This window comes from Dasypus novemcinctus, chromosome 19 (assembly GCF_030445035.2).
Source record: "Dasypus novemcinctus isolate mDasNov1 chromosome 19, mDasNov1.1.hap2, whole genome shotgun sequence".
NCBI lineage: Eukaryota > Metazoa > Chordata > Mammalia > Cingulata > Dasypodidae > Dasypus > Dasypus novemcinctus.
Genome location: NC_080691.1, coordinates 9,918,548 through 9,989,275, shown reverse-complemented (window position 1 = coordinate 9,989,275; position 70,728 = coordinate 9,918,548). Strand labels below are relative to the sequence as shown.

Below are 70,728 nucleotides of genomic sequence, written 5' to 3'. Positions count from 1 at the left end.
AATGCAAGCTTGGTTTCACACTCAAAAATCATGTAGTGCAAATTACCACGTTATCAGAAGAACCTGGAAAAACCGTATGAACATCTCTGGAAAACAGGAATAGAATAAAACTTCCTCAACTTGATGAAGACCTTCTACAGAATCCTACAACCAACATCATAATTAGTGATGAAAGAATGAACCCTTTTCCCCAAAGTTAGGGAATAAAAGAAGAATGTCTACTCCTGCCTATTCAGAATTGCTCTGGTGGTCCTACCTAGTCCATGCAGTAAGGCAGTGAACAAATGAGTCAATCAGTAAAGTCACACAGACGTGAAAGAGGGGAAAAAACTAACCATGGGTGATTTAATAGTATGGCTAGAAAATCACAAGGTATCTAAAATACTTATTAATAAAGGAGTTTGGCAAAATCAGGATACTACCTATATCTTTAATACAGTGAACAATTAGAATTTGAAATTAAGAATAGCATAACATTTGCAGTAACATACAAAAGCATGAAATACTTAATGATAAATGTGAAAATACCTTCAAGTCTTGGGCACTAAAAATTACAAAACACTGCTGAAAGAAATTAAAGAAAGAAAGAGATATTCCGTATTCAAAGATCTGATGACTTAATATCGTTATGGTATGAAATCTCACAAAATTGTTCAGTGAAATCCCAATCAACATCTCAGATGACTTTCTTTAAAAATTGTAAAACTGATTTAAAAATTTATATGGAAATGCAATGAACAAAACAATTTTGAAAATTTAGATGGAAATGAAAATTAACACAAGAATTTTGAAAAATGAGAAATGAATTTGGAAGATCCTCCCTGATCAGAAAACTTAGAATAAGCTACAGTAATCAACAAAGTTTAGGATTTGCATAAAAATACAAATATTGTCAATGGCATATCAATAGAGAATATACACATACACTCACACAAATGTCATTTTGGTAAGCCTGCTGATGTAGTTCAATAGCGAAAGAAAGCCTTTTCAAAAGTTTGTGTTATAAAAATTGGATATTCATAACCAACTTTAAAAAAAGGAAAGGAAAACAAACCACTACCTCACATAAGACACAAAGATGAACTCAAAATGAGTTTCAAACCTAATGGTAAAAAAGAAGAAAATGTACAGAAAATCTTTACGACCTTGGGGCAAACAAGAATTTTCAAAAATATGACACAAAAAGCATGAAACATAAAAGAAAAATTGATAAATCTGATTTTTCCAAATGTATCCTACTTTGAAAGAAAGCATTAAGGTAACTAAAGGCAAGTCACAATCTGGGAGAAAATACTCACAATGCACGTATCTGACAAAGGACTTGCATTCAGAATATTCAAAGAAATATTCCAAGTTAGTAATAAGACAACAACCTATTGGAAACATGCAAATTAGTTTAAAAGACTATTCACAAAAGATACGCAATGCCCAACAAGTACAACACTCAGATCATCAGCCATTAGGGAAATGAACATTACAGCTGTGATGAGATATCACTACCTACAGGAGAATGGAAGACTGGTGAGAGATACCATTGGTGAGAATTTGGGGCAATTTGAACTCATGCATTGCTGGTGGGAAGATAGAGTGATACAATCGTGTTGGAAAACTCAGTTTTTTCCTTCTAAAAAGTGAAAGAGAAAGGGGATTGATGGAGAAGGGGCACAATGGAACTTGGGGGGATGGGTAAGTGATGGAAGTTGTTACATTTGGTGCATTTGTCAGAGTTCAATGCACCTGTGCAGGAAAGCATCTGCCTCTGGGGTCCTGCTCTACCCAGAAAGGCCAGCTGGCAGGGTGGGCCCTTGGCTGGCCCCTGGGGACCTGGACCGCAGAGGCCTCTACCACGCCCAGCTGGCCCAGGGGCTCGTGGTGCCGGAACTGGAGTGCAACACAATGGTTTGTGTGGCAGCTGCTTTCCTTCTGAGGGGCCGGGCCTGGTCCGAGCTGGGCAGAGGGGCCATTGAGCAGCCCGCAGTACATCCTCAGGGCACCGGCTCCAGCGTGGTTCCTGTGGACACCTCGGCCTGACCTCGCTGAAGGAATGCAGTGGCCCCGTGTGGTCCCCACACGGCTTCCTCCAGAGCCCCCGTTCTTGCTCCTTCCCTCTGCTGCGGGTGCATCTGAGCCTCCCGTGTTGTCAGCTGCAGCGTGAGTCCTGCTGCTGGGCTGGGGGTGGCCTTGGGGACCCCAGAACTCGATACATCCAATGGGCGCCTTTCACCAGTAGTAGTTTCACCTCGATGAAGTGGATTTTAAAATACAGGAAGCGGATTTGGCTCAATGGCTAGAGCATCCGCCTACCACATAGGAGGTCCAGGGTTCCAACCCCGGGCCTGCTTGACCCGTGTGGAGCTGGCCCATGCGCAGTGCTGATGCGCACAAGGAGTGCCCTGCCACGCAGGGGTGTCCCTGCATAGGGGAGCCCCACACGCAAGCAGTGCGCCCCGTAAGGAGAGCCGCCCAGCGCAAAAGAAAGTGCAGCCTGCCCAGGAATGGTGCCGCACACACGGAGAGCTGACACAACAAGATGACGCAACAAAAAGAAACACAGATTCCCAGTGGTGCTGACAAGAATACAAGCAGACACAGAACACACAGCGAATGGACAGAGAGGACAGACAACTGGCGGTGGGGGCAGGGGGAGGGATAAATTTAAAATAAATAAATAAATAAAGTTGTTACAATTAAAATAAGATAAAGTAAAAATACGGATGGGGCAGTGGAGAAAGCAATCCCTGGCCAGGTGGAGTTCTAACCCCTTCTGCCCTCACTCCCCTCGCCCCTCGCTGGCAGGGTGGGAAGCCCCTGGCTCCCATCCTTCACTGTCACCTGTCCGTCCAGCCCCCACGCACGGGGTGGGCTCCTGCCAGGGGCACGGTGAGCGGAAGCCCTCGGGAAGCTTCCACCTGGCTGGAGGTGGGAAGAAGGCACAAGGCGCGGGAAGCGGGGAGGAGGGCCCAGGGTTTGTGGGGCCGCTGGGGCTGGAGGACCCTCTCAGGAGAGGAGACCCGGGGCTGCGGCCTCGTTCAGGAGGAGGAGCCGGTCTCAAGATGCCAGACAGACCTTCCTTTCCAGACAGAGGGACGGCCGGTGCCCAGAGACAGGTGCGCCTGTGGCTGCCCTGGAAGAGGCCGAGGAGGGGGCGGGACCTGCTGGGAAGCCTTCGAGAGGCTGAGGTTAGGGACGTGTGAGCGGGGTCGCTTTTGAATGTCACTGTGGCTGTGGGGGGAACCTGCCCCTCGACCCCGCCCCAGCCTCACCTGCGTACCTGTGAGGTGAGCGTGTTAGAGGAACAGGCCCTGAGCCCCCCCCACTCCACCCTCCAGGGCCGCTGCGGCCACGCCGGCCCTCGCCCCCATTCCTCTCTGCTGTCAGCATCCCCGTGCCCTCTGCCTCCCCTCAGGTTCTCGTCTAGCGGCGGCAGGTACAGGTGAGCCCAGCCCCTGGCCCAGTGCAGTCCCTCTGCCTCGCCCTGTCATCGCTCATTACAAGCGTAGTTAGGAAATGCCTTGATGTGCCCCACGAAAAAGTAGTCATGCCTTAATAAAGATGCTAAAATGAAATGAAATTAAATGACACTTAAAAAGAGGAGAAATTAAATTAAATGTAAACAATGAATTTTTCAAAAGAGAAGAAACACATAGGGCAATCTCCTGCTATTCCCGTGAAACCAGAAGTTGCAGGGAAGGGGATGCCAAGCTTCTTACGGTCAGGTTATTCGGTGTAGACCCCCAGAAGGAGCAGCTTCCCCACGCCAATTTAAAGGCAGAACGCCCCCAGTGCTGGTGAGCGTCTCTGAAAAACGGCTGCACACCACGTCACAATGGCCCTGCATCTCCACAGGAAAGCTGCTCCATGGTTGTTTCCCAGCCTCTCCTCTATCTGCATCCACTTCCTGGGTGATCTCAGGTGGTCCAATGACTTTAAATTTAATTTATACACTGACAACCCCGAAATATATAGATTCAAAGTCCTTTATCCAGTTGCATGCTTGACATGCCTTAAATCAAAATAGGCATCTCAAAGTTAAATTGTCCAAAACTTACTGCTTGACCTTCTTCTTTAAACCTCTCCTCTTGCTATTTTCCAGATCTGAGTAAATAGCAATATCATTCACCCAACGCACAGGCCATACATTTAGGCCTGTGATTCTCAGATTTCAGCAGGCAGCAGAATCACCTAGAAGACTTACTAAAATGCAGATTGCTGGGCCCTGGCACCAGCTTTCTGATTCGGTTGTTTGACTGGAGTGGGCTCAGAGAATTTGCATTTCTTTGTATTACGGGTTGAATCGTGTCCCCCCAAAAGAGACCTTGAAGTTCTCATCCCCGGTGTCTGTGAAGGGACTTTCTTTGGATGGGGTCATTGCCGGTGTGATGAGTTAAGATGTGGTCATCATAAATTGGGGTGGGCCCTCATTAGAGGAGAAGAGACCCCACACCCAGCGGAGAAGGCCCCGTGACGGTGGACGCCAACCAGAGCCGTGCGTCACCACGCCAGGGAGCGCCAAGGATGGCTGGCTCCCGTGGAGGCTGGGGGTGGGTAGGGGACCCTGCTCCCAGAGCTCCCAAAGGAGCCCACTGACACCTTCACCTCCTACTTCTGTGCTCCTGCTGCTTGTGGTCCTCTAGGAATCGAAGCCACCAAGGGAAGCTCCTGGTCCACAGCCACACTTGAAGACTGCCTTAGCGTTAGACTCCCTTTAGATCAACCCATGGGCCAAAGGCAAATCTGTTGTCGCTGCATTCAACAACTTCTCAGAGCCAGCCGTCGCTGCCATGACGCCAGCATGCCAGCATCGCTCCCTGGCAGTTGACGTCTTCTCCTGACTGGCCGGCTGCCTTCTGCCTTGGCCCTCTTTCAGCGTCTTCCCACACGGTAGCCAGACCGAGCCCTCAGAGTGTAAGTCAGATCAGATCATCCCTCCCATCCAAACTCTCCAATAATTTCCCGTCACACTTGGCCTAGAATCCAAAGTCCTCCCCGGAGTCAGGGAAGTGGGGCCCAGCGGCTAACAGCCGGGCAGTGGGGGTGTAGGGGTTGAGGCGGGGTCAGCTGGCTCCAAAGTCTTTGTCCTGAGCCACCAGGATTTTCCTGATCATGAGACAGGAGCAAAGAACAGGCCCCTGGGGCCGGCTCATGGGTGGCACAGCCCAGTGCAGGGCCAGCCTCTGGGTCACATGAGGTACCACTACACATGATGTGTAGAGTCTCGGCTAAGTCTGCGAGCTCAAAGTACACTAGCTAGCCTCGGAGTGCCTCTGCAGAGTGTCCCAAGCAATATTCATTTAAGACCATTCACCAGATTGGCCTGAAATGGAGCAGAAGAATTGAAGACTTTTTTATCATTTTATATAATTTTTCATTTACTATTGATTTGGGCAGCAGCTTATTAAAAACATTAAAACCATGAATGAAGCAAGTTACCCTGAACGTGTTTTAACCAGTTCTTCATCCTCAGAGGACTTTGTAAACATCCCAGATGTACTTATTCAAAACCATTCTCATGAAAAATAAAATAGATTGGAAGAAGGGAGTTTCTCTCTGAATATAGAATCACTTTGAAAAGGACACTAAATGCATTTTTTTCTTCTTCTTTATTTTCTTTTAAATATTACATTCAAAAAATATGAGGTTCCCATATACCCCCCACCCCACCCATGCCACCCCTCCCACATCAACAAACTCTTCCCTCATTGTGGCACATCCACTGCACCCGACAAATACATTCTGGAGAACCACCGCAGCACATGGACAGTGGTCCACATTGTAGTCCAAACTCTCCCCCAGTCCACCCAGTGGGCCACGACAGGACACACAATGTCCAGCATCCGTCCCTGCAGCACCACCCAGGACAACTCCAAATCCTGAAAATGCCCCCACACCATATCTCTTCTTCCCTCTCCCCACCATCAGCAGCCACTGTGGCCACCCTCTCCACATCACTGCTACAATTTCTTCCCTTACTAATCATAATATTTCCCCAGCAGAACACCGGTAAGTCCACTCTAATCCATACTCTATTCCTCCATCTTGTGGACCTGGGATGGCTATGTCCAGTCCCCCTCTACATCAAGAGGGAGCTTAGATTCCACATGGATGATGGATGCAATTCTCCTGCTTGCAGCTGTAGGCACTCTTAGTTCCCTGGTGTAGTGGTTGACCTTCTTCACGTCCCTGTCAGTTGGTCAGGGTAAGTCCAAGAAACCAGAAGGTAGAGCCACAAGTCTGCTGAACTAAATGCATTTTTGAGAATAATTTTGTGCCTTTTGGGCAAGTTCTGAAACATCAGGCATTGTTATTCCTGTTTTGAAAATAGGAAATGCTTTCCCCATGGCTGGCATCCCTTTAATGTTTCTTTATTATAATTAGTCCATGTTTTGATATTCCCACCAAAGGGGCTAGAGGAGATGGGAATATCAGTGGGAGTAATTTTGTACAATGTAACTTGGAAAAAAATGATAGTCCCTTTCTATATTATAAACAAATAGCAGTAAAATTAATCAAAATTAATAGATTAATTAATATATGTATATACTGGCATGAACACGGGCAGTCCACACCCACATCTGCATGGGCGTGTGGGACTGGAAACAAGGGTCATTCAAGCTGAAGCCCTGCAAAGTAATCGTCATGATCACTGGGAAAAATTACGATTGTTCTGTGACTTAAAATTTTTTGCAAACATTTAAAAACTCTTACTCTCAGCCTAGGAAAATGAAAAAAGTGATATTTAGTGCATGATAATTTAACAGATAAGAAACCTGGACAATTGAAACATTGCATTTCTTCATAAAAACTTTTCAAGAGCAGCTTGAACAGTCCTTGCCTTCTCATCTCAAGCTTCCGTGCGAGCATCTTGTGTATGTGTTAGCAATTGTCACCTTCCTTTCTGAGTTTGGATCAGCTTCCAGCATGTTGCCCTCTTTGCTTTCTATGCTGTGAAGTTTTTGCCAGCATTGCTTGCTCCAGGTCGCCATCCTTTTTTTTTTTTTTTTTAATTTTTTTATTTTTTATTGACTTTGTAATAATATTACATTAAAAATATATATGTGAGGTCCCATTCAACCCCACCCCCCCACCCCCCCTCTCCCCCCCCCCAACAACACTCGTTCCCATCATCATGACACATCCATTGGATTTGGTAAGTACATCTTTGGGCACCTCTGCACCTCATATACATTGGTTCACATCATGGCCCATACTCTCCTCTATTCCATCATGTAGGCCCTGTGAGGATTTACAATGTCCGGTGATTACCTCTGAAGCACCATCCAGGGCAGCTCCATGTCCCGAAGACGCCTCCACCTCTCATCTCTTCCTGCCTTTCCCCATACCCTTTGTCCATTATGTCCACTTTTCCCAATCCAATGCCACCTCTTCTATGTGGACACTGGATTGGTTGTGTCCATTGCACCTTTATGTCAAGAGGAGGCTCAGATTCCACCTGGATGCTGGATGCAATCCTCCCATTTTCAGTTGTAATCACTCTAGGCTCCATGGTGTGGTGGTTGTCCTTCTTCACCTCCATCTTAGCTGAGTGTGGTAAGTCCAATAAATCAGATTGTAGGTGCTGGAGTCTGTTGAGGCTCAGGATCTGGCTATCACATTGTCAGTCCAGAGATTCATATCCCCTAAATATATCTTAAACCCCAACATTAACTGCACCTCCAGCACATTAGCATGAAAGTCTTATGAAGGGAGATCCCATCTGAGTCCAGATTCATCACACATAAACACCATTTCCAAAGAGGGGCCATCTGCCCTGGTAGTTAACCCCATCGGCCATGACCATAACTCCCATCGCCATCCTTTTTGTTCGGTCACTTTCCCCCGTGTGTGGATTATTCCTCCTTCTCCACCCACAGACTTTGGGACAGCGCTGGTGTTGCCATTTCCATGGTCAGCTGCCTCTTCCAGAGCCACTTTGAGGCTTGAATCGGATTGCACTCCCAGAGTCATCACTTTCTTTTTCTTTGCCGCCTTTCATCTTTGGTGGCCACTTCCTTCCTTTGGTTACTCATTTTTGTAAAACATCCCATGAGCTCATCACCGGGAGGCTCCGAGGTGACACCAACGCATGCTTTGCTGTCTGTGTATGACTGAGCCTCCCGGCAGCACAGCCCATCACAGTCAGACTTTGAAAGAAGCGATGTCATTGGCACTGACCTGGCATCTGTTGTTTACGTGGTGATTTGTGGGCCAAGAGCTGGCGGCGAAGCCCGCACCTACTCAGAGCTAACATGCCATGGCAACTGGCACGGTATTGGGGGGCTGGTGTTGCTTAACTGCGCTCTGGTAATTAAAATCCATGCATAGCAGAACCACGCCTGTGCAGAATTCACCTACATAAGTAAATGGAAAAAATACACTTTTGAGAAATCGAGTATATGTCAGTCACTCAGCTCAAAGAAACCAAGAAATGTAGATAAAATTTACTTTGGGAAAATGTGAGATTGACTAACAGTGCTGCCTTTACTCAGGCATATATATATAATGTAAAGTATTTAGTACAGCCTCTGGCATATAGTAAGTAACTGTAATTTTATTACTAACATTAACTTGAATTAAGTCATTTACTCTATAATTCCTTAAGTAATGTTGGTCTTCTTGCTAGAATATAAGCTCCACCAAATTGGGATCAAATCCGTCTTCCTGATTGCCCCATTCCGCACGCCTGGGAAAGAACCTTCTGTATAGAAGCCGCTCAATGAATCTTAGTTCCATCAACTATACAACTGTGTGCCAAAGATAGGGTATAGAAAGGTTCAGTGCATCAGCATATTCAATTAAACTAATTTAAATTGGTCTGATGGACCTTTCCATGGAAAAGTATAGTTTATGAACACTTTGTCCCTAATTTAGCTTTTATTTTATTTGGATTGTCTTCACCAATCCAAATCAGTGCTCGTCAAATGTAAGCTCTCATTTTCCCAGGCAGAAACATATTGGTAGCTTGAGATTTCTCCACGTAAAGAAACTGAGGTTAAAGAGAAGCACAGTTTGCCCGTTTTTCCAGGGAGCAGAGTCTAATTGAATCCTGTTTTGAAACCTGTTAATTTGAAAATATGTTCCTTTAACAAGAGCCAGGCTTCTATGGTATTTCATCTATGAATAATGAAATGCAACTGTATTTGGAGTCAGGAGCTTCGATTGCCAAAGGGAGAATCTTTCTTTGAAATTTCAATCACTGAAAATGTACACTTGAAAATAATGGAGATTCTTATAGAGATGACTTTTTATATTTTTACACGTTAATATATTTCTCTCACAATATTAATTTTGTTCAGCTACAGATAAAATTTGCAGAAACAGCTTGATAAATATTCAAATTTTCTAAACATTTTAGGATTCTGCTCTTAAGGAAATTGTTCTCCAGAGAGATCAGTCTGTAAAATTTCAGTTATTCTTCCATTTTGTCACTGAGTCAGTCACTGAACAAATATGAACGAGGAGGCATTGGTAGTCTTAGGAGAACTTGCAAAAGCACCTGTGGATACCAAGCTGGCCAGTGGCTGAACCGATCCTGTTCCTTGTTGGTAGGATATTGCTTATTCACTCAATTGTCAATTCCTCCGAGGTACACAGGTATTTCATAGACCTTTTGCAGACCCGCATCCTTCCTCTTGTTTCTCAAAATTATAAAGATTGGCATCAGGTAATGTGACATTCTAAATTGCTGCCTTGATGAACTGCAACAAAACACACAGTGCAGTGGCTGACAAGTCGAGCTTGGCATTTGAAAGGTGATGTTTAAGCATCAGGCTTTTAATGTGATGATTTTAATATTTTAAAAAATAGAATCCAGAGCGGAGGTAGCACAAGAAGTTAAGCACCTGCTTCTCACATGGGAGGTCCTAGGATGGGTCCCTGGTGCCTCCTAAAAACAAAGAAAACAGACAACAAGCAAACAAACAAAAAACAATTCAAGGGAGCTGATGTGGCTTGGTGGTTGAGCACTGACTTCCCACACACAAAGTCCCAGACTCAATTCCTGGCCCTGGTACCTCAAAAAAAAAAAAAAAAGTATAATCTAATGAGCAAAGAAGAGAAGAAGGAGATGCATAGGATTAATTGGTGAATCAGCTGATGCCCAAAAAGTCCTGCTTCCTCAAAGGAAAGGATAGGACAAGATGGTTTAAAATGGATTTTGAGTAGATTTAAAAAACAAAACAAAACAAGGGGCTTATGGTGGGTAACTAACTTGTGTGCCAATATGCAAAGTGGACAAGTTTTCAGTGGGTTTTTCCAGAGGTGAAGTCACCTGGAAACTACTGTCCACGTGCCTTGTCATTTTGCTCTGGATTTCTGCTGCTATTTTCCTAGGACCTGTGAATTTCCAGCTCTTATATGACTTCCTATGCATTTAAGAGAAATGCATATTCATAAACCCAACATGTAGAGATGTTTGTAAAAGGACATTGGGGCTTACTCTGCCATATTGCCAAATCAGAACTTTTGCTTTCCTTAAATTCCTTTAAACTCCCTCGTTTGTATCATCTGCCTGGTCTTCTAGGCCCTTGACTGGGCTACTTTTCCTCCAAATTCTGCTGGCCCCCTCTGGCCTCTCTGGCCTTGTGACTAATGAATTCTTGCTCTCCAGTTCCAGGACCTCCCTTCCTGACCTTTCCCATCAGGCCTTATTTATTTTTGCTTGTTTTAATTTTCCTTTGCTTTTTTTCCTTTTCTCTAACAATCTTTGCATCCCCAAGATTGTTGCTGAGCAGATATTGAGACAATAAAGTACCTATCCCTTTGGCAATAATTGGAGTCTCTAAGTTATAGAGACTCTTTTGGTTTCCTGGATGCTAAAGCTAATATCATGCAATGGGTTGGCTTATACAAGGATTTATTGGCTTGTGGTTTTGATGGAAAATCAAGACGTCATCAAGGCAGTGCTTTCCCAGCAGACCATGGCACTCTGGGCCGGCTGCTGGCGATCCTGGGTCCTGGGCTCCTCTGTCACATGGCCATGCTCGTGGCGGCCTCTCCTGGCCTCTCCCTTCTCTGGTGGGTTCCACTGACTTCCAGCTCCAGGCCGCTCCCTCCAGCTTTCTCTCTCTGGGGCCTTCCCTACAAGGCGTCAGCAGTAGGACCAGGCCCCCCCCCGGTTCAGTTGGCCACACCCTAACTGAAGTCCCTCGTCCCAAGGTCCTGTTGACAAGAGTCCCCCTCACAGGGACGGGTGAAGCGTAGAGCGTGCTCCTCTGGGGTGCACAGCGCCAAGCCTCCACAGAGGCTCCAGAGTGAATACAAGGCTCTGTCTACTTTCTTCCCCAAGGAGCCACTGTTTCATAAGACAAACTAAATACATAAATCGACGTTATATTTTTCTTAATTAAACTCCAACAGCCTGCAGATATAGTATGTGCGTGCGCGTGTGTTCTTTGCAGATTTGAAAATTCGGTTGCCCATCTTTCCTCGTCTTTGCTGAGGTGAATTCAGATGCTCATAAATATTATAGCAAGAAGCAGTGAAAGCCTCCTCTGGGGCTGCTCGGCAGCCACTTCCCACAGGGACCCCTGACCAGAGGCAGGTGGGGGGAGGGGGACCGCGTGGGCCCTGCCTTCAGGCTGCCTGGATTAAGCCCTGCTCCTTAATCTCTCTTAATTTAAGTGAGTTCCTTAACCTCTCTTAACTGCGATTTCTCAGCTGTGAAATGGAGTTGGTAGTCGTGCTTTCCTAATGAGGCTGTCAGGGGGAAGTCACTGGTCTGGATTTCTAATGCACTTCCACGTCAGGGTGTGATAAACGATTGCGATGATCATGTCTGTAATTCCCCACCCCTAGCCATGTAAGCAGTGGGGCTCCACTGGCCGCCCAGGGAGTCCCCAGGCTAGGACGGAGCTGCTCAAGTTAATCTGTCATCCAGCAGGAAGCAAAAGGCTCCCCCTCCTCCTCTAGGCCAAGACTCCACTTACACGTGTCTGGGTGGTGCCCACTGAGAGAAGAAAATTAGAATCTCAGTGAGGTAGGAGACCATGCGTTATGTAGACAGCCGAGAGTGATATGACTTGAGGTCTGCTATGCTGGGCTAGTTTTAATTTTAAAACCCTAAAATGCCCTTCTTTAACATATAAAGTCAGAAAGATATCTATGTGTCCTTGTTAGCATTAGTTGTGCAAGCTTTAACTGATGTCCCTTCTTCTGGAATACCTATGGAATGCACACTTGTTGTCTCCTGTACATGTCATATATAAGTAATGAGTAAGGACTTAATTTTACACGGATGGCACCAGTTTCTACACACTGGTTCTTAAGCTGCATGGCCTCATCGTAAAGCATGGGGGCAGCACCCCTCCCTCCTGGGGACATCACGAAAGCCAAAGGAGAGCATTTCTCTGTCTGTTATATAAAAGCGCCTCATGATGGGACTCCCTTCCCCTCAGACACTGGGTCATGTTGTCAGGAGGCATGGTGCTAAAAGTAACGGGAATTTTCACTTGTTTGGGGTAAATTGACACCACCATGGCGCAACAGCAGTCACTACAATTGCAATCTACTCAGCTAGCTAGCTATAAAAAATTCTTAGAGGTTTTTTTTTTTTTGTTGCTGTTATAAATTTCAAAGAGATTTATAGCATCTAATTTTTTTTAAAGATTTATTTTATTTATTTCTCTGCCCTCCCCCACCCTGCCCCAGTTGTCTGTTCTCTGTGTCCATTTGCTGCGTGTTCTTCTTTATGTCTGTTTCTGTTGTTGTCAGCGGCATGGGAATCTATGTCTCTTTTTGTTGCTTCATCTTCTTCTGTCAGCTCTCTGTGTGGGTGGCACCATTCCTGGGCAGGCTGCACTTTCTTTCACGCTGGGCGGCTCTCCTTATGGGGCGCACTCCTTGCGCATGGGGCTCCCCTAGGCAGGGACACCCCTGTGTGGCACAGCACTCCTTGCATGCATCAGCACTGTGCATAGGCCAGCTCCACATGGGTCAAGGAGGCCTGGGGTTTGAACCATGGACCTCCCATGTGGTAGATGGACGCCCTAACCACTGGGCCAAGTCTGCTTCCCTGCCTCTAATTTTTCAAATAAAGCAAGTTTCAGACCCACCCTCAAGCTTAGCAAACGTCTGGGAGCACTCCCTAAACTGAGCAGCAGGTCCAGTCCACAGCAAAAGTGTACGATAGCCAGGTGATACCTAGGAGAAACAAGGAAAAGGCGTGCAGCAGGCCGAGCCCAGAGAGGCCAGGCTCGAGTTCCCAGCCCCCTCCCACTCCAGCCGCTGAGGCAGGGCGCTTGCTCTCCGGCAGGGGCCTCCACGGACTTGGTGAAACGTTTTGGCGGAGGGAAGCCCGCCTGAGCCTGCGCTTCAGGGCCGGTCCCGCAGGTCCAGTCTGTTCTGCAGCCAGTCACAGTGACAGAAGCTCAGGCCCCTGGTTCATCATCCATCTCGATATTTGCCAGAATAATCCAGTAAGTTCCGAGAAGCTTGTAGAACATGCCCCACTGCCGCAGGCAGACACAGCCACATTATCCATCACTGACAAAGAGAACATTCCGAGGGCTTCTGGTCTCCCCTGGAGATATGCAAATATTGAGCAGCCAGAGCCGCTGTGTAGTGAACTTTACGCAGAACCAGGGAAGGGCCTCTGTTTAGGGGCACAGGAGAGAGCGGCTGGACACAGGGACCTCGGAACTGAAGACCCAGGCCCCGTAGGCAGGGTGTGCGCTGTGCCACCCTGGGAGTAGCATTCCCGTGCACGGTCATCATGGAATTCTGCATTTTTCATGACGATTTTCTGACTGATTGCAGTGAAGAGTCTTAAGGAATGGCTTTTTCTAACACTTAAGGGTGACATTTGGAGCAATGAGGGGATGGAAATGAGGGGTCAAATTGTGTATATTTGGTAAGAAATAACATCAAGAAATCCATATATTTTAAATAAATAAATGAGGTTGTGTTTGACAGAATAAGAGAGATTAGAAGAACACCATATATCTGATAGGAGACTTGTATCTTGCATTTATAAAGAATTCCTATATCTTGAAAATAAAAAGACAAATAGCCTATTTAAAAAATGGGAAAAAGATTTGAACAGACACTTCTCCAAAGAAAATATACAAATGGTTAAAAATCACATGAAAAAATGCTCAAAATCACTAACTCTTTAGAGAAATGCAAATCAAAACTACAATGAGATACCATTTTACTCCCATAAGACTGGCAGCTATCAAAAAATCAGAAGACCACAAGTGCTGGAGGGGATGTGGAGGAATGGGAACACTCGTCCACTGCTGGTGGGAATGCAGAAGGATCCAGCCATTCTGGAGGACAGTTAGGCAGTTTCTCTCAAAAAATTAGCTATAGATTTGCTGTATGACCCAGCAATTCCACTGCTGAAGAACTGAAAACAAGGACACAAACCAATATATGCACACCAATGTTCATAGCAGCACTATTCACTATTGCCAAAAGTTGGAATCAACCCAAATGCCCATCAACAGATGAACGGATCAATAAAATGTGGTATATACATACAATGGACTACTACTCAGCTATAAGAAGGAATACACTACACACCCATGTGATAAAATGGATGAATTTTGAGAACCTTATGTTGAGTGAAGCAAGCAAGACATTGAAGGACAAATACTACATGACCTCTCTGACATGAAATAAGTAAACCAAGCTGCCTCAGAGATCTAGAGACTGGATGATAAACTTAAAGGAAGTTGGGGGGTAGAGGAAGGTTGCAAGCTGACACCTACATGGGTGAAATCTATGATAAGCTGGAGGAGATGGAATCAGAATGACTCTCCAGGATGCTCTGATTTTCTTATGCAGATTTTTCCTCAAAAGTGAGTGAATCGTGGGAAGTGGGTGTGGCTCAGGTGATAGGGCCTCTGCCTACCGACCATATGAAGAGGACTCGGATTTTACCCCTGTAGCCTCCTGGTGAAAAAGAAGAAGAGAAAGCATGCCCATGTGGCGAGCTGAGAGTCTGCATGGTGAGCCGAATGCCAATGCATGTGTCTGTGTGATGAGCCTTGTGCTCACATGGCGGCCCAAGTGCCTGTGTGGCAAGCACCCACATGGTGAGCCAGTGCCCGCACAGCAAGCCAGTGCCTGTGTGGTGGCCCGAGTACCCGCACAGTGTTCTGAGTGCCCACATAGTATGACGAGTGCTTGTGCAGTGAACCAGTGCCCATGCAAGTGAGTTTTGCAGGATGTTGATGATGCAACAATAAAAAGTGAGTGAATTCCAAAAAAAAAGAACACGTAAGAAATTAAGTGATCCTCCAAGAATGGAATTTGGAGGAGGCAATCACTGGGTCATTTTTACTTTATTCAGAGTTGTATAAAATGCATATTACCTTTGTGATAAAAACTTAAATTGCTCACCAACTTTAAAAGCATTTGTTTGGGGAAGCGGACTTGGCTCAATGGATAGGGCGTCCGTCTACCACATGGGAGGTCCGCAGTTCAAACCCGGGGCCTCCTTGACCCATGTGCAGCTGGCCCATGTGCAGTGCTGATGTGCACAAGGAGTGCCCTGCCACGTAGGGGTGTCCCCCGCGTAGGGGAGGCCCATGCACAAAGAGTGTGCCCCATAAGGAGAGCCACCCAGGGTGAAAGAAAGTGCAGCCTGCCCAAGAATGGTGTTACACACATGGAGAGCTGACACAGCAAGATGACGCAACAAAAAGAGACACAGATTCCAGGTGCCGCTGATAAGGATAGAAGGGGTCACAGAAGAACACACAGTGAATGGACACAGAGAGCAGACAACTGGGGGGAAGAGGAGAGAAATAAATAATAATAAAAAAAGAAACAATACTATTAAAAAAATAAAAGCATTTGTTTGATTGGGTTTTATGATTGAAATGCACCCTAAACACTGCAGCAGTTCAAAGATGTGAAGGCGTAGTTTGGGCCTGTCATCCCATTAGTGAATTCAGAGAATCAGGGCATTTTCTTCAGGTGCTGCTGCTTTTGGACCTTTCAGAACATCGCTGCCCCTTCACCCCATTCCCATGTTCAAGTTATGATTGATGCAAGGTTGACTCTGGTTACTTTGCAATTTTATTTAGGGATAAATGGCAGAGTAAATGGAAAGGCGTCTGATTTCAAAGCCACATCTTCCCAGGAACTGGTTTTATTAGCTGCGAAAAGGAAGCTCACAGTAGATCAAATCTGTGCTCAGATTTCCCATTAGTTTCTAACAAGTGAAATTCAGCGTAACGATCTGACACCAGGGTTCTTGCGGGAAAAGTTTATGCTGAATATTGCAGTTGATTCCCGAGGCCCTTATAGAACCCACCTCGAGGGAAAGATAATGGAAACACAATTGTTTTATGTCCAACTTCAGAAATGTAATTAGGGAAGGACTTGGGCAGCTGTGGCTTTTTATCTGGGGTTCTGAGGCACATTCAAACAGTTTGGAATTGCTTGCCAAATTTGCAACTCTTTTTTTTCTGAAGAGCTGTTTGTTCAAACTCTTTGCCTTTTAAATCAGGCTCAAAGTTAACTGGGGAAGAAGGGAGGGTGAGTGGAGCTTTCACTGTGTTTGGGTACATCTAATTCAAGCACCTGCTCCTTGTGCTTATCGATCAGCAGAAGCCGCAGTGGAACTCTCTGTTCCATTAGGAAGACTGAGGATTTAGGAAAGCACCTGCAAGGAGGAGGACAAAGCTATTGGCTACATTTTTCTTTTTATCCAAGGGAAACGTGGGAAAAAATGTCCTCACCATGTGTCCTGAATATTTTTTTGAAGGTAGCTGTTGAACTTCTTCCCGTTTCACCCCAGCCAGCCGTGGCTCCAAGGTCAGCCTCAGCAAACCTGCGCGGCCCTGCACATTGAATTGCCTTCCAGGAGATGGCGGGCCCTGAATTATTCAGGTAATAAACCCAGAGCAAATTAATTCCCGCAGTCTGGGCTGTCCAGCGGGTTCTAAGGCAGCCCTGGGCCAGGGACAGGAGAGGCGTGGGGCGCTGCTCCTTGCACTTGGCACTCGAAACGTGGCTCACGGTCCGCGGGAGTGTTGCCTAATGGCAGCCTTGGACGGCAGAGAGAGTGGAGGCAGGCACGTCTTCGAAGGAAAACGTGTCCATTCATCTGTCCCTTCAACAGGAATTGCTTGAGAGCCGGGGCTAGGGCTAAATTCTCTGGTACATAAACTCTTGGCGAATAAAAACCGTGGGAGAGATGGTTACAGTATTACACGTTAAGTGTTCTAGAAGGACTTGAACCAGCTCAAACCCATCGGGGCTCGTGGGAATGTTTCATGGTGGACCTTCAGCGTCATCCCAAAGGAGTCCCCAGCCTCATTTAATGTTGCTCTTTATAGTGAAATGGGTGTTATACATTTGCCCAAGCCACTACACCTTCCTATAAAATGCCCACATAGCAGGACTAAGAGGCACAACATGCGATGTGAAATCAACTCACAGCCCTGTGATTCAGCTCTGTCCTGAAGAAACCGTGGAGGGAACAGCCCTCCATGAACTGAAGAATGTAGTAACTGGATTTCACAGCTGGCAACAGCCACCGCTTCTGCCCAGGAAAGAAAAAGAAGCGCAAGCCCTTCTCCCTCCAACCCCCACCCACCCCCGGCCCAGAAGCTCCCTGCGGAGGCTTGGGTGAGTGCCCCCAGGCACGAGCGGGCACTGCCAGCTCTGGAACCCAGGGCCAGCCTGAAAACGGACTCTTCCCACCTCCAGGCAGAGGGCGAGAGTCTGGGCCCCGCATTCGAGGAGGAATAAATCAGAGGGCAAAACCGGTAGGTGGGGTTCGGTCTCAGGATGTCCTGAATTTTGCGTCTCATTTGAATTAAAGCTGTCAGTTCCCCAGCCCAGAGCAGGGAGGCCCTCTTAGCCATGGCAGGTCACAAATCAGTCTTTGAAGGAGCCTCAGTGAATAATTTCTGGAGGAGGAGACCCCAAAGGTGACTCTGGAAAGACACAGCAGAGAGTGGGTACACGGCCAGCTCCCTGGCCAGCTAGAGGAGGTCTCCTGAGGGCCTGCAGGCAGGTGAGCCAGGTGGGAGGACCAGGTTGACTCCTCCCACCCCGGCGGCACAGGTGAGGGATGCCTGGCCGTCCTGAGGCTCCCTGGCCGCCCGGGCAGTTTGGGCTCTTCCCTGGAGCTTGGAGGAGCGACGAAAGGCTGTCAAGGTTGGAGTGGCGCTGTCAAACCCGTGCCTTAGAATGTCATTAGGGACACTGTGGACGCTAGCTTGTGGGCGAATGGCAGAGGCTAAAGGCCTCCCGCACTGCCCAGGGCAGGGGTGACGGGCCTGGAGAGGGTGGTGCCTGCCGGTGGAAAGGGAGAGAGTGGGTCATTTGAGTGGCCTTAGGACAGGAGCCCTTGCATTCGTTTTGGCTTCCAGAACGGCATAAAATAAAACTTAAACAGAAAACTACACCAGTGTCTCCCTCTGCTCAGGAACAGGTATATTCAGCTATTTATACAGATAAATGCTCCTCCTCCTTCCCCCCAACTGAAGTGCTCTGGGGGGGTTCAACCCCTCCTGGGGCTCCAAGGGGCAGGAAAGCATCAAGCACCGGGCCCATCAGAAGGACGCCAAACCAGGGAAGCGGCTGTGGCTCCGTGCTTGGGTGCCTGCTTCCCATGTGCGAGGTCCCAGGTTCAATCCCCGGTGCCTCCTGAAAAAGAAGAACCAAAACCCAATGACACCAAAATCAGGTGGAAACACCACCCGCTCCCAGGCCGGCCTGTTGAAGCCATTTGTGGACAGTGTTGAGCTATTTTACACTGACGAGGCCCGCGGCAGCATGAGATAGAGAAGGGCTCGGTTCGCAGGGTGTTCCCAGCATTCCCGTTCCAGGAAATCTCGCTTCCGATAGCCTGACCCACCCCCATGGATGATGTCACTTACCCACAGCACACAGCTCTCCTGACCTTTGCCCAACGGGTCACCCCCTGCGAATTGGCTGTCACTTCATTTCCACGTGCGCTTTCTTATTATAAACTCATTCCTGAGTCCAGAGCCCAGTTTTGAGCAAGGAGCAGGACCTATCCTAACAATCCATGTCCAGGTCGAGGCAAGAATCAAAGAGCAGTGGTAACACACAGCCTCCCACCACTACAACCCTACCCAAGAAAAAAAGGGACCACCTGAGTACATCGCAATCTCATCAGATGCCCAGACATCAGCAACAAATTATGGACCCTCCTAAGAAAATGGAAGGCATGGCCCAAGAAAAGGAACAGACCAAAGCCCCAGAAGAGACACAGGATTCGAGAGGCCTCATCGGCAAGATGCGCACAGATTTCCAAAATCGCAATAATGAGCTGAGGGACAATGTGGCTAAGGAGATAAATGACAACAAGAAGACATCGAGAGAGTGTGAGGACACGTTTGAAATCTTGACCAGCGAAGTGACAGAGCTCATGCGAATGAAAGACAAAGAGGTGTGATCCATAGCCCATCGGAGGCACACAACAGCAGACTTGAAATGACAGATGAAAGAGTAAGTGACACCAAAGACAGAACAAGTGAAATGGAAGGGAGCAAAGAACAGAGAGTGAAAAGAATGGGAAAGGACTTTGCAGGGGCTTAGAGAGTTGAATGACAGCACAGGACACAGCCACGTACACGTCATGGTCATTCCAGAAGGAGAAGAGAAGGAAAAGGGGCAGAAAGAGTCTTTGAGGAAAGAAGAGTGGAAAAATGTCCCCACTCTCGTGGAAGAAATGAAGTCACGAGGCCAAAAAGTGCACCATACCCAAATCAGAATCAATCCAAAAGACCTCCTCTAGGACACATACTCCTCAGAAGGTCAAATGTCAAAGACAAAGAGAAAATTCTCAGAGCCGCAAGGGAGAAACAGACCATCATCTACAAGGATGCCCAGTAAGACTCCATGTGAGTTTCTCTTTGGAAACCATGAAGGCGAGAAGACAGAGGCATGATACAATTAGGATAGTGAAGGAGCAAATTCGCCAGCCTAGAATTCTTTATCCCACAAAATTGTCCTTCCGATACGAGGGCGAATATAAACTGCTCACAAAGAAACAGAAACTAAGAGACTTTGCCAAGAAGAGAAACGACCTTTGCAGGAAATAGTAAAGGAAGCCTTAGAAGCTGAGGTCAAAAGATAGGAGAGAGAGAGAGAGGCCTGGAGAAGAGCAGAGAAGAAAGACTAGCAGAATGACTCCCAAAAGAGTAAGAAGACAGGCAAAAATAGCATACGACCTAAGAAAAACCAAGAGTAAAACGGTGGACATAAATAAGGCATTTAAAGCAATATCATTGAAGGTGAGTGGATTAAACTCCCCAATCAAAAGGTACAGGCTGACGGAATGGATAAAAAAAACATGAGTCATCCATCTGCTGCTTTGTAGACCCAGGGCTGCAAAACAGCTGAAAGCGAAAGGTTGGAAAAAGATACTCCATGCAAACAATCACCAAAAAGAGCAGGGGGAGCTAGACTGCTCTCAGGCAAAACAGACTTTAATGCAAAAAGTTATGAGAGATAGAGAATGTATGAATAAAAGGGACCATCCACCAGGAAGCAATCAGTTGTAAGTATCTATGTAGTTAACCAGTGTAGCCCAAAATACACGGGACAAACTCTGGCCAAACTCAAGGGAGAAATAGACATCTCTACAAGGATCGCTGGAGACTTCAACGCCCCACTCATATCATGAGATAGAACAATTAGACTGAAGAGCAACAAGAAACGGGAGAAATTGAACGGCATGATCAACAATTGAGACCTAACAGACATTGACAGAAGGCTGCATCCCAACTCAGTGGGTTCTGCATTCTTCTCAAGTGCCCATGGATCTTTTTCCAGGGGAGACCACGTTAGGGCACAATGCAGCTTTCAATCAATAGAGAAAGATTGAAATGAATCAAAGCACCTTCTGAGATCAAAATGGAATGAAAGTGGAAACCAGTCACAAACAGGACCAAAGTAAATTTGCCAAGGTGTGGAGGCTGAAGAACACATCCTTACGTAATCAGTGGGTCCAAGAAGAAATCGCCAGTGAAGTCAGTCGATCTTTTGAGACAAAGAAATACGAGAACACAACTTATCAAAACATAGGGGATACAGCAAAAGCAATCTTGGGAGGGAAAAGTAGAGCCTTCAATGCCGACATGAAAAACAAAGAAAGAGGTAAGTGCAAAGATTGAACTGAAAATGACTAGAGAAACTAGAAGGAGAAGAGCAAGCCAATCCTGAAACAAGCAGGAGGAAAGAAATAAATAAAGATGAGAGCAGAAATAAATGAAATTGAGAACAACCACCACAAACAATAGAGCAAATCAACAAAACCTAAAGCTGGTTCTTTGAGACAAACCCCTAGCCAGACTAACCAAAAGCAAAAGAGAGAAGGTGCAAATCATTGGAATCAGAAATGAATGAAAGAGGGGACGTTGTGATTGACCCCACAGAAATGAAAAGGATCACAAGAGGATATTACGCGAAGCTGCATGCCAACAAAGTAGACAACCTGGATGAAATGGACAAATTCCTAGCAATGCACCGACAACCTACACTGACGCTCTGAGAAACCGAATATCTTAACCGACCATCACAGTGAAAGAGATTGAATCCATCATCCCAAGTCTCCCAGCCAAGAATAGTCCGGGGCCAGATGGCTTCACAGGTGAATTGTACCAAGCATTTAGAAAAGAATGAACACCAATCCTGTTTAGACTCTTCCCAACAATTGAAGAGGAGGGAAAATGACCCAAGACAGTTGATGAAGCCAATGTAAGCCTAATACCAAAGCCAGGTAAAGATACCACAAGGAAAGAAAATTAGAGACCTATCCCTCGAATGAACATCAACGCAAAAACTCTCGACAAAATACTTGCCAATAGAATCCAAGAGCATATCAAAAGACTTATACATCACGGCCAAGTGGGATTTATTCCTGTAAAAAAAAGTCTGGTTCAACATAAGGAAATCAATCCAAGAGGAAAAATACATCATCATCTCAATCAATGTAGAAAAGGCATTTGACAAAATCCAGCATCCTTTTTCAGATACAAACTTCAAACAATAGGAAGAGAAGAAAAATTCCTGAATACGATAATGGGCTTAGGTGGAAAACCCACAGCCATGATGTGCTCATGGACTGGAAGACTAAATATCACAAAGATGTCAATCTTTCCCAAACAGATTTATAGATTCAATGCAGTACCAACCAAAATTCCAACAGCTGTTTTACAGAATCAGAAAAGGCCATTACCAAATTCATTTGGAAGGGAAAGTGCATCCACATAGCCAAAAGCATTCTGAAAAAGAAGAGTGACTTGTGAGCAATTTCACTGCCTGGCCTTCAAAGAATTACAAAGCTACAGTGGTCAAAACAGGAAGGTAGCGGCATAAAGATAGGCACATCTATCGGTGGAACAGAATTGAGAATCCAGAAAAACACCCTCACCTCTACTGTCAACTGGTTTTTGACAAACCTACCAAGGCTGTGTTAACAGGTTCTTCGATGAATGGTGCTGGGGGAACTGGATATCTATGACCAAAAGAATGAAAGAGGACCCTATCTCACTCCCTACACAAGAATCAACTGAAAATGGATCAAAGACCTAGATATAAAAGCAGATACGAAAGACCTAGAAGAAAACAGAGGGAAGCATCTTCAAGACCTTGTAGTAGTTGGTGGTTTCTGTGACCTTACGCCCAAAGCGCAGGCCACAAGAGAAAAAAAAAAAAAAAGAAAGAAGGGACCTCTGCAAAATTTAACACTTTTGCACCTCACAGGACTTTGTCAAAAGGGTGAAAAGGCAGGTGACTCAATAGGGGAAGATATTTGGAAATCACATGTCTGATAAGGGTCTCATATCCAGGATCTATAATGAGACATTTACATCTCAACAATGAAAGGAGAAACAATCCAATTTAAAAATGAGCAACAGACTTGTGTAGACATTTATCCAAAGAAGAAATACAAATGGAAAATAAACACATGGAAAAAATGCTCAAGATCTCTTCTGATTAGGGCAATGCAAATCAAAACCCACAAGGACTTATCATTTCACACCTATCAGAATGGCCACTATTCCAAAAGACAGAGAACTCCAGGTGCTGGAGAGGCTGTGGAGAGAGAGGAACACTTCTTCCTGGTTGGTTGGTGGCAATGCAGAATGGCCCAGCCACTGTGGAGGACTGTTTGGCAGTCCCTCAAGAAGTTGAAAATAGACTCGCCATGTGACCCTGCAGTACCACCACTGGGTCTATAGCCAGAAGAACCGAGAGCAGTGACACGAACAGACATTTGCACGTTGACTTTCGCAGTGGCATTCTTCACGATTGCCAGAAGTTGGAAACAACCCAGGTGTCCATCTATGGATGAGTGGACAAACAAGCTGGTGAATTCACTCGAGGAAAAGTTAGGCAGCAATAAGAGGAAATGAATTGTAAAGAAGACAACATGAATAACCCTGGAGGAGATTCTTTTAAGTGAAGCCGGCCAGACACACAAGGGCCAATGCCACAGGATTGTGTTATCATGAACCAAATAGACTGTGTAACATACTGTACGATAAAAAACAATTTCTACGTAGCCAGTCCATTTAATTGAGAGTTGTACAGTTTTATTCAATTGTGCTTGCTTTTTCTTTTTAAATGATTGCTTCTATCTCCAATTCTTAAGTGGACAAGATAGAGTTAGAAATAATCAAGGCAACGGGAAGCCTCTGGGCAGGATTGGTGGCACAGCCGCCATGTCTGACTTTGGTCTCATTTGCACCTCGTCACGGGCCAGATGGAGACAGCAACCAGGAGTGCAAGTGGGTCTCCTCAGACCACACGGCCCTCCCCCAGCCCTGTGTGGAGTGGACTCAGGGTTCCATCCGTCCCCGTCCTGCTTCTCCCGTGTCTGAGTGTGTGCATTCACTCCGTGTGAAACCAGACTCCAGGGCTCACAGTGTCCACCCCCTCCCATGGACGTGACGCTGTCCCGGGAAGCCGATGCAAGAATGGATCCCACTGTGTGGCGAGGAGACTGGGGGTGGGCCCCAGTGACTATCCTGGGCTCCCCAAAATGGAAAGGACGGAGCAGCGGGCTCTGAACCCAGCTGTGTCTCCCCTGAGCTGGGGCCCGAGCCACCCGCAGCCTTCCCAGGGAGCTGTGGGGGGTACGTGTTGGCAGAACGGCGTCCAGGGAACAAGGCGATCCAGGAGAGGGGATGGACAGACAGCCATGCAGAAGGACTTTGGCGGGGTTCTGACAGTTGAAGGGCCCAGGGGAAATGACCTAAGGAGGTGACCTCACTTCCTCGGTGACAGAACTTGGAACCCTGGTAACCAGGCACCCAGATTCCACAGGCAGCCCCTTCCCAGCTCACTTGGCAGGAGACGCTTGAGAGAGCAACATCTTCTCCTGCTGCGTTGCGCGACCCCGAGGCTCCAGCCTCAACCAAACTGGGAATGAATCGCCTTGCCAACGCTTCCGATATTGGCTCAGGCCTCAGCCATGGAGCCGCTGGCCATCGGCACCCAGGAGGCACCCAGAGGTGACACGGGGTGGCCCAGGGGAGCCAGTTGAGCACAGGCCACCGCTGTGCTCCTCCTGGGCAGCCCCACGTCCATCCTCTTCCCAGGGTGTGGGGGGGTGGACAGGGGGACCACTGCAGGCAGGAGCGGCTGTCAGGGTTGGGGACCTGGAGGGCCTTCCCTGTCCCCTGCCAGGTCATGGGTGGGGGTGGGAAGAGGCAACTTGGGGACATCCACGTGGACCGTGTCTTTCCTGAGCCTCCAGCTCCCCTGTTCTCTCCACCGGGCTCGGGGGAAGGCAGAGCCCACCTGGGCCTGCCCTGGGTCCCCGCCCGATGGAGGGCCAGCTTCCCCTGCAGGGGGGACAGGCCGCTCGCTGACACCCCTTGGCCCGGCCGCCGGCACTGTGTTCACAGAGCTCCACGCAGGTGGTAGGCGAGGAGCTGGAGGAGGGGCTCGTCTACACCATCTCTCTAAGGAAGGTGATGGTCCATTGGGGCCCTGGCCAGGGCTGGCGCTGGTTCCAGGTGAGAGCAGGCACTGAGGGGGGGTGGCCTGAGGTAGCTGGGGAGCACCCCAGGGCTGTGTTCCACCCTCACCCCCGCCCGCACGCTCTTTAGGGCTTTCCCGCCCGAGTGGCCCCATATCCTGCTTCCCGAGGAACCTGGGGCCCCACCAGTCGCCCAGCACACGGCCACGCCACAGACGAGGGACGGTCACCACACTCGTGGAGAGGGGCGGGAGAGGGTCTTTAGCGCAGGATTCCCGTCAGGGCCGGCTGGAGGGTGGGCGCGCCGCAGACACGTGCGCATGGTCCTGCTGTGTTTGCGAGTCCCCTCCTTGGCCCCACGTCCCCAGCAGCATCTCCGTGACTGTCCTTGCCCATCTGGTCCGAGCCGTCCAGCTCTCCTGCTGAGGAGGGTTCTTGCCGTCTCCCATAAGTACCCCCTTGACCTTCCCGGGTAGGAGCTGGGCCTGCCTCGGCTGCCCAGGATCCCAGGAGGGCGGCGGCTCAGAGCAGCCTTTCAGCCTTCGGGGCTGCTGGAGCTGAAGGTCTGTCCCGGGGCCCTGCCGGGTCTGCTGCCCTGGACACTGCCCCCAGGCCCCCAGGCAGTGGTCCTCCTGGCCCCGGCAGAGTCTCCAGGAAAGGGTCGGCCGGGCAGAGGACACGCAGACCTCCCTTTCTCCAGCAAGGGCCAGTTGACCCCGTGGAGGGCCAGCGGCGGGGGACCACTGGCTGTCTTTGTGGGGAGCGTCCCTGCAGCCCCTGGCCCTGGCCCTGGCATTTCCCTTCCTTGTCCTGATGTGGGGTCGGGGTGGCCAATGGCATCCCCTTGTTCCTCTGGCCCAAGGACAGTGCAGTCCAGAAGGTCGTCCCCTGACCAGGAGGCTCTGCAGTTCCCCAGGGTCTGCTCAGCCCCTCAGCCCTGCAGGGGTCTTTCTCCCCCAAGGACCCTCCAGGCACCCACCTTGTCAGGTCAGGGGCCTCGCCTTTCAGGTGTTGGCTCCCCTGCGGTTCTGTATGAAGGCCGAGGACCTTTCTCCACTAGGGGCCTGCACGGCCCCTCGGCCGGACGTCGCTCGGGGCTCGGGGCAGCAGGTGGGCCCTGGCCCCGCCCAGCTGGGTCCAGGTGCTGAGTCTGACCACACTGCCCCCTCTGTCCCACCCCAGAGGAAGAACGAGGGGGCCCTTGTGAGGGGGGAGAGCTGCACCGTGTGCACAGTCCAGGCAGGCCGCTGGGAGGCCCTGGCGGAGTACCTGGTGACCACCTTGCAGGAGGGCGACCTTGGCTACGTCCGCACCTTCCTGGGGACCTACCGCGTGTTCGCCTCCACTGAGCAGGTCCTGGACCGGCTGTTCCACCAGTGAGCGCCCGCCCCCACCCGCCCCCTGGGCTGCTGCGCCCCCCACGCGCTGGGCGTCTCAGAAACGCCACTGCACCCGCTGGCCTCAGTTTCCTCCTTGGGAAGGGGGCGCCCTGAGGACCAGCCCCAAGGGTTGATTGTAGGAGAGCCTGGGAGGGTCCGTGGGAAGGGCTCTCCCGAGCCTGGCTCCCAGATGGGGCGGCTGGAGGTGCAGGGCTGCTCCTGGGCAGGACTTCCCTCTGCCCAGGGAAGAGGCTCTCGGCCTTGCCCCCTTTAGACCCAGTTTTCCCATTTCTCAGGGAGGTCTGCGAGCCCTTTTGGGCCTCCGACCTCGGCGTGGTCAGAGCAGGGATCCCTGTGGGCTGCCAGGGGTCTCCAGGCCCATCCCAGGTCTGAGGAGGTGCCGCTGAGGGCTCCCCATTCCCCAGGTAGACGGCACGTGTCTATTCGGTGCACGCGCTACCTTCGGCACCTGGCTTCATGCAGTGGACACGGCAGGTCAAAGATCCTGCCTTCTGGGAGCCTTTGGAGGGGGGGCGGCCGGCAATAGGTCGAGCCACCTTCAGCAAGAGGGACACTCAGCAAGCAGCTGTGACAGCCTCACTGTCTCCCCTAGGTATGGAGGTGACCTCGGTGGGAGGGGCGAGCCTCCTGGACGCCTTGATGTGAAAATGTAGGTGCACCTTGGGTGAGGGCGAGGGGCTCTCGTGCCCAGACCCCATCATGGGGAGTCGGGTGGTGGGTGGCTGGGTAGGACTGGGCGGGGTCTGGGGCCACCCATCCTCCGTCCCCTGGAAGGCTGAGTCCAGAGGGCTTCCCCCTCCCCTTGCCAAGGAATAAGGAAGCTTAGGTGGGGTCCTGGGGCACTGTCTGCACAGGAGGCCCGGGGGCTCATTCCTGAGAGAAGCCCACCCGTCCTCCGCCCCCTCCCAGCCCCCAGGCCCCCAAACACCACCTCACACAGACCCCCGACAGGAGGTGGTGAGCAGCCTGCTGCCAATCTGCCGGGGGCCTCAGTCCTGTCTGCCTCCTGCAGGGGTGGTGGGGACGGCTGCGTCCCCATCAGGGCGGGGAGGGGGGCAGTGTCCGTGGGAAGGGAGACACACACGACACCAGGCAGAAGATGAGGCAGATCCTCGGGCAGAAGCTCCTGGGTGGGGGCCGCGAGGGCCTGGGGCGGGAGGTCAGGCCCTGCCCCCTCCGCACTCACCCGGTGCTGAAGCTCCTACTGTGTGTCAGCACCAGGCTGTGGCCAGGCCAGTCAGAGCCCTTGCTGTCCTCGTGGACTTTCTGTGCAGTGGGAGGGTCCCTGGGGGCAGCGTGGAAGGCAAGGCTGGCATCTGACGGTGTTGCCCCCCTGCCCTCAGCACCCTCTGCGCCCTGCTGGGCACCTGGATGGACCAGTACTGGGAGGACTTCCTGCAGCCTCCAGACTCTCCCTGCCTCCAGCTGCTGGCGGCCCACGCCCAGGAGCACCTGCTGGGCTCTGGCCCACAGTGCCGTGTCACGCTTCTGCTTGCCCAGATGAGACACCCGGAGCCCACGGAGGCAGAGCCGGAGGGTGAGGGGGCCTCGGGGTGGGGCACATGAGCTTGTGGGCCAGGAGCCAGGATTGCACCGCAGAGGCAGGAGCCAGCAGAGGTTGCCCTTGGGCTGCGAGCAAGGCGGAGCCCCAGACACGTCCCCTGGGAGCCTGCAGGCGGGGAGCACTTTCCTGGGCAGGATCTTCCCCTAGAGGTAGCAGGATCTTCTCTGTTTTGGAATGACTCTTGCAGCCATTCATGCTGTCTCTTGTCCAGCTCCTTTGTCAGCTCCAGAGCCACCAATGCCTCCAGGGCGCCCGCGAGCGCCACTTCCAGTCCCTGTGGCTAACACAGGTCCAGTGCCAGAGTTGGCTCCATCACCACCCGGACTGCCAGCTAGCGAGGTGGCGCCAGCACCTGCCATGCAAATAGAGCCTGACGCATTCCTCGCCGTGGCGCCAGCTCCTGAGCTGCAGGTGGTTCCAGCACCATCACAGCTGCCCCCCACAGAGATGGGGCCCGTGCCCTCCCTGGAGCTAGACCATCCGACCTGGTCAGCCGGAGCACCTGCTCAGGAGCCGCGGGCAGCTGCAGCACCATCAGGAGCAGGAGCTGCAGAGCCGGGGGCAAGTCTAGCTCCACCTGCCTCGCCGCCGCTCCACGCATCGGCACTGCCCGCTCTCGAGGGAGAGCCTGCTCCTCCAGCAGCAGAAGCGCCGGCTTTCGAGCTGGAAGATGCCTCGGGGCCACCTGCACTGCCACCTGTGGAGGGAGCGCCAGTGCCCCCTATGGAGGCAGAGCCGGCCCCGTCTGCAGGGGCAGCCCCATCTGCACCAGCAGTTGGCGAGGGGGAGGTGGTCCCACCGCCACCTCTAGTGCCGCCTGCACTGGTCGCTCCAGTGCCCACTCTGGAGCTCCAGCCGGTTCAGGCACCTTCAGGAGCAACGGCTCTCAAGGGGGAGGCAAGGCTGACAGCAGCCCCTGAGCCACGGCCAGAGCTCAGCTCAGCAGCAGGGCGGGCTGCCCCCGCACAGCCTTCCTGCCCCTGGCCCGGGACCTGCAGGGACGGTCTGCGTGAGCAGAAGCCTGGGCTCCTGGCTTTCTCTCCCAAGCTGGTGGCAGAGCAGCTGTCGCTCATGGATGCGGTGAGCAGCTGGGCTCAGCAGGGGGGCACTGGGGGGACCTTCCTCCCAGGACCTGCCGCCCCAGCCTTCCCCACCCTGATCCCAAATCCTGGGATCTGGGTCCAAGCCCTGGTCCCCTGCCAGCCTTGTTCCCTGGGCGAGTTTCTTGAGCCCAAGCCCGCACTTGCGCCTCTGGAGAGGAGACCTAGGACACTAGCTATCACTGCTGTGACGATGACCCCGGCCAGGGTCCTGAGGGCCCGCGGGATCTGACCTGGGGGGGGCTGTGGCCGACCAACTTGCCCTCCTACCAGGAGCTATTCAAGAAGGTGGTGCCCCACCACTGCCTGGGCTCCATCTGGTCCCAGCGCCACCAGAAGGGCAAGGAGCGCGTGGTGCCCACCGTGCGTGCCGTCATCAGCCAGTTCAACTGCGTGGCCGACTGCGTCGTGGCCACCTGCCTCGGGGACCCAGAATGAAGGCCGCAGACAGGGCCAGGGTGGTGGAGCACTGGATCGAGGTGGCCAGGGTGCGTGCCGGGGCCCTCTCTGGACTCCTGGACCCCCTGCGCGCTGGTGGGCTCTCAGCCTCCGGGCCCTGCCCTGCCTGGAGCACAGCCCTCCTTCCTCCTCACGTCCCCCGCAGGCTCTTCCCTCAGGTGGAGCATGGGGGTCCCACTCTGGGGCCCCGGCTCGCCCTCAGGGGCTCCGTGGGGGTCTCTCATCCAGAGGGGGAGGTCAGCCAAGAGGGCTGGAGCGGGAGCACGGCACGCTCAGACCACCCCTCACGGCCCATTCTTTCTCCCTCCCCAGGAGTGCCGAACCCTCCGCAACTTCTCCTCAGCCTGCGCCATCCTGTCTGCTCTCGAAAGCCACGCGATTGGCCATCAGAGGAAGACATGGGCGGAAGTTTCCAGGTGGGCGGGCTTCTCTCCAGGGGACACCGGGTGGGGGGACCAGTGGCCCCATGGGAGGCTGGGCATCGCCCTGCAGGAGGCCTGGAGGCAGCGGGATCTGGGCAGGGGCCGGGTGGGCTGGGGCTCCAGGTCTCGCCAGGACCTGAGGTCAGCTGTTGTGCGTCAACACTGGTGCCGTCTGCAGTCAGGCAGAGTCGAGCCAGATGAGAGCACGTCCAGGACATGCTGGTCAGCAGCCCGCTCTGTCCAGGGGACAGCTCCCCGTGTCAACACCAGCCGCTCGTGAACTAGGAGTGGGGGTCCCTGCTGTGCCCACCTGAGAGCTCAGCTCCCAAGCCCATGCTGTCCTGCAGTGCTCGGAGCTGCCCAGTTTCAGCACCACCCACCCAGGCAGTCTGGGTCCCAGGACCCAGCTACAATGCAGTGGGTTGTCCCCTGGATGCTCCCACCCACTCCCACCTTTCTCCTTCCTTCTTGCCCTCCCCCAGGGCCAGCTTCCGCCTCTTTCAGACACTGTCTGGGATTGTCTCCACTGAGATCAACGCCTCCCTGGGCAGCGAGCTGATCTCCCAGGTGAAGAGCAGGTGGGGGGCCAGGGCTCAGGAGGGGGGCTTGTGAGTGTTTCCCTGGGTGTTTCTTTGCAAACATCCAGTCAGGCCTCTTCTGGAGGAAGATGAAGAGGGATCTGCCTGGTTCGTGGGCAGTTGGGGGGCAGCTGCCGGGTCATAGGCCTGGGTTGGTGCTCGGACGCGGTGGGAGGGGCTGGGATGTTCCAGGAGGAGATGATGAACTGGCAGGATGAGAAGTCTCCATCCACGTGGGGGTCTCAGACCTGCGCCTCGTTCCGAATGGCTTGTGTCAGAGAGCTAGGAGAAGTCTTTGGGAGATGGGAAACCACGGCGTGTCCTTTCTGACTAAAACTAGATGCTTCCACCTAGAAGATGCAGCACAACTTCGATATCCAGTACTGCAAGGTCCAGCCGTGCAGCTGGAGGATGGGGCAACCCTGCAGGCAGAACATTCCAAGTGGACCCCGGGGAGGGGGCGCTTGTGTGCGGGCCTCAGGCGGCCTTTGGGTTTTCAGTCGCTTGGGCTGGGGCAGGAAGGATCTGCTCAACTAGGCCTCCCGGGACAGCCCATCCTCCAGCTCCACGGCTGGGACGACACGAGGCCCCTCGCACATCCACGCGCAGAGGCCAGGAGAAGCGGGCAGCTGTTGGCAGTGGCGGGCTGTGGGCGACGTCAGCGCAGATGAGGACTCTGGCCAGAGGGAGCTGCCCGTCCTCCGCGCCCTGAGCGCATCCTTCCTTGGGCCTCCGTTGGAATGGAAGCACGCGCATCCAGCGGCGCCGCCCTCACGGCCAGCTGGCGGGGTTGATTGGAGAAAAGGAACGTGGCCGAGCGTTCCCGGGACTCAGAGTGGGAGAGCGGGATGGCCAGAACATCCGTGATGCTGGCGTGCACCCCCGAGGCCTCTGGACTCCCGAGAAGGGGTCAGGTCTTTGTGATCATGTCCCAGATGTCCAAACAGGCTCAGGGAGACTGGGTCGGGTGCACCCCCAGGGCACCTCCAGCACGTGGTGGCAGCAGATTTACACCTGCCCACTTGGTCCAGGGGTCCAAGGCTCCAGGGACAACAGGGAGGGACAGAGGGCCTCACTGATCCCGAGCTGCTCAATCCTGACAGAACGGGAACCCCGAGTTTGCCACCCTGGATGTGAACCCCAACAGAGCCCGGAAGCAGCAGCAGCAGCAGCAGGAGGGGGAGGGGTGGCTCCTGCCAGGAGGCCAGGGCAGGTGGCCTCCAAGTCAGGGTGGGGTCCTCCTCCCAGCCATCACTCCTGGGCCTCTGAGCCCAGGGAGCCTCCCTTCCATGTCTGTTCCCCTGGAAGCTTGAGGGCCGGGAGCCGAGGGAATCCTCGGGGACTAGTGGCAGCAAGTCAGAGCAAGAGCCTGGAAGAGCCGAGGCTGGGGGACTGGGTGGGGTGGGGTGTGGGCTTGGAATGGAAGAAACGCCGGTGCTGGGAGGTGACTGCAGGGGAGTTTGGGGTCCTTGGAGTCCGGGCGGGGAACTTCGGGGTGACAGCTGGGTGCCCGAGCATAGGCCAGGGTGATGCTGGGTGGTCCTAGGAGTCTGAGCCTGCAGGGTGGTCAGGGCAGAGTGTTGGGGGTCCCCGAGCACCTGTGCTCATCCCCACCCACTCAACGCCACAGGGTGCCATCCAGGCCACTGTCCCATGGCTGGGGACATTCCTCACTCGGTTTTTGATTGTGGACTCTGCCATGCAGGAGTTTCTGGATGTGAGTGAGCCTGGGGGCAGGGCCGTGTGGGAAAGGGTCCTTGAGGCTTGGGAGGGGAGGCTGGCCCGAGCCCCAAGCGCTGAGCAATGGGCACACTGCATCGCCCGAGAGCCTCCCGGCTGCCCTGGAGCTGGGTGCTGTGGACTTGTGGCCGCAGAGTGAGCGCAGGCTGGTCCCGGGGCATCTCTCCACTGTGGTCAGGGGCTGGGCTGGGCGTGCCCTTGGGCTCCCCTCGCGGGCCCCACTCCTGCGCCCACAAGCCTGCCTGGGTCCATGCCCGGTCTGGGCTGCCCTGTGCCCGTGGAACCCGCAGTCATGCCGCACGACAAGGGCTCAGGGGCGACGGGCACAGCAATGGCTGGGGGCTCCCTTGTGATGGATGTGACCTCTCTGCCTTCCAGGGGACCATGGTGAATTTTGAGAAGAGGAGGAAGGTGAGCAGCTGCGGCCAGCAGTGCGGGGCTGGGGCTGGGGGTGGGGGCTGGACAATGAGAGCCTCCTGGCAGGGCCCCCCCGGGCTGCAGGCAGCTTCCTGGAAGACTGCTGGGGAGTTGGAGGAGAGAAGACAGGGCCGACCCCTCCCTCGGGAGGGTGGGGTACACCTGGTGGAAGGTCGACTTCCTGGAGGAGGAGCTGTGTGAACTCAGCCCTGAGGGCAGGTAGAGCCCGGAAGGCAGGGGAGGGCTGGGGAACCCAGGGGCCAAACCAGCCCCCCGGCCCCGGCCCACCGGGCATGCCCACCCGGGCCTCAGCAGTGCCTCCTCCTCGGTCTGACCCCAGGAATACCAGCTGGTGGCCGAGCTGCAGCAGCTGCAGGCGCGCCGATGGGCGCTTCGGGGCCTGGTTTGAGACCGTGGAGCAGCTCGGCCAGAAGGACAGGTGAAGACATCAGGTCCCGGTGGGGGCGGGAGTGCCCCGGTGGCTCCTGGGCCCGTGTAGGCCCTACTGCCCGAGGAGGCCGGGGCACGCAGATGCCAACTGCTGTGCGGACCCCAGGAGGGAGCCCGAGCTGGGGCTCCTGGGAGCCTGATGGCTGCCCCCTGTCCTGTAGCCTCCTTCTGTCTCGTGAGTGGGAGCTGCCACCCGAGTCAGCCAGTGAGATCTTCCAGGCCCAACAGCCCCCGGAAGGCAGCAAGCCTTGGAGTGGAGAGTGAGTTCCCCCTGCGGGGCAGGAGAGGGTGGGCTGGCCGGGGCTCAGGGAAGCTCCAGGCTGAGTGTGGGCTGGGGGGCCTGCCTGCCACTGAGCGCCGGGGTCCCAGCTCCAAGCCTGACCAGCCCTGGGGCTGGGAGAGTCGCCCCCTCCCTGGGCCTGTTTCCTCCTCTGGGCAACGGGGTGGTGCTGCATGAGCTCAGAGGCAGTCGGGGCCCACTGGCTCCTCTTGATGGACCTAGGACTTAGCCATGTGCAGATTTAGCAGGGCAGAGGGGGGCAGGCATGCCAGGGGAGGCCCCCAAGGTAAGCCGAGCCTCCATCCAGCCGCCAGGGCCCCGACGCTGAGTCCAACAGCAGCAGCAGCAGCAGCACCGCCCACTCCAGCGTCCAGCTCCAGGGTGGCCCTGACCTGGGCGGCGGGGATGCCGCGGATTCTGCTCACACGCCCGTGGCTGGCTCCTCTGGCTCTGTGGTGGAAATTCACCTGGACCACGTCCCAGAGGCCCAGGACGGTCAGGAAGTGAAGGTGACTGCCCAGCCCTGCTCCCTGGGGCCCTCGCCCTCCCGCCGCCCTTCCTGTGCCTGCTGGGCCCTCCCCATGTCCATGAGGGGTGGAGCCCTGTTGACTCGTCCAGACCTTCTAGAGCCTCCCAGAGCTTCTCAAGCAGCCCAGGCTGCCCCGAGGCTCCCGGCCTCTGCTGACCTCCCGTGCCCCACAGCCGGGGCAGTCGACCTGCGCATCGTCTCGGATCGGCTCCACCGTCACGTCAGCGTAGGGAGGAACATCCTCTTCCTCCACCATCCAAGCCAGGGCCACCCGGACCAGCCGAAAGTGCCGCGACTCACGGCCGTGCTACAAATGGCACGTGGGCGACCGCTGCTTTGTCCATGTCGTCCTGGCTGAGGACAGCGGCCACAAGGTCCAGAGCATCCTGGTGAGCCGGGCGTGCGGCCGCCCCCTGGGCCATGGTGGCTCGGCAGTAGGCACCTGATAAGTGCCGTGGTCCCTGCCTGGTGCCCTGGAGCAGACTTGCCAGTGGCTGGGGAAGGACATATGACCACGTGCAGGGGCAGGAAGAGCATGTGTGCGACAGCAGTCAGGGCTCAGGATGGTGGACACAGGCAGGCCCGAGAAGGCATGTGCTTGGCGGGCCAAGGAGCAGCCGCGAGGCCAGGGCTGAAGGAGCAGGGATCAGGGGAAGGGCTGGGGTCAGAGAGGCGTTGGGAGCCAGGTCCCATCAGGCCCTGGAGCTGCTGGACAGAGCGTGACTTTCTCAGGAGCCCCTGAAGGTCAGAGCAGAGCAGGGACAGCAGGAGAGCTTTGGCCTCAGAGTGGATGGTGAGGCGGTGCGTGGAGACACCGGCCGGCGCGGGGCTGCTGCCGTGACCCAGAGGGGAGGACGGGGTCTGCCCCAGGGCGGTGGCCGTGAAGGTGTGAGCAGGGCCTAGATCCCGGATGGACATGCAGATGGAGCCACCCCTGCCCCACGGCCCAGAGGCTGCAGAGCTGCGGTGGTGCACAACCGAACGGGCTGCACTTCTCTTGTGGCCAGGAGCTGGCGTGCTTGTTCTAAGCTGTCACTGAGTGGCCCTTGGCCTGAGCCCTGCCTGCACCCGGGCCCTCGTGCTCAAGGCAGCTGCGCTCTAGACCTTGCTGAGCACAGCTGCCTCCTGGAGCCCAGGGCATCCTGCGGGGCCGTAGGGTGTCTCCCAGCCTCCTCTCGGACATGTGGGCATGGACTGGACGTGTGTGTTCCGCCTGGGGATTCACTGCTACACAGAGGCCTCCTGGAGGGGCAGGGGCAGGGCAGGGGCCCTCCCCGAGGGCAAGCCATCTCCTGTGTTGGGGAGGGAGGAGGGACAGAGAGAGGCCCCGAGGTCACTCCACAGTCCCCACCCTCTGCTGCGAGGCCACCCTTTGTCCCAGGGCTCTGGGAGCCCCTAACAGTCGTCTAGGCCGAGGAGCCAGGGGCCAGGGCTCAGCCTGCAGGGCAGGGGATTTGGACGCTCCCTTGGAAATAACCTCAAGACAGAGGTGCAGGTTCTTGTAGGAGATGGGGTGAGGAAGGACTGGAAAAGAGCCCTCACTGCCTGGAGTGTACCCAGGGGAGCAAGAGAAGACAGGGAGGCCCCTGTAGACCCAGCCCCGAGCAGAGGGGCCTCCTCGGGGTCTCTGGCAGCTGCGCTGAGGGGAGCTGGCTCCAGGACCCATGCCCTGAGGCCTGTCGTTGACCCACCGCAGGAGACCAACCAAGACAGGGCCCCAGCCGTGACCCGCAAGGCCCTGAAAGAGCACGAGCTGGCTGGGGAGCAGCCTGAGGACTACCAGCTGGTGCAGATCATCTCAGGAGATGGCAGTGAGTTGGGGGCAAGTGGAGAGGGCGGGGGCGCAGGGGTGGGTGGGGGCAGCACGGCCCCTGGCCGAAGGTGCGAGGCCATACCCAGGAGGCCCGGTGCGGGGCTGCCCTCGGCGTGCTCGGCAGTGTGGTCCCGGGGAGCGCTGGGCTCAGGGGCATGTGCTGGGCTGGAGAAGGCCAGTTTCAGCACCGCCATCTCCAGCAGGGAAGGCGGCATGGGTGCTTGGGGGACGAGACCACCTCGTGGCAGCTCCACTCTGAGGCTGGCAGTGGGAGTCAGAGTTGCTTCTGGAACAAGGGTCCCCCGCTTTCAGCTGTGCCTCTGCAGAGCCTTCCCTGGTTGTTCAGGGTGTCGCTCAGGCGGCTCCTCTGTGATCCTGGAGTGGGGAAGTCGGGTGCCCGGGCGAGGCCGGCTCTCATGGGGACACAGAGGGTGGGGTTTGTGCGTGCCCCGGAGCATGGCTGACCACCCCTCTGCCCCACCCCCCCAGCACTGCAGATCCCGGACGGCGCCAACGTGTATTACGCTATGGCACCCTCGCCCGATTATTGGTTTCTTCTCCTGAGGAAGACCACGCCCCTGGATGCCAAGGTCAAGGAGAGGGCTCTCTCAGCCCTTCAGGGGAGTTGGCAGAAGGGACCCAGGTTCCGAAAGGGGAAACTGTAACTGGCCCCAGCTGCCCCCACCCCAGCCTCGGGGCCCCTTCCCTTCCAGGTATGCCTGGCCAAGTCGTTCTGCTGACCCCAACCACCGTGGGCCAGGCCAGGCAGGTGCTTCCCGCCCCAGCAGCCAGTCTGGGCCACCCCCAGACTCCACTCACGCCCCTGGGCCTGTCCTGCCACCCGAAACATGGCTAGTCGGAGGGAGGGTCTGCGCGAGATTGTCAAAGAATTAACAGCAGCAAAGACTATCTAGGGGGGAGGGGCAAGATCTACCTTTGTCCTTAGCAGATGTTCGATGTGAAGGTTTGATTATTAAATTCTTGTTTCCACTACAGCCTGGGAGTTGAGTTTGGTTCTTGCATTTCCTGTGTTAATCGAAATGAGATACAGGCTCTCGCAGTGCTCAATCAAAGGAGAAATCCTGCAGAGTCATCCGTTTATTTTAGAAAGGAGAAGTGACAAGAGCCAGCTGCCCCTCCCCGGGTTCTGAAGCCAACATGGGCATCCACAGCAGAGCATTTCGGTGCATTTCGGTGTTCCACCCGGGGGAACCGAGAGCACCCAGGAGGCCTGTCGGGCTTAGACCATTCCCAAAGACCGTTTCCTGAGCCTGGGCAGGGCAGCGGCCGCCTTTCCACCACTTTTGAGGAAGAAGGAACCTTTCCCGCTTCTTGCCTGAGGCTTTGCTTGCACACCGAATAGGAAATTGTCGTTTTCAAGGGCGAACCATAGGGTGACAGCAGCAGTAGGTGGGGCAAGAATGAGAACAGAGCTGAGAATGTGGACTGGAAAGGGACAGAGGAGCAAACGAGGAGGATTCTTGGCCCCAGCCCAAGGGCAGGCAGACCCGGCCTCCTCAGTGCCCCGCAGGGCCTCACGGTCCACGCTTGACCTTGGAGTTCCTGCTTTGCGACCCTCATCCCTGGCACCAGAATTCCTTTTCCTGAGGCGGGGACGGGGGTTTGAGCTGCAGCGCCCCGGGGCTCCAGCTGGGCCTCCTTTGTGTCCACACCCCTGCTCCCTGTGAGCGAGTGCTTCCCACTGCCGTGCCATTCCCTGTGCACGTCCTTCCCCCGGAAAATCCCTGCAGGCCCCGCCTCTGCCCGGGATCCCGGGGGGCTCTCCTTGCTGGCTGGGCCTGCGGCAGCACGCAGGAGCTCTCCATGCTGAGACAAGAGTGCTCCTTCCTGGCGGCCAGAGACCCCAGGCACCCTTTCCTGCGGGTCGAGGGGAAGGTGGGCCGAGCGGTCTGAGGTCCACACTCCCCGCCGTGTGGCCGCTGCCTGGCCTCAGGAGGAGCTTGGCTCTGAGCGCTCCAAGCTGGTGGGACCCTGGGAGGGCTGCGTCCATCGGTCCACAGCTCGGGCTTTGCTGATGTCACGGGGGTGTGGACAGGTCCTGTCAGGAGAGGGTGCAAGTCACGGCCTGCTGGGACCGACGAGAACAGTCTTGCCCCGATTTTCCCTCGTGGCACATTCAATCGCTGAGTGGCTTCCTGTCCAGGGGTTGACAGGCCTTGTCCTGAGCTCCCCGTGAGCTCTAGCCTGGCTTCCCCATGACCGGGAGCTAAAGGTGGAAGCCCTGGCTCAGCACAGAGCCCTGGAGCCTGCACCAGCCTCCCGCCTGCCCCAGGTGAGGCCGAGAGGCCCCTTCCGTCTGGGTGATCAGGGAAGTCCAACACTCTCCTCGTACACTGTCATGAGGAAATATTGGTCTCGAATGCACTTTTCTGTCATTCACAGAGTCTCTAGCTCCAGCGGTCACCGTGAGCTGCTGGTGCTGGATGCTCACCTCTAAAAGGGAAAGAGTCACTGATTGTCAGAGGGTTGCTGTGATACCAGTCATTGTCTCCCAACACTCGTTCCGCCTTGATAGTGGGGCTTGGTTCCCTGGGCTCCCTCACGTCCTCTCGCACACCAGCTGGGACAGGCTGGACATCCAGGTCAGGGGTCCCATCTGCAAACACAGGGGCCGGGAGGCCGAAGAGGAAGAGGAGGGGCCGCCTGGCCTTGTCATCGGCCACACTCCCCTGCCTGCCCACAGGTGCCCTGCTCCTGGCTGTCCTCTGTGGGCAGCACCTGGGCACCTTGACCGTGGGGAGGTGGCCAGATATCAGGTAGCCCCTCCCGCCCTCTTCACCCTCAGCTTCTCTGGGCTCTCCAAGCCCACCAAGCCCATCAGCAGCATGGCCCCCCCACCCGGCAGTGTTCCAGGTGCCGCCCAGGTCCAGGGGACCAGGGAAGCACGGGGAGGGCTGGTGGCACACGGCATTGGCCGGTGTCTGCGAGCAGAGCCGTGGATGCATCGCCCACGTGTGCCCTACAGCGACCAGCGGGCATCACTGCCCTGTGTGCAGAGTTCCCCTGGTCCACCGAGCCGGCCAGGGCCTGCGGGCACATGCGCTCCCCGATCCTGCGGCGGGAGCAGAGCTCTAGGGCCCGCTGCTCACACCTGTGGCTCCCTGGGTGGAGCGTGGTCTTGCCAGAGACGCTCCCCACCCACTCCTACCCAAGCACCAGAACAGAAGTGGAACTGGGCAGCAAGGAGGGGACATTGAGCAGCGTGGCACTGCCCTGCCGACGGGAGCCGCGTCGGCCGGGGGGGCTGCCAGGCAGCGGCTGGTGCGATGAGCCCCGACCCCGGGGCACCTGGAGGAGGACCTGCCTGCCTGGAGCCCAGCAGCAGGCCGGCAGTCGGGAGCCGCCTGGAGAGCCACGGGCAGGAGAGGAGGGGCCAAGCCCGAGGCTGAGGGCAGTTTCCCAGATGAGCGCCCTGTCCTGTCCTCTCCCGGGGAGTGGGAGGTAGGCATGCCAGCCATGCGCCCACACCCCATCCGCAGGAGGCGAGCTGGCGCGTGCTCTCTGAGTGCGCGCTCACACACTTTATGTCCAGCTCTTCCGCATAAAATTGGGAAACTGACACCAAGAGAGAGGAGCAATTGGCCCGGGACACAGGGACGGGCAGAGTCCCGAGTGTAAGGAGGGGTTGAGGCCTCCAAGCCAGGGCCCCTCCCCACCCAGGATTTCCTACCCAGGCAGAAACCTCCAGGGCTTGTCTCAGGGCCAGGAGCCAAGAGCAGCCTCGGACCACTTCCCCGGTGGAGCGCAGTCTGGGAAGATTCCTGGGCCAGGGCTTCTCCTAGAAGCAGGAGCTTCTGTTCCTCCCCTTCCTGCTCCAGGTCCCAAGGGACCTTCAGGATCTTCTCTATTTGAAAAGAGGATGAACTCTAGGACTGCAATTTCCTTGGGATCACGGCTTTGGGACAATCGGTGCTCTCTCCCACTCGACAGAAGGCAAGTGCTTCAGGCTGCTCACAACCACGCCAGCATTTCCAATGAGGAGCACAGAATGAATGAGTGGACAGTCAAATGACGGTGCCACAAGATCCCTTGACCCCAAGGCAACAGGACACTCTCCCCTGGCTCCAAGTCACCCACCGAGACCTCAAGACTCTTTTGGCCAAATGGACTGACGAAGGACAACTCCAGCTGAGCACTGGTCTTTGCCAAAGCAAGCCCAAAGAGACGTTATTCAAACAAAGGTCAGTCTTTGACCATCAATGGTCATGGACCAGGCCACTCAGGGTGTCCCTGCCCCATGGGTAAGGAGATGCAAACCAAGAGCAGCCCCTTTCCTAGCTGCAGCATCTTCATCTTGAGCTCTTCCTGCCTCAGCCAGAGTGATAGTGACAACTGGCTTTGCCTGCTGGACAGCGGCCTGGTTCATGGATGCACCGAACCAGGGCATCCTTCCTTCAAGGAATGTCCCCTCCATCCAGGGCTTGGAGGACAGCATCAAGCATCATGTCACAGTCAGGGCCAGACCCAGTTGCTCCCAGCGTTGAGATCCCAGCTCTCGGAGAGGGCCCTGCCAGGGCTTTTCTGGCTCCTGTGCTGACAGCAGGGGGCAGGGCTTGTCCTGAGCTCTTCATTCGACCTGGGCACAAGCTTCTGCTGGTGGCGGCAGCCCCAGCCTTCAGTCCACGGAGTCAAGCATCTCATTCTTGTCCAATGGCTTGAGTACCTCTCCTTCCTCTTCATCATCCCCTCCTCATCCACAGGCTAAAGTCTTTAGAGACCAAGGATCTTGGACATAGAGACAGAAGCCAAAAACCAGGAAAAGCCAGAGATGGGGGGCGGGGGGAGAGAGAAGGAAGGAAGGAAGGAAGGGAGGGAGGGAGGAAGGGAGGGAGGGAGGGAGCTGGGATCAGAGGGTCTGCAAGTATAGACTCATCAGACAACTTTACTGTTCACAAGGGGCTCTATATACACCCCAGTCCACGAGAGAACAAGCAGCAACATGCAGTTAACCATCAACATTACTCAAAGTCTAAGGAATTCAAAAAATCTAATCTCAAGGTACAAAGTCTAAGTGTTCTATGCTCATCTTTTCTTTCAGCCTTTAACAGCTTCATCCTGTTTGCCAGGAACTCTTTTTCATATATATATATATATATATATATATATATATATAATTTTTTTTCTTTCTTTCTTTTTTAATGTTACATTCAAAAAATATGAGGTCCCCACATACCCCCCCCACCCCCCGTCACCCCATTCCTCCCACAACAACAACCTCCTCCAACATTATGGGATACTCACTGCACTTGGTGAACACATCGCTGAGCACTGCAGCACCACATGGTCAATGGCCCACATTATAGTTTATACTATTCCCCTAGTCCACCCAGTGGCAATGGGAGGATATACAGTGTACGGTAACTGTCCCTGCAGCACCACCCAGGACAGCTCCAACTCCTGAAAATGCCCCCACATCACATCTCTTCTTCCCACTTCCCATCCCCAGCAGCCACCATGGCCACTTTCTCCATCTCAATGCCACTTTTACACAACAATTCCAGAATAGAGCATTAGAATAGAGCATCAGCATACTCCACTCTTCCATTCTGTGGACCCTGGGAAGGCTATGTCCACTCCACCTCTGTATCAAGAGGGGGCTTAGATTCCACTAGGATGATGGGTGCAGTTCTCCTGTTTGCAGTTGTAGGCACTCTTGGCTCCCTGGTGTCGTTGCTGGAAACTCTTAATTACCACATTCCCTAGGTTGCAAGTGTAGCCATGGAAACAGCACCTTTCTCCTTGTGAGACCACTGTGCCTCAGTTTCCAACACGGGTCCCCAGTGGAGAAGACGTGCCTGAAAGGGAGGCCCCAGATCATGGTCAAGGGCAGGTGCAGAAGGACCCTGCAGCCCAGCGGCGTGACTCGGCCGGTTCCTGAAGCTGGGGTGTCCTCAGCAACGAGAGCCCACCGCTCCCCCTTTTGCCTCTGCCGCACTGACCGGCATTCCTGTCCCAGGCCGCAGAGAAAATCCTGACAAAACATGGTTGAGTTTGGGTCCATTTGTCCTTTTAACCTGCAAGTTCCCCCATGGCCCTTTTGTCAACCCCCTAAACCCAACATCAGCTCGGGAAAAGGAAAGCAGCAGGTTCTCGACTAAAGCTTGTTGAACAAAACCCACATCCAAGCCCCCGACCCTCCGTTCTCATGAAATCAGTACTGACCTGTTCTCAGTGGTCCTGAGAACGTAAGCGGGCGAGTCCCCAAGCCTAATGCAGGCTCCTAGGAACCGTCCCCCCGGAATGTAGGCATGGCATCCTCATCCCCCCAAACCTAACTCCCACTAGACCCTTGAGGAAGAATTTCAGACCCAGGCAAAGACCAAAGACCCCTCCACTTGGAATCCCCCCACCTTGCCCCTTCCCCAACAATCAAGAAATCCATAGTGTCTAAAAACGTTCTTCCATATTAATAAAAAGTGGGCTGATCCCATGCAGTTGTCTTGATCAAAATGCCAGCTGACCATTGGCCAATACCCACCATTGTGAGTAGCCTAGAGCCTCTGAAACAACCATGAATGTTCTTTGGATACAAACCGTGGAGCTGGTTTTGGTTGGTTAATCCCTCGTTTCCAAGGCCTCCTGCATCCACAGGGTGATGGAGCTGTAGCCATTTAGAAATCCGCTAAGCAAAACACACATCTAAACAGCCTATTAAGAAGAATGGCGTGTATGGCCCCGAGAAAATAGTCCTAATTTCTAAATAGTATTTATTGCTCACTGTTTGGTAGCTATTCTAGACTTTAGAAAGTACAGGATGTAAATGTGAACGTTGGTTACAGCCAAGGCTTGGTGACTTAAGCATTGTAAAGCCCTGGAGACGGTGAGACGTCTGCTGGCGATGGGGCCAGCACGGGCGCTGCCTGCCGTGGCTGCCGCTGGCCTTCCGAGCACGCTGCTCCAGGACCGGAGGAAGCTGCGTCTGCGCAATGCCCCGTCTTCACCATGCCCCAAGGAAGGACTGACAAGCCTGTTTCAGTTGCAACATCTTGCTTTCTTCCAAAAGAGCTCACGAGGGGTTTTTGATGTTGGAGTTTTGATACTGGAGTTTGATGCTGAAGCCTTAAGCCGGAGCCCCAGGAAGAGAGGAACGCTGAACCCAGAGAGAAGCAAGACCCTGGAAGGGAGGAACCCAGGAAGCTTGAGCCCTGGCAGACATCGGCAAACATCTTGCTCCAACACATGGGAATAGACTTTGGTGAGGGAAGGAACTTATGCTCTATGGCCTGGTATCTGTAAGCTCCTACCCCAAATAAATACCCTTTATAGAAAAACAAACAAACAAAAAAAAACCAAAAGGCTCTCACGAAGTCTGTGCTGGTGTCACCGTCCATTGACATGTGAGGAAACTGAGTCTCCGAGGGGTGTTGAAATGCACGAGGTTGTGCAGCTGGGGATAAGTGATACCAGGACTCGTCACCAGATCCTCTGACTGTAAATTCCTCCCGCTCTTCCCAGGGCAGCCCTCAGTTAACGTCAGGGCATCTTCAGCGTGGCAGCAGCCCGGGCTTCCGCCGTACAAACACTGACGGGCACAAGCGCAAGGTGCAGCCGCAGGACTGGAGGCTCGAAACTCCAGGAACGATCCACGCCCCAGTGTCTTACCTGGAAATCTTTTATTCCCTCCATTAGCCAAATCTAACAGAGTCCTTTCAGAAAGATCTGATTCAAGGTGCAGGTTCGAGTGATCTAAAGAGGGAAATTGCGGGTCGGTGGCTCCACTCTGCAGTTTCTGAAATGAGACACAAAAAGTGCCATGATCCAATTACCGTAGAGGAGAATTGCTATGTTCTGTGTTGGTGGGTATTTGTAGCTAAGTTTTAAGAGTCGAGAATGAAGTTATTTTTCAAGATGACAGTTTTTTTTTTTTAATTTTCTAATGTTTAAAGAAGCGTTAGAATACATGATACATAAAAAATACAGCAGATTCCCATATGCATCACCCCCCCACACACTTTTCCCCATTATCAACATCTTTCATTAGTAGGTTACATTTGTTAACAATTGATGAACACATATTGAAGCATTGCTACAAAGTGTGGGTTATAGCTTACATTGTAGTTTATACTCTGCCCTGCACAGGTTTCTAGGTTTTAGGACAAAATGTATAATGGCCCATATCTGTCACTGCAGCATCATGCAGGGCAACTCCAATGTCCAGAAAATGCCCCATGTTCCACCTCTTCTTCCCTCTCCCTCCCCTCAGAACCTCTGGTGGCCACTGCCTTTATATCAACAATCAGAGTTCTTCCACTGCTAGAATAATCATAAGTCTATAGCAGAATAATAATAAGTCTACTTTATTTAGTCTATTGTTCATTCCTCACTTTTGATTTGGGGATGGTGATGTCCACTCTGCTTCTAATTGAGAAGAGGCTTAGATCCCCATGGGGCAGATGGATGGAACTAAGATGACAGTTTCCAACAGGAACAGCACAATCCAGAGCCACTGAAATTTTGAAAAGCTGGGAAATACTTCCTTGTAAATCATGTCACACTTACAGGGAAATTAGAATTTAGATTTTGCAAAATAAAAAAACTTCGTGTTTAGTATTGAGAGGCAATCTGTGTGATTCTTAAGGCAGAATCAAATTTTATTTGTTAAAAAACTAAAATACAACTTCAGAAAAACATAAATCCAAAAAATGCTAAAGTGAGAAGAGTGCCGGTTTCAGAACAAGGGACCCCTGTGTTCCGTCCCGGCTCTGGCTTGCTGGAAAGTTGCCTTTGCAAAGCCATCAGGCTCGAGGGACCTCTCAGCGGGTCCTGGAAGAGAAGCGCCTCGAGGGAAATATCCATACTTTCAAAGAAGAGGCAGAAAGAGGGGTAGAGCCAGGCTGGTGGAACGGGGCCACGCGTGTCCCACCTCGGTATTTAGAAGGTCCACCGCCCACTGGCCAGCTCTGGCCCCAAACGCCCATCACTGCCGCCAGAGGACCTGCGTGCTCTGAGCAGCAGGTGTAAAGGATCCGGCAGCAGTGAATGGGTCGGGGATCCAAGCCACCTCAGGGGATGGGCTGGACTGGCCCCAGGAGAGAGTGGAGGGTCTGGGCAGTGGCCGGTGGCTCCATGGCCTGCCACCCTCAGCCACCATGTGACGGGAGCCCTGAGCCCACAGACAGCTGTGTGCTCCCTGGACGCAGACCTGCGGCGTTGACTCAGGGCTACGCGGCCACGGATGCAGAGTGTGCTCAGTGAAGAAGAGGGTGAAGGAGGAACGCGCGACCTGAAGGGCGCTTAAAGGGCGTGCCACCACGGAGAACACGGGTCAGCTTTCGCCCAGCATTTCATGATGACGCTTTCAGATAAGCGGAGGAGGCAGCACCTGTGCGCCCAGCGCCAGGCTGCACAGAGGTTAAATCGTGCTAGGTTGCCTCGGAGCTTTGCTTTTGTTTTATTGGTTAGATAGGTTCTAACTGTGTGTGAAGAAAAATGTATAATTCGCACATCACATGCATCATGTCATGGAACAAATAAAGCACGTTCATGCAAATAAAATAGAGTAAATGATGGACATCACATATATACTAAATTAGCACATCACATGCATCACATCATGGAACAAATAAAGCAAGTTCATTAAATAAAATATACTAAATGATGGAGATATGACGATCTATGAATGATACTGTTTGTGGAATAAAGAAAATCTCAGATGAGTGAGAAACCTTCAACAAAATGGTTTCTCAAAATCTTTAGCTCTTGTCTTTTTTATTTTTAGAGAAGCTATGGGTTTATTTAAAAAAGCATGCAGGAAGTCACGCACCTCCCCGCAGGAGCAGCACCTTGCATCAGCTGGTGTATTTACCACAGTCGAGGAAAGCTCGTTTTCATTGTGGTTTATACTGAGGTTCCTTGTTGGTGCGGCATAGTCCTGTGGCTGGTTTTTTAAAAGCTTTATTCTAGTAACACATATACAACCTAAAATTCCCCCCTTTAACAACATGCAAATCCGTAACTCAGTGCTATTAATTACATTCAGTGTTGTACTACCATCACCACCATCCATTACAGAACTTTTCCATCACCCTAAAAGGAAACTGTACAATTTAAGCATTAACACCTTTTCCCTGCCCCACCCCCGCCCCTGGTAACCTGTAATCTAGTTTCTGACTCAAGGAATTTGCTTATTTGAATTATTCCATTTCAGTGAGATCATACAGCCTTTATTCTTTTTGTCTGGTTTATTTCACTTAACATGATGCCTTCCAGGTTCAGCCACGTTGCTGCATATATCAGAACTTCATTTTTAATCAGAAGTCTGAGCAAAACTAAGTACAGTGGCCAGAGTCCCCACGGTCTACCTCAGAGCGCGTTAGAGGAATGTGCCTGCAGGTCTAGGGCCCCTTTCTTGGCAGTGCCTGTTCTTGAACAGGTGAATCTCAGCAGGGCCAACTCTGGGAATTCTGTCCCCAGCTCAGTGGGGAACCCTGGTGAAGGTTTCGAGGAGTTTCCCAGGAGAAGCCAGCTGGCTGGAGCAGAGCGGGAAATTCTTTTTGATGCTGAAATCTTCAGTCCTCCCTTTAAGGCCTTCACCTCATTGCACGAGGCTTTCAAATTGTTGATTGTAGATGTCATCAGCTGTAGATGCAATCAACTGACTGATTTAAATCCACAGTGCACCCTCCCAGGCACGTTCAGGCCAGTGCTTGCTTGGCCAAACAACTGGACACCACAACCGGCCAAGTTGACACAGGGACTTAACCATCTCCATTGTCTTGATCCACTGTAGCAATTCTATGACCCACAGTTTGAAGTCAACTACACCAACTTCTATGCCCCCTGGAAGCAGGGCCTGGGTCTGCTTTCTCATGGCCATGGACCCACTATCTACTTCCTCAAAATTAGTAGGACCTCAAAAGAGTGGTTGTTGCCTACGGAAACAGGGGAATGGCTCAGCGGCTCCTATATGCCTGCCACCGTGCCAGGCCCTGGGGATTATGATGGCTGGCCTAGGTAGGCATGCCCCAAAATAACAAAAGAAAAAGCAAAACTATATTAAATGTGGTCCTATAGTCAATTAGCAAACCTTAAGCAATCCTCTTGTTGAGTCAGCTCACTGCATCCACCTGTCTCATCAGCTTGCCATCTTGCTCATCTTCTTAGGAGACACCAGGAAGCGAACCTAGGACCTCCCATGTGGTAGGCAGGAGCTCGATCGCTTGAGCCACATCTGCTTCCCTCGGCCTAACATCTTCACCAGGCCTCCATCCAGGGAGGGCAGCAACATTTCTAATACTGAGCAACCAGCTTCTGTCCTAATTATCTGGAAGCTCCCTTACGGGCGATGGTGACAGAGGAGAAAAATCCATCGACAAGATAAACTAGTTGATAAACTTCAACTGCGCCCTTTGGAGGCTTTTCCCCCCTGCTGTAAAATTGGAAGCGATTGCAATGTCAGCTGTAATTACCTGAGCCCATTACCCAGCTGGGGGCAGGTGGCACTTAAAGAAATTGTGCAGATGCTAAAACTGGTCTCTTAGAGCCATCTTTGTATGACTGAGCAAGGTAAACACATCTTAAAATAGATCCGAGCCAAAACCCTGCGCAGGCGGGTGGAGGGGACGTGTTGGCCGCAGCGGCTCCCAAGCAGGCAGGGAAATGGCTTCCTGCAGCGCCACGCCCCGGCCTTTGAAGGGGCATCTTGCTTCTACTTCTGACCACACAGGCCCCCCAGCACTCTCTCCTGGCTGTGCTGGGAACTCCCACGTGCACCCAGGTCCCTTTCTAGACGACTTCTTGGCCCACATCTGAATGCTGCAGCCGAGGGGGCACCCACCACCCCCCTGCAGGACTGCCCAGCTGCAGGGCCCGTCCATCCCAGAGCCTCCTCGTGGGGTCAGCAGGCCGTGCTGGGGCCTCCCGGGCAGTCCCCTCCCACAGGGGTGGTCCCCAGGGCACTATTTAGCTCACACACTCAGAGGCTGTTTCCCAGCCTGCAGCTCTCATCACAGCGAGTATTGTTCAAGCATTGAGCAGAGCCTCTGGCCAGGTGTGGTGCTGCGGGTGAGACATGTGTCTCCTTCTTTTCACTCCCAACACGCCCATGCGCTGTGAGCTCTGACGTCCATCCCGCAGGAGAGAAGCTCAGTGGCTCTGCGGGGTGACGCAGGGACTTGAGCCCAGCTCTGCTGAGAGCAAGTGTTCACACTCTGTAAACAATAGGGTCTAGTTTCTGACATGCAATATCAGAATTTTTCATGGAAATTATCTGCATGAAAATTTACAAGTATTAGTCTTTAAATTCCTGGCAGTTGGGTACCAGGTGCCCGTGTATCTCTCCCAGCCACCTTTTTTGTTTGTTTTCCCTTCTACTGGGAAGGGGGAGGCCAGGTACTGCCCTAGTGGATGTCAATGACCCTGTCCTAGGAAAATGCCCACCCATCACCCTGCGTATTTTCTCAGCTGGCTCGCAGGGCCGCGTGCTGAACCTGTCCTTGGGGGTAGTGGGCTCCCGTGATTTGCGGTGGCATCACGCTCGGCGTCCCTCCCACAGCTGGCTGCTCACTCCCCCAGCGTCACCTGAGCTCTGGGGACTTCCGCCTCTGGATGTGCCCCCTCTGGCTTTGCTCGCCGCATCGTAAGCGCATCCTCCAGATGCAGAGGACAGCTGTGGGGCCGAGCAGTGTCCTCCCACAGGGGCCCTCCCGGAAGTGGCACTTTCAGCCTGGCGTGGAGGTACCGGGAAGGGTTGAGCACAGCTGAGAAACAGCAGGTGCAGACAATAAGCAGAGGAACTTGTGTCTCTACAAGAGTCTTTCAAATGCAGCCTCTGGAGCTCTCCTGGGGCAGGGAATTTTTCCAGACACCTGCCTGTTGGCATCGATGCAAATCGTTTGCTCAGGAAGCACTGACTGTAAGTCCACCAGGAACCACGGAGAAGCCCCAGGAGGCCAGAAACCAAAGGCTCTCGGGTGGCGTCTCCAGGCAAGTGTGTGAGCAGGGCTCTGGGGTCAAAATGGGGCAGTGAGGGGCTATGTCCAAGGAGGAGGGCCGGGGGACCGATGGTGAGGTGGAGCACGAAATGGACTTGCAGCAGGCGTGGCCAGTCGCGCAGGCTGGCGATCAGGTGGGTGCCGTGGGGAAAAGGCGCTGCAGTGAGTGGGCTCTGCTGTGGATGTGGGGGGTGGGGCAGATGCCAACGCCTTATCTAAATGATCTGCCCCATAAGGTTAGCCCCTCTGAGTCCTGCGAGGAGAAGTAGCTCCACTCCCTCTTACTCCATGTAAGCTCAAAGTGGCTACAAAGTAGCTCGAAGGCTACAAAGGCAGGCGCTTGTGTCCTTCCCTGGCTGGGGAAGGGAAGAGGCAGGTGAGGTGGGGACGGGATGGAGGAGATGCGATGAGGAGGAGAGAAGACGGGAGGATAACGTTTTGCTTGCCCCTGCCTTAGAGTTAGTAGTAAAGATTTCGATTTAGGAGGGTGAAGGGCAGTGGCCTGCTGGAACTGGCACGGACAGCCTCAGGTGGGGTAATTTTTAAGTTTTCAGGAATTTTGTTAACTGTTAAATGCAGCCATTATTAAACATTGTCCTAAAAATCACAAATTATAAGAAAAATAAATATAAATACACAAACCACATCCCTTCCAAATGCCTTTCACATTTTTTTTTCAAAGATTTATTTTATCTATTTCTCTCCCCCCGCCCCGCCCCCCCCACCCCATGCCCCTGAGGTACTCACATCTATCTTATCAGAGTCGGGACACCCTGTGATGGGGTGTGCAGTGGCTCCCCCACATTCCTGACCCCCTGGGGGGTCTTTACACCACCAAAGCTGGCGACACCTGCCAGTCAGGCCTCAAGGAATTGTATGTGGATTGTTTAGACTTCAGGGAATAATGGATAAGCAGTTAATAGCAGTAACTCACATGTAGCCATTATGTTGTGAATAGCCCAAAGTACTGAGGTAGTGACCTCCACTATTCAACACCAGAATCAAATTCAGCAAAGAAGCGCCTCACGTGAGGGGTGCACAAGGCAACTTCCCTGGTGGGGCCAGGCTGTCTCCCTTCAGGCTTTGTTGCTCGCATAAATGAAAGTTTAAACCACTTCTCATGTAGGAACTCTATCCCCTGCTTGAACGGTGCAGTCACTTCGGGGCTGGGTCTCTTAGTAATCCAGGATGGGTTGTTGTCTGATTTTATGACGTTCTCCTTGACACTGGAATTATAAAAACTGACAGAGAATTGAGCAAGAAAGAGCAAGTCACATTGAAGGCATCTGTCCAAATTGAAAGATGAATTGGGCATATGGATTTTTAAATTAAATAGTATTGTATCTATTATTATCTGTAAACCAGAGAGCCCATTGTTAAACATTTACCAGCACACCCATGACAGGTTGTTTCGGACTTTTGATTAATTATAGCTAATTATAACACATGATTTAATTAAAAAAAAAACAGGTCAAAATAGCACCAGTGACAGATGCATATATGTGCCAGATATTTGTAAAATGAATTTGTAACTAGAATAAACATTGATTTGTTGTACATTTCATCAACTATAATAAATACCCTTAGCCATCTCTTCTACACAACAATCTAAGGCAGTGCAAAATGCCTAAAACTGTTTATAAATTTCAACAGTTCTAACCTGAAGAACTATGCACATAAAGAGATCAGCAACTCTGTTGAATATAGACTTCATTTTTTGTGAAATTGACTTATCTGGAAAAGCATGAATGCATATGTGATAGGCTAATGTGTCAACTCGGCCAGTTAACTGTGCCCAGTTGTTTGGTCAAGCAAGCACTGGGCCAATTGTAATACAAGGATATTTATAGACTTTAGTCATCAGTGAGTTTACTGCATAGATGACTGATTACATCTACAATCAATCAGGGAGATTGCCATCAGCAATGAGTGACGGTTTATCCAATCAGTTGAATGCCTTAAAAGGGGAAGTGATTTCAGCATTCAGAGAATTTTCCAGCTTGTCTTTGGACAGGCAAAGTCCCCCAAAAACTCATCAAGGACCTTCACTGGACTTTCTTTGGAGCCCCTGGTTGCAGCCTGCCTGCGGAACCTGGACCTGTGCATCCCCACAGTCACATGAGAGAATCTTGTAGAATCTCATACTGTTTACAGATATCTCCTGTTGGTTCTGTTTCCCCAGAGAACCCTGACTAATGCAGCTTGGTATCAGGAGTGGTTCTCGAGAAACAGAGTCTTAAACACGGGGCGTCTGAAGTGGTTCTGGGAGTTTTCCAGTTGGCTCTCTACTCTAATTGGACTCAAGGGTACTAATGACTCCCTTTCCAATAATGAAGAGGCCATTAACAGTCCATGTGGAGCTGGCAATGGAGATACACAAATATCACCCCTGGGTTCCCCTACTTCCACTCTTGTAAGAGGCAAGGGTCTGGGTGAGAGAGTTTGCAACACCTTTATAGAGTTTTGTGTAGTCAAAAGGTATAATGATGTTGGCTGACTCCTCCTAGATACTCTGGATACAGTTACAAGAGAAAGACCAGCTAAAGGCTTCAAATTTGCAAATTAAACACTGCATGAATGATATAAAAATTTCTATGTGTGTTCTGAAAGAATATCTTGTTTCCTGCAGCCACAGGCTTGAGATATTGGAGGACCCATTCAGACTCTCATTGTAAACGTAGCAGAGTAACAAAGAAAACTAAAATCTCAACCCCACAGGGTGTCTGCAGTTAAAGCGAAGAGATTGATTGGAAAGGAGGAGAACCCAGAGGATTGGGATGGAGACATACGGGATGATGATAATATTGGTGGGGACATTGGAACCCTAAATTCTGCTGAGACTTTATCAGATAAACCTGTGACTGCCTGCCCTGTGGAGATCGCACCTCCTCAACCTTGTATCACCCAGACTCCAGCCTGCCCCGGGGAGTCTGGACCTCCTCCCAACCCTGAGGCAAGAACCAGCCACACTCCTTATAAAATCTCAAAGTACTTACAGATATCTCCTGTTGATTCTGTTCCCCAGAGAACCCTGAGTAATACAATGCATTAGTTATCATTTATAACTGAACCCCCAAATGGACTTTCAGCTGAAATCTCCTGTTCCCCTGAAATGGAAACATTCCAGTTTGAGAAATAATAAGGAGTTCAGTGTAGAAATGTATTACTTCATCCATTCAGAGATGCCGTCAGCCCTAGTGAAGGGCGGGGTGGGTTTCCCAGAGTCTGAAGGGACGGTGAGCGACCAGGGTCACCCACAGGCAGGCTCGCCACAAAGCACATTGACTCACAGTGTGAGGACACTATTGTCTTTTTGAATCTTGTTGATCCTTCGGATCCTGCTCTTGAGAAAGTCTCGGTTTGGCCGTTGGCATCAACACCAGCTGTGAATCTCCCTTTTACCACCACCCCAGTAGCTCCAAGCTTCGAGCCCTCGGTGGGCAGTGGGCTCCTGCTGGAGCCAAGCAGCTTTGCTCTGGTCCTGTGACATTGACTTTCACAGTGATCTTCTATACTCTCCCCTCACTGCCCCCTCGCCCCAGCCCAGAGCTCGTCCCCACCCATTCTGAGCTCCAGCCTCCCTTGGAGACTGACATGTGTGGACAAGCCCCCAACATGCTCCAGCCTTCTCTGGCTTCCTGCTGGCTTTAGTGATGGAAAGGGGGAGTGCGCGAGGTCACGGAACCTTCCTGTGGACCCCTACCAAGATGCCCACTTGGGCTGACTGTGTCTGCAGGTGGTCTGCTTGACGAGACTCTCCTGCCTGTTTCCAGGGACCTCTCTCTGCCCTGGACCCTCTGGCCATACAGCCGGTCTCAGGAATGAGATGTTACCTGAGTTCTGTGCTACTCCCTGGTCTCCCTACACCTGCCTCTTTGTCCTAAGCACCTTTGTCAATAAACATCCCTCACGTTATCCTCATTTGAGTGCTTCCGGGTGAGACCAGGACAGTTGGGGTTGGGTATCTGTTTGTTGTAGTGATGTAGTGTAGATGAGGGGACAGCAGGGTTTCCAGGAGCCTTAGTCTGGTCATAATTCATTTGGGGTACTCACAAGACCCCAGTTGTGATCTCATCAAGGTGCTGAGCTGTGGAGAGCGAGGCTAGCAGGCCACCCCAAGTCACCACATGCACAGCCGTGCCTTGCTCAGCCATTCACCCTGAGACAGCAGAGGTCACAAATGGACGGTCAAGGCTGGGTTCAGCCTGCAGCCCTTGTTTCTTGGTCAACTCTGTTTATTTTTTAAATCAATTTTATTGGTACATATTAATAAAGCATACACTCCATCCAAAGTATACAATCAATGGAATTAGGTAGAATCACATAGTTGTGCATTTACCACTTCAGTCATTATTAGAGCATTTTCATTATTCTAATAATAATAATCAGAAAACAGACCAAAAAAGCTCTACCCCTTAATAATCTCCTCTCAAACTCACTATGCGTCTCCTGCTGTACATAGCTGCAATTCTGTTTCCATCTTTCTAATTTATTTGTATTTATATTTTGTAAAGATGTCGTCAAATGATATGTAGAACCTTTTGTCTAGTTTCTTTCACTTAGCATATTTTCTTTTTTTACCTTTAGTGGATGATTATTAATATATTACTATATACTGCTACTGTCCATATTTTGCTTTGATTATATTTCTGCCTGATATTAACATCTTATAATATTAATATACATCTGTTCAGTTTTAAAGAGAAAACAATCCTATATATGCAGAAATACCTAAATTCATATCTCACATGAGGTTTTGATATGCTATACAGTCCCATCTTACATTTTTAGCTTTCCTTCTGGTGATATACACGACCTTAGACTTACCCTTTCAATCACTGTCATACACACGTTTTAACACTGCCATTTACAATAGGAAATTAACCGTCCCTATTAATTTCCAAAGATTTTACAAACAATCTTTTTACTAATTCTGCACAGATTAACCCTGAGCTTTCTATTCTTCAACTTCATTCTTTTTTTCTGTTGGCCTATTTTCTAGTTATTAACTCTGTGAGTTTACACAATGTATTTAGTTCATAATAGTGTAATCATATAGTATTTGTCCTTTTGTGTCAGGCTTGCTTCACTCAACATAATGTCTTCCAGGTTCATCCATGTTGTCACATTCTTTACAACTTAATTTCTTCTTACCAGATGCATAATATTCCATCATATCTGTACAAGTCAGGGTTCTCTAGGGAAACAATCAAAAAGAGATATCTGTCAGAAGTATGTGATTCTATAAGAGTCCCTCATGCTGCTGTGGGGATGCACAAGTCCAGGTTCTGCAGGCAGGCCACAGCCAGGGACTGCAGTCAAAGTCCAATGAAGGTTCTTGATGAATTCTGGGAGATGTTGGCTGTCCGAGGACAAGCTGGGAAATTCTCACTCAATGCTAGAATCACTTACCTTTTAAGGCATTCAACAGTTTGGATAAAGCATCACTCATTACTGATGGCAAGCTCCCTGATTGTGTAATTATAACCAGCTAGCTATGATTTACCACTGCAGTAAAGTCAATGGTGCCTAAAGTCCATAAATGCCCTTGTATTACAGTTAGCCCAGTGCTTGCTTGACCTAACTACTGGGCACAATTGCCTGGCTGAGCTGACACAATAGCCTACCCATCACAGTCCACCCCTTGTCAACTTGTCAACCATACACATTACCTTAAGCCATACTTAGTCTCTAAGTAAAAACAATAACAAACATGGATATATATATATTTCTGACTAACAATGTTCAGCTCTCTAGCATACAACTGGAAACACATTAATTCCATACAAAATAGGGTACAAGTTCTTGGGTAATATTCACTCTTAAACTTCACATTCTCAAATATTATAACATGAAACTGAAACAATTTGTTATGTGATAAGGGGAAAGTTTGGGGAAGAAGACAAAGACATTCGTTTTGTGTCCTTATACAATCATCATCATAATGAAACAAGGAAGAAAGATTCATGACCATTACAGTCCTCGTTTCTGTAACTGGTCATGTGGTTGAAGTTCATATCTATCACCACCTTCTTCAATGACCCCTTCCACGTTTCCCTTACCCTCAGCAAGCACTTCAGCTGGCCATGGTTCTTTGCCTGGTGGGGTGACCCAAACTTCCATTCCTGAAGATTCTGGGCCATTGTTAGTCCTGCTTGAATTGGGTTGTTGCAGTTTTCCATTGACTTTAATCATAGGAGATGGCAGTACTAGGAGATGTCCTAGAGGTTCTCCTGTATTCCAGGCAAACTCTTCTTTACCCCCATTATGTAGATGCAGTCCTATTTCCCCTTGAAAGGGAGGATCAATCACCCTGGCCAGTACAGTAATTCCCTTCTTTGACTATTGATTCAGAGGTAAGAGGAGCCCAAAGTGGCCAGGTGGCAGTTTTAACTTCCAGTTCAATGGAATCATTAATGTGTTCCCTGGTGACAGCACTCCTCCTTTTGGGGCTCAAACCTGTAGACCAGCAGAGTTTGAGGTTACAGGGACAGGAAGCAGAAATGTTCCTAGTGCGCCACTAGGGGTAATAGTGAGTGGTGCCACTCCCATTTCCACCCCTTGATTATTCCTGGACCCCTGGATCCTGGTTATGGGGGAAACAGCACCATAAAGTAGACATTGATTTAGAGCATACACAGCCTCCTGGAGAAGAACATTGCCCCAGGTATTGCCACATGATTGGCACCTTAATTGAGTCTTCAAAAGGCCATTCCACTGTTCTATCAATCCAGCTGCTCCAGGGTGATGGGGAACATGGTAAGATCAGTGAATTCCATGGGCATATGCCCATTCCCACACATCATTTGCTGTGAGATGGGTTCCTTCATCGGAAGCAATGCTGTGTGGAATGCCATGGTGGTAGATAAGACATTCAGTAAGTCCATGGATGGTAGTTTTGGAAGAAGCATTTCATGCAGGAAATGCAAACCCATATCCAGAGTATGTGTCTATTCCTGTTAAAACACATTGCTGCCCCTTCCATGGTGGAAGTGATCCAATGTAGTCAACCTGCCACCAGGTAGCAGGCTGGTCACCTCGAGGAATGGTGCCATATTGGGGGCTGAGTGTGGGTCTCTGCTGCTGGCAGATTGGGCACTCAGCAGTGACTGTAGCCAAGTCAGCCTTGGTGAGAGGAAGTCTGTGTGGCTGAGCCCATGCATAACCTCCATCCCTACCTCCACGGCCACTTTGTTCATGAGCCCACTGAGCGATGACAGGAGTGGCTGGGGAGAGATGCTGAGCATTAGCCACAGAGCAGGTCATCTTATCCACTTGATTATTAAAATCTTCCTCTGCTGAAGTCTCCCTCTGGTGAGCATTCATGTGGGACATAAACATTTTCATGTTTTTGCCCAATCAAAAAGATTTATCTTCAGACCTCTTCCCCAGACCTCCTTGTCACCAATTTTCCATTCATGTTCCTTCCAGTTCCTAGACCATCCAGCCAAGCCATTGGCAACAGCCCATGAATCAGTGTACAAATGCACCTCTGGCCATTTCTTCCTCCAAGCAAAATGAACGACCAGGTGCACTGCTCAAAGTTCTGCCCATTGGGAGGATTTGCCCTCACTGCTGTCCTTCAGGGATATCCCAGAAAGGGGCTGCTGCACTGTAGCTGTCCACTTTTGGGTGGTACCTGCATACCATGAAGAACCATCTGTAAACCAGGCCCTAGTTTTCTCTTCTTCAGTCAGCTGATTGTAAGGGACCCCCAAGAGGCCAACGCTGTGGGCTGGGAAAGAGAGGGTAACATGGCAGGGGTGGTGGGTGACCATGGAATTTTGGGCTGCTTCCTCATGTAACTTACCATGCCTTTAGGACCCGCCTGAGCCCTATCTCATATATATCACTTCTGCTTTATTATGGAGTGCTGCTGTGCATGCCCAACTTTATGGTTTGGTGGGTCAGACAATACCCAGCTCATGACAGGCAACTCAGGTCTCATGGTGACTTGATGGCCCATGGCTAAGCCCAGTAGCAGATCAAAAGCTGTTTCTCAAAAGGGGAGTAGTTATCAGCAGAGGATGGCAGGGCTTTGTTCCAAAATCCTAAGGGTCTGCATTGTGTTTCTCCTACCGGGGTCTGCCAAAGGTTCCAGACAGCATCTCTGTTTGTCACTGAAACTTCCAGCACCATTGTGTCTGCTGGATCATATGGCCCAAGTGGTAGTGCAACTTGCACAGCAGCCTGGACCTGATGCAGAGCCTCTTCTTGTTCTGGTCCCCAATCAAAACTAGCAGATTTTCTGGTCACCTGGTAAATAGGCCACAGTGGCACAACCAAATGAGGACTGTGTTATCTCCAAAATCCAAAGAGACCAACTAAGTGTTGTACCTCTTTTTTTGGTCATAGGAGGAGCCAGATGCAATAGCTCATCCTTCACTTTAGAAGGGACTTCTCTACATGCCTCATACCACTGGACACTTAGAAATTTCACTGAGGTCAAAGGACCTTGTATTTTAGTTGGATTTGTCTCCTATCCATTTCAGTCAGGGCCAGGTACAGATCAGTTTACAAACATAATCCAGTATCTATTTTTGGAATTCATAACCATATCAAACTACTACAACACCTTCTTAACAAAGTCCTTTAAAGCACAAAAGTGTTTAAGTTTGAGGAGTTTCCATTGATCCATTTTTTCTTTCATTGCATGTGCTTTCAGTATAAGGTTTAAGAAACCACTATCTACCACACAGTAGTTTTATGGTCCTGGATTTTATATTTATATCTTTGATCCATTTTGAGTTGATTCTTGTCTAGGAAGTGAGATAGAGGTTCTTTTTCATTCTTTTGGTTATGGATATCCAATTATCCCAGCACCATTTGTTGAAGAAACTGAAATTGTCCCGGTAATGTGGACTTGATAGGTTTATCACAAACCAGTTGGCCATAGAGGTGTACTCTCACTTTTTTCCCACTGATCAATGTGTCCATCTTGATGCCAGTACCATGCTGTTTTGAACACTGTAGTTTTGCAGTATGTCTCAAGGTTAGGCAGTAAGAAGTCTCTCACAGCACTCTTCCTCTATAGGATGCTTTCTGCTATCTGGGTGCCCTTTCCCTTCCAAATAAATTTGGTAATTCCCTTTTCTAGTTCTGCAATGTAGTCTGTTGGAATTTTGATTGGTATTGCATTGAATCAATAAATCAGTGTGGGTAGGATTGACATCTTCACAAAATTTAGTTTTCCAATCCATGAACATGGAATGTCTTTCCATTAGTTTAGGTTTTCTTTTATTTCTTTTAGCATTTATTTATTTTTTCTTGATTTCCTCCTCAGATTGTTAAGTACTAGTGTACAGAAACATTACTGATTTTTGCATGGTGATCTTATATCCTGTCACTTTGCTGAACTCATCTATTAGCTTTGTTGTAAACATTTCAGAATTTTCTAAATAGAGGAACATGTCATCTGCAAATTGTGAGAGTTTTACTTTCCTCTTTTCCTATTTAGATACCTTTTATTTTTTCCTGTATAATTGCTCTAACTAGAACTTCTAGTACATAGAACAACAGTGGTGACAGTGGGCATCTTTCTCTTGTTCCCAATCTTAGAGGGAAAGCTTTTAACCTTTTTCCATTGAGCATGATGTTGGTGGGTTTTTCATTTTATCATAATAAGGAACTTCCCTTCTATTCCTATTTTTCAAAGTGTTTTTATTAAGAAAGGATGCTGGATTTTGTTGAATGCCTTTTCTGCAAGGGTTGAGTAACCATGTAGTTTTTTTCTCCTTCAATTTGCTAATATGGTATATTACATTAATTGATTTTCTTGTTTTGAACCACCCTTGCATACCAGGAATAAATCTCACTTGGTCGTGATGCATAATTCTTTTAATATGCTGTTGGATTTGATTTGCAATTATTTTGTTGAGAATTTTTGTATCTATGTTCATTTGCGATTGGTATGTAGTTTTCTTCTCTTGTATCTTTAACTGGCTTTGATATAAGGGTGATGACAGCTTCATAAAATGTACTGGTAATTTTCCCTCTTCAATTTTTTGAAAGAGTTTAAACAAGATTGGTGTAATTCTCAAAATGCTAAGTAGAATTTACCTGTAAAGCCATCAGTTCCTGGACTTTTCTGTTTTGGGAGATTTTTCATGACTGATTCAATCTCTTTCAATGTGATTGGTTTGCCAAGTTCTTATATTTCTTGTAGAGCCAGTGTAGGTTGTTTGTGCATTTCCAGGAATTTGTCCATTTCATCTAGATAGCCTAATTTGTTGGCATACAGTTCCTCATAATATCCTCTTATGATCCTTTTTATTTCTGTGTGGCCAGTTCTAAAGCATCCCTCTTTCATTTCTGATTGTATTTATTTGCATCAGCTCTCTTTTTTTCTAGCTAAGAGTTTGTCAATTGTACTGTTCTTCTCAAAGAACCAGCTTTTGGTTTTGTTGGTTTACTCTTTTTTGTTGTTGTTGTTCTCAATTTCATTTATTTCTGCCCTAATCTTTATTATTTCTTTCCTTCTTGTAGTTTTGGGATTGGATCACTGTTCTTTTTCTAGTTCCTTCAGGTGTTCAGTTATGTCTCTGATTTTAGCTCTTTCTTCTTTTTAATATAAGCATTTAGGGCTATAAATCCCCCCTCAACACTGTCTTTGCTATATCCCCTAAGATTTCATAAGTTGTGTTCTCATTTTCATTTGTCTCAAGATATTTACTAATTTCTCTTACAATTTCTTCCTTGACCCACTGATTGTGTACGAGTATGCTGTTTAGCCTCCACACATTCGTGAATTTCCTCTTATTATTGAGTTCTAGCTTTATTCCATTATGATCTGAAAAGGTGCTTTGTATAATTTCAGTATTTTTATATTTACTGAGAGGGAAGCGGACTTGGCCCAATGGATAAGGCATCCGCCTACCACATGGGAGGGCTGCGGTTCAAACCCTGGACCTCCTTGACCCGTGTGGAGCTGGCCCATGCACAGTGCTGATGGCGCAAGGAGTGCCATGCCACGCAGGGGTGTCCCCTCATAGGGGAGCCCCACATACAAGGAGTGTGCCCCGTAAGGAGAGCCGCCCAGCACGAAAGAAAGTGCAGCCTGCCCAGGAATGATGCTGCACACACGGAGAGCTGACCCAACAAGATGACACAACTAAGAGAAACAGATTCCCAGTGCCACTGATAAGGATAGAAGCGGTCACAGAAGAACACACAGCAAATGGACACAGAGAGCAGACAACTGGGGGTGGTGTGGGGTGGGGGGGGAAAGGGGAGGGAAATATAAATAAATAAATAAATAAATAAATAAATAAATAAATAAATATATTTACTGAGACCTGCTTTGTGACCCAACATGTGGTCTATCCTGGAGAAAGATCCATGAGCACTTGAGAAGAGTGTATAACCCACAGATCTGGGATGCAACATTCTGTACATGCCTGTTAGGTCTAGCTCACTTGTCATATTTTTCAGGTTCTCTCTTCTCTTATAACCTTTTTGCCTTTAAAGTATGTTTTTTATGGTGTTAGTATAGCTACGCCTGCTCTTTTTTGGCTAGTGTTTCCATTGGAATATTTTTTCCAACCTTTCACTTTCAACTGATTTGTATCCCTGAATCTTAAGTGGGTCTCTTGTAGAAAGCATATGCATGGCTCGTGTTTTTTTATCCTATTCTGTCAGTCTATATATTTGATTGGAGAGTTTAATGCATTCACATTCAGTGTTATTTCTGCTAGTGCTTTTAAACCCACCATCATATTTGAAGGACAATTTTTCTGGGTATAGAATTCTTGGCTGGCAATTTTTCTCTTTCAGTATCCCGATTGTATCATACCAGTATTTTCTTGCCTCCATGGTTTCTAATAAGAAATCCACACTAAGTCTTACCGGTTGTCCCTTGTATGTGATGATTTGCTTCTCCCTTACTCCTCCCAGAATTTTCTCTTTATTTTTGGCATTTGACATTCTGAGCAGTTTGTGTGTTTCGTAGGTCTATTTGGGTTTATTCTGATTGGGTGTGAAAATTCTTGGATGTGAAAATTCATTTCTTTCATGAGAGTTGGGAAATTTTCAGCCATTCTTTCCTCAAATACTCTTTCTGCTCCTTTTTTCTTCTCCTTCCAGAACTCCTATGGCCCATATGTTGTTGTGCTTCATGTTATCATTCAGATTCCTGAGGCCTGCTCATTTTTTTTCCATTCTTTTTTTTCTTCCTTCTTGTCTCCCTTCAATTTCAGCTGTTCTGTCTTTGCATTACTTACTCTTTCTTCTGTCATTTCTAGTCTGCTGTTGTATGTCTCTAATGTTTTTTTTAATTTAATTTTTTTTTACATAGGAAAATTTTTCATTTAGCAATAATCACACCTTGGATAAACCTCAGAGGCTACAATACTGCCACTGTGCAAAGCTCTAACGCAGTTTTGATCTCATCTATTGTGTCTTTCATTCCCATAAACTCTGTATTTTTATAAAAAAATCAACTTTATTGATTCGTAGCCAAAACTCTGTAATTTTTATTCAAGTTTTTAAATTATGTTGTGTGTGTGTGTGTGCTCATCCAGTGTCCTATTGATGTCCTTTAACTGTTTAGCCTTGTTGTCTTTCAACTCATTGATTTGATTCAGGAAAGTTGTATGAACCGTGTTGATTAGTTGTCTGAAATCCTGTCTTATTTGGGGCTTTGTCTTTCCTAGGGCCATATCTTTCATTTTCTTCATATTCCTTGTAATTTTTTGCTGATTCCTGGGCACCTGATTATGCTGATGTGTTTACTCTGATTCTCAATTTCTTTCTTGCTTAGGGATTTAGTGGCAGGAGACTGTGTATTACTGCCATTCTTTGATTCTTGGCTCAACTTGTTCTAGCTCCTTAGTGTTGTCCCGGTTTAGTTGTTCTAATTCAGATCATAGACCCAGTAATGTGTTGAAGACCTGCCTCTGAGGGACTTGGAGAAAGAGACTTAAAAAGACCAAAAAACCTCTTATTTATTTACTTTTAATTTCCTCGTATGCATTACCTTAATCTGCCATCAGATGGAGCTCTTAGCAGCCCTCTCGGTTCACACCCGGGTGGGAGTGTAGTCACTGCAATCCCGAGGGCATCAGTGTGTCAGAGATCCCGCCTAAGGCTGTTCAGAGCCTCGCAAATTAAACTTTCTCAGGGGCTGTTCTCCATCCTTTGCCATAGGAAATAATTCTATGCTCCACTGTGTCCTCAACAACCAGACCTGTCAGTAGGGAGGGTGAGAGGGTGGTTTCTCTTTAGTCCTGAGCTGGCTCCCAGGGCACAGCCCTTCCTGGCCTGGAAGGGCACACAGCAGGCCAAATCTGCAGGTCGTAATGTGGAGTCAGCTTAGGCTGTGTCTCTCTCTCCCCTTTTCCTGGGGGGTGGGCCCTGTGGCCCCCTCTGCCCATGGCCACCAGCCAGAGGCCGGAGAATTCCGAGCTGTCTGCTCTGAAGGTGGGGGAAGGGCGCCTGCAGCTGCAGCTGCAGCTTTTACTCACAGTTTTCCCATCGAGATTCCTTGCCTTTGTCCCTCTCTCTAACAGGTGGTGTCCAGCCTTCCCCTGGTGCCCTAAACCCTATGACACTCTTCCAGGCCATTTCTGCCTCTCCTCTAGCTATTTTGGGGGAGAGAAGTGAGTCCTGTGTCTCTCTAATCCTCCATCTTCCTGGAAGTTCCCAACTCTGTTTATTAATTTTAATTGTTTTGAGTTGGTGGCTGAAATCTAAAAAACAGGTGATTTCCTATAAAAATCTAAGGTTGTCCATCTGGTTGCACTTAGGAGAACTGGCCCCACCAGGCCATATCCCCGCTGGACCTGCGCTCCTGGGCCTGGGCAGGATGGAGTCTGAGCTCTCCACCTTGACCTGTGCTCCACCAGGCCCCTCCGGGTGGGGAGTTGGAGACCCCGGAGGAAGGAAGCTCCTGGAATGGTCTTGCTGGCCCTTCCTGCCTGGGGCCCTGGAAGCTCCTAAATCCTCAGCCTCAACTAAAGGTCCAAGATAGCTGCAGCCCCAGGCCCGGCTGGGGGCCTCAGCAGGGGAAGGAGCTGCCCCGAGCGTAGCCATCCTCCAGCAGATCAACGCTCCTTGGAGCCCTTCCGCCTGGCATTGTAGCCATCTCTTCAATAACTGCTCTGCTTTGCATCACTTGGGTTCAGCTAATACAATTTCCCCCTCTACATCTGTCAAATTAACCATTTGCTGTCACCTTACATTTTGAGCCAAACTAAAAAGTTAAACTAATCTCTCATTTATAAAAAACCAGTGGTGCCTGAATTCCATTAAGTCCTGGGGGACCCAAAGGCAGGCTTTGTTTTTGTCCCAAATTGCATTTGGTAAGACGCCCTTGATACTACATTTGTTTAGTGGGCTGAATACAATTAGGCGCCTGGTTTGATGCCAGGGGTATTCAATGGGTTGGCCCTTTTAAATCCGTTATTTGCTCTCAGTTTTTAGCTGAGAAAATGTTTATTTCAAAAAGAAATATTTAGTTCACTTACTGCAGCACCCTTGGCTCTGAAACTTTATTTACAGAACTGCTCACAACTTCCTTTATGTTTTTAAGCAATTACATTCCATTTACCTTGTAATCGTTGTTCTGTCCATCAAGTGAAGCAGAGTAATAGGGATTATAATAATTTATGTGCATATGTATATATAGCGTGAGCATTTCACAGCCCCCCTGCACCAGGCATGGGCGTAGTGTTGCATGATTTCCATGCTGGAAGAGCTGCAGCCACATCCAGGCACATGCAGCTGGAGGGAGCACCTACCTGGATGAGGTCACCCCAGGTGCCTGCCGAACAAGGAGACAGTGGCGAGGGTGCAAAGGGCAGGTCACGAGCTGGGACGACCTGCAGGAGACAGGGTCAGCCCAGCACCCTGCACCTGCCAGGCCCCCATCCCACCCTCGGCCCCCACCCCACCATGAACCTGATCTGTGCCAGGTTCAAGCCCCTGGAAGTGAGGAGGGGAGGTTTGTGAAGGTGGCTATGGGAGGCCCTATGTCACAAGACGCCCCTTTATCAACCACTGACCACACAACCTCATCTGGTGGCTTGTAGGCTCTGACAGGACAGCAGCTATCACCTCTGCATATGTGGCCCACGAGGACAAGCAGGTGCAATGATGCTTTGGGAGGCCATGGGGCTCCCTGCAAAATCACAGAAACCAGTCCAGGGAGATCGTTATTCTCGTGGTGTGTTTCTAAAATTGCAGTTCTCAATAACAGTAACTCTTAATGACAACACAAGCAAAGCCACACATGCATGTTTAATGAAAAATCTGCTTTACATAGATTCCATCCATGAACAAGTTGCTCTTTTTAATAAAGAACTGATTTTGGAGGCGTATTAACAGCAGTTGAGGTTTAAATATTTTAATCAGACTTGTTACTACCTGGGAAAGAAGGCTCTAAGCCTGGGAATGCTCCCGTCGGGGGTGTGAATTCTCACCGATTAGCCCCTGCACAGCTGAAGCTCAGTGTCAGGCAGGCAGGTGCACTGGTATCTGGGGGTTTGTTCCCAAATGGCAGCAGAGGCGGGGCTCGAGGGAGCCAGGGAGGATGGCGGGGCTGGGGGTCCTGACTTGCTTGGCGTTTGGGCTCCTGCTTGAGCAACCCCAATCCAGCGCCAGGGGCAGGAGGTCACAGGGGCCTGTGCCACCTCCCTGCTGAGATTCCAGTCCGGGACACATGTGGGACAGGAGCCTCATTTCAATAAACCAAGAAACCATAAATCCTTGTTTCAGTAAGGGCAAGTGTCACAGCACCGTCACTGCTGATGGCTCAGGTCTCCAGCTGCTCCGGAACGATGTCGAGCCGTTTCACCAGCAGCTTGAAGCCCTGTGACTCACGGTCCACAGTGGACGGGGGGCCCCAGGCCTCTGTGCTTGGGAACCTTCCAGTTTACTGACTACAGCCACAGGCTGTGTGTGTAAGAGAGAGTGGGCGCGGAGAGCCGTGTAAAATAGCAGGCGTGAGCACAACCCCAGAGCCCGTCCTGGTTCCACATTCCGTTGCTGCCACTCACGCACCCAGGGCGGTTTCCCAAGCTCCCGGTGCCCAGTTCCCGCATGAGCGCGCTGGAGAGAGTAGAGAATCCCCGTGGAGTCGCCGTGAGGCTGTGACACGACCGGAGCTCAAAGGCGCTTTCCGAAGGGCCTGGCCACGTGGCGCGGGTTCAGTAAAAGGCAGGTGTGATCGTGGCACTGTGATCAGAACTATCGAGGCTAAGTTCAGACGAAAGGCACGGCGCCTGAAAATCTCAAAAGTCCCCATTTCCTCAGCTCAAGAATGAAATGGACACTTGGGCCTGCCCACAAGAGCGTCGTGAGGCTCGAATTGGTTGCGACCCCAGGGCCTGGAGGGGCGGTGTTCACACCGGCGGAGGGTGCGGGCCCTGGCGAACATCCCCTTCCACCGGCTTCCCTTGTGGCCTGGGCACAGGCCTCTCTGTCCTGGGCTGACGTCGCCTCTTTCGTGAAGTGTGGGCGACCAAGCTCCCCTTGAAGGGGCTCCTGTGAGGAGTGAGTGCGCTGAGGACCTGGGAAGGCTGAGCGAGGGGGAAGCTGCATCGCCAGCCCCTGGCCCATGCCCCGCCCCGCCCCGCGGGCTCTCGTGCCCTCTCCTGAGCCTCGTGGCGCCTCTGCTGGCCTCACTCAAGGGCTTCTGTCCCCTCTGATAACCTGCCTGTACGACGGTGACCCGGTCCCAGGATTCTCAAAGGCACCCTGCGAAGGTGGAGACCTGCTTCTCTGTTTATAAAGAGCACGTGCGGAGGACTCGCACTCAGGAGTTGCACGACGCAGGGAGGACCACCTAGATTTAAAGGAAGGGGCTCCTGACAGCCGCAAGGCAACGACGGGGGAGCCTCGAAAACAGCTTCTAAATCAGCCGATGCCCTCGTCGCCTGCAGAGGCAGCCTGGCCCCTTCCTGGCGGGGAGTGCGGCTTCCGAGTTCAGATTCTGCCTCCTTCACTGGTCAGCCGGGCTCTCGGGGAGCTCGAGTTCCTTGCTGCGGCCTGGGGACACCAGCGTGTAGCTCCCAGGGGTGTGGAGACTCTCGATGGTTCTGCACGTCGAAGCACTTTGTACAGTTCCCGGGACACGGTGACATAAAGAGAACCAGCCTAGGGAAGCAGCTGCGGCTCAATCAGCTGGGCTCCCATATACCAGAGGGGAGGTCCCAAGTTCACGTCCTGGGGCCTCCTTGTGCAGGCGAGCTGGCCCATGAGCCACAGAGAGCTGATGGCCCTGCGCCGTGGAGAGCTGATGCAGCAAGGTGACGCAACACAGGGAGACTAGCAGACATGAAAAAATGCCCAGCGAATGGACACAGGGAGCGGACAGCAACAAACAAGCTGCAAGGGGGGAATCAATCAATCAATCAATCAATCATCTTCCAACAAGGAGCCGCGCTCTCAGCACAGTGACGTCTGCTAGCAGACCCCGTGCCTGCGGCTCGTGGTGATAAGGAGCAGAGCGGGGGTTACATCCGGTGCACGGGCACCCCCCACCCCCGCCCCACTCTCCTCGGCTGCTGCTCTTGAGCTTGCTCACCATGGCCTCTTCCCAGGCCCCTCAACCAGGAGCCGATAGCAGGTTCTAAGCGCATCCTCGCCCGCGGCAGGAGGTGGGTCCCAATCGACTCCTCCTCTTACCGAGGTGAAAACAGGGCAGGAGCGGGTGGACACGGGGCCTGGTGGCGAACCGTGCCCCACAGCCTCCAGCTGTCGAAGAGGAAGCGGGGCCACGGCTGGAAACACCAAGTCCATGGGCCAGCCCCTGGGTGCCGGCGTCCAGCGGGGCAGCCGAGCACGCCCCCGCCTGCTTGTCGCCGGGAGGGTGTCGCAGCTGGACACCAGCTCCTGGCAGCTTGTCTGTGCGGATCCTGTCCAGAGGTCCCTCGCAGCCCTGCGGAGCCCCTCATCCTCAGGGCCGGGTCTCATGAGGCAGGCTGGGGATTCGGAGTCGGCAGGAAGAGCCACCGCAGCCAGCCTCCCTGGGCGGGTCTGGACTGGGCTTGAGCGGCGCCTCCCCTGGAGCCTGGACGAGCCCAGCGTGTTTCTCTCTGGGAACCAGAAGTCCCTAGCGAGCAGGAGGGAGCTCAGCGTGGGGTTTTTGTTTTTTTCATTTTTATTTTAAAAGAGGCTTCAGATTACATAAATGTTACATAAAAACACAGGGGATCCCCCTGGCCCCGCCCCCTCACCCCCACACTTGCCTGCTCAGCGGCATCTTTCTGGTGGGGTGCGTCTGCACAGCGGCCCAGCGCAGGTCGAAGCATTGCTGCCGACCGCGGACCTTAGCCCGGCGCTGCCCCGACGTGCGGGACGCTGAGGCCCGGCTGCGCCCCCCTGCTGGGCTCTTGGGGCTTAGTGGTGACTCTCCAGGACCTTGCCCTGGCCCTGGGAGCCGGGTGTGTGGACCGCCTAGCAAGCCCCCATCCCAGGGGCCTCTCCACTTCCGAGCCCACCGAGGACGGAGGCCCCTGCCCCTGCCAGGCCTGGGCACCCGTCTCTCCATGGCAGGAGGCGCGTCCTGCAGCACCCAGATGCAGGGAACGAGCCCACAGCGTTGAGGGCCAGCTCCGCCACATCTCCCACAGGCGCAGAGCCGAGGCCAGGGCCGGCCGCCATGCCGCGGGGAGGCTGGGGAGTGCGCTCCAGCCGCGAGCTCAGGGCAAGCGACAGGGGCTTGATGCAGACGCCCGCCCTGCCCACCCCAGACTGAGGGCCTTGACTGGTGAGGAGGGTAGGTTGCCCCTCATCCTTCTAGTGTCTTCCTTCAGGCCCCGTGTGTTAGAGGAAAGTTCTTATCCGTTCCTGCCTGGCGTCTCACCCTCGAGAGAAGCTGGAGCTGTCAGGACATCAAAATGAGAGAACCTCCTGCAGGCCTCGGCCTTATCAAGCGCCAGCACTCATTAGCGGTTTGGAGGGAAAAAAAGGAAGGACCGAGCATCAAGTAATGAACTACTCAAGTGAGGGAAGAGCTGGCGTCTCTCCTCCAGCTTTTCACCTCTGGGGCACAGCAGTAACATCTTAAAAATAGGAAATTACATCTACTCTGAAGGCGCACCTCTGAAGCAGAGACCCCCGTCACTGCTCTCGGAATCAGCGCCACTGCTCGGGGTCGTCCGGGGGCTGACCCTAGGACAGGTCCAAGAAAGGAGAGGGTCAGAGGCACAGCCACCCAGAAAGGGAATTTTCTCTGGAGTGCGGTGATTCTGTGCAACTTCAGACCAAGTATTTGTCCATCTGCAGGAGGTCAGCTGAGCCTAAGGGGAAAAGACTCAGCTGGAAGGGCGCGCCGTCTGTGTGTTTCTTTATCCTTTAAAAACAAGCAAACCCAGACCTCCCAGGGTTTTGCTGCTCCAGATTATTGCCCACCCAGCGTCAGGGCAGCAGGGAGCTCTGGGAGCCCCGGGGCTGTGCCTCCGCCCCCTCCGCAGCAGAGGTCCCCTTCCCGGGGTCCTCCCCGGGGGTCTTGCAGCGTCAGCTCCGAGCAGAGCGCAGCCATGATTTGTGGGTGCCCGGGTTTTCAAGCTGTGTAAATGCCACCGCTCCGGCTCTGGCCCTGCTCCCCGGGTTTTGCACTCGGGGCGTCTGCGAGAGCTCTGCGGCTGCCCTCGCCTGCGCCCCCTCCTCGCTCCCGCCAGGGTCCACTAAGGGCTTCCCACCGGCTCGTCTTCCCCCCCTAACGTCCGAGAGGCCCCGTTTTCAAGTTTCTGATGCCCTGCCTGCCCCGCTAGAAAAGGCCATCTGCAGCTCTCTGTTATCTTCTTGTCCTTTTTATTATATTCAGTGTCTTTAACAATGCAAAAATGACATTTTTACTAAAGTCCTCAAATTCACCTGAAGAATTTTAATATTTAGTTTATGAATGTGGTATTGTAGAATAATTTTAAAAGTTTTAATGAGTTAGTGAATTAAAGTCCTTTAGAGTTCAAAATACTTTCATAAATTTAATATATTTAGCCTCTCTTCAAGCAATTTATATGCCTAATTAACAAATAAATATCTCTCAGGTACTTACACAGCCCTAGTAAAGCTAATAAACTTACAGACAGCTCGCAAGTCCTTTTAAACTTTCCCAAAGTTTTACTCTTAAATCCTTTTATCTTTCAATTTAAACCACACGTCTAAAATCAATTTCTAAATTTCCTGTTGAAGCCGAAATCCCTCCTCCTTTCTTACCTAACGTGACAAATTATCTAAATATTAAAAACATTTTACATTCAAAATGTTTCCCAATAATCCTTAAGCTTAACCCAAAAATATTGTAAAAGGGTTGATTTACTTCATCATCACTGATTTTTCTAATTCTTAAGCCTTTCTGGGTTTTAAGCCACCAAGGAAATAATTCTATCGTCTCCAGCAGATTGAGGGGCAGCCACCACCGCATCACGCGGGCACCGGCTCCTCAGCTCGCTGGGGTCACCTGAGGACAGGTATTTGGGGCCACAACAGGTAGGTTCTGGTGAGGGTTACCACCGCGCGGCTGCCCAGCCTCTCTCCTGCATCTGCACGTGGGCGGGGCCCTCGAGGCCGCGCCCTCCCTTGGGGGTCTGCTGGAGCCCACCTGCCCCAGCCTGAGTGCACGTGATCTCACTCCATCTGTCCACGTGCCGCGCCCGGGCTGGGCTGGACTGACCCACACGCTCCATCCCACTGCGAATCCTCCCCGTGGAATTCCTGCCTGCAGGGCCACCCTCCCCTGGTACGGAGGACGCATCCACCTGGGTGCTCTCGCTTCTCTCGAAGCTGCTGTCCTCCCACCTCCCCCGAAGGTCACACAGTGTCCTTGTTGGCACGAGAGTGCCCGTTTCAGTCCTGCGTCCACGCCATTGGCCACCTCCTGCCCGAGGCAGGGCTTCCACTGAGCCGGTCCCCCCGTTCTCCTAACTGTTCTGACCACCCCCATTATGCTTTTATTTTACTTTTATTTATTATTCTCTAATGTCCAACCAGAGATTCAAATGCATAAAGAGAAGGGCTTGCCACCGTTTCTGCGAGGTATATTTAGTTACACTTCTATATTTAAAGGGTGAAGCTTTGAAAGCAAATTTTCCCAAGCTGTGAAACAATCCTCAGTAATGACAATAAGTTTTCTTAAACATTTTAAATGGCAATTACTCAAATTTACTTCTTCTTTTCAAGTGCTAATAAAGTTTAAATAATAGAATATACAAACATCCAGTTATCATCAAATGGATAACTTCCCTGGGTGGCCAGCCCCGCCCGTGTGCCTAGGACCGCGGAGGGGGCTCCCAGGACGGGGGCGTCCAGTGCTAAGACAGAAAAACCCTGGGCAGGCCGGGCCCGGTGAGCGCCCTCACTGGACTTTACAGGCCAACTTGGTATAAAGCTTCCACCCAATGGGATTAATCCATTTCATCCTTATTTCTCATGTTGACTTTGAGAAGAGTTTATAAAATAGCCATACAATTAAGAGAAGACACGAAACACCCACACATAAAAACCCACAACTTACTAAAGTCCCTACACCTTGTCCATGTTCTCCCTGTGGCATCAGCACAGTGAACAGCGTTACCAGCCATTGCCCTTGAAGGACTCAGCTTGCTCACCAGGTCACGCTTGCTATTTTGTTGCTGCCCAAGTTCCTACCCCTGGGTGGCGGAAGCCGGCAGGTTTAAAGCACGTCCCCCCATCGAGCGTGGCGCTACCCTCCCTCCACCTGCGTGTCGGCTGGCCCTGGGGACTTGCTCGTGACCAACATGATGCAGAGGAAGTGGCACTTTGGATTTCTGAGGTTCAGCCAGCCAAGAAGGTGCCGCTTCTGCCCTGCCCACTGGAGCCCTGAGCTGACCCGTGAGCAGTCTGACGCCCCAAGAAGAGGGTCCTGGCCACGACCAGTGTCCACCACTGGACACAGGAGGCAGGTGGCCCTGCCGCGACTCACCTCCCCGCCGAGGCCCCAGAGGCCCTGCTAAGTCCCTGACCCAGCGACTCCACCGTGGGATAGAGCGAGAGACGGTGTTTTGGGGGGTTTGTAACTGGAATGAAGCTTTCACTGAAGTTGGTTTCTTTGTCCTTATATAGTTGTAAACATCCTGGTTCCAAACCCATCCCGATTCTCCTCCAAGCCTTCGTCCCTCTCCAGGGAGTCCTGCGGTCCTGTGG

General features: G+C 51.5%; 4 long non-coding RNA genes and 1 pseudogene across 4 annotated transcripts; 4 read left to right on the top strand and 1 right to left on the bottom strand.

Annotated features, from left to right (window-relative positions):
• The first annotated feature begins 24,338 nt into the window (after positions 1–24,338).
• Positions 24,339–26,275, top strand: LOC131274502 (uncharacterized). Its single transcript, XR_009181727.2, has 3 exons — positions 24,339–24,449; positions 24,846–24,956; positions 26,102–26,275. It is a non-coding gene; the product is annotated as an uncharacterized lncRNA (long non-coding RNA).
• A 636-nt stretch (positions 26,276–26,911) lies between these two features.
• On the top strand, positions 26,912–28,472 carry LOC139437035 (uncharacterized). The gene is made up of 3 exons (XR_011646597.1): positions 26,912–26,968; positions 27,663–27,856; positions 28,095–28,472. It is a non-coding gene; the product is annotated as an uncharacterized lncRNA (long non-coding RNA).
• Positions 28,473–30,342: 1,870 nt separating this feature from the next.
• LOC101419801 (uncharacterized) lies at positions 30,343–32,594 on the top strand. The gene is made up of 3 exons (XR_011646596.1): positions 30,343–30,431; positions 32,073–32,159; positions 32,561–32,594. It is a non-coding gene; the product is annotated as an uncharacterized lncRNA (long non-coding RNA).
• Positions 32,595–34,040: 1,446 nt separating this feature from the next.
• Positions 34,041–36,666, top strand: LOC139437034 (uncharacterized). The gene is made up of 3 exons (XR_011646595.1): positions 34,041–34,247; positions 35,555–35,669; positions 36,161–36,666. It is a non-coding gene; the product is annotated as an uncharacterized lncRNA (long non-coding RNA).
• Positions 36,667–60,910: 24,244 nt separating this feature from the next.
• LOC131274705 (U4 spliceosomal RNA) lies at positions 60,911–60,990 on the bottom strand (annotated as a pseudogene).
• Between the last annotated feature and the right edge of the window lie 9,738 nt (positions 60,991–70,728).